The 72,089-nt window shown below is 46.3% G+C and overlaps 1 protein-coding gene across 1 annotated transcript; it reads right to left on the bottom strand.

The window, feature by feature from the left end:
* Positions 1-25,489: 25,489 nt before the first annotated feature.
* LOC119386292 (uncharacterized) lies at positions 25,490-43,066 on the bottom strand. The gene is made up of 3 exons (XM_037653622.2): positions 42,981-43,066; positions 31,514-31,756; positions 25,490-25,752 (listed from the first exon to the last, which is right to left on the bottom strand). Exons 1-3 carry the CDS (start codon positions 43,064-43,066, stop codon positions 25,635-25,637), a joined length of 447 nt encoding a protein of 148 aa, XP_037509550.2. The 3' UTR covers positions 25,490-25,634.
* Positions 43,067-72,089: the final 29,023 nt, after the last annotated feature.

Genomic DNA, 72,089 nt, shown 5'->3' with positions numbered 1-72,089 from the left:
CCGCCAAACACGTAGCACGTGCATAGTGTGGCTAACCGACCGAATCCGGAGAAGAATAGCCAAGCCAAGCCATACTTAGTACTACCAGCAAAAAGTTTGCATCTCTGGCAAAACCTTGGCATTACTAGCAAAAACTTAGAAGCAGCTTTGTCGAACACTAGCTCCGCTGCTGGTTCCGGCCTTCCGCTACTGGTACAAGTTGCGCCCATTTTTTGACTCAATGCAATGACATATTGTACTCTTCCTTACTATTGTTCCACAAAGGAGCCAGATAAAGCAGTGTAACATATATGTATTATATATTATATGTTTTGCCCGGAACGAAAGGTATAACATCGTGTATCGGGATCCTTTGGGGAATCATTTGCGAAGCAGAAGTTTTGTTTTCTTCAGGTGTATATGTGTTTACCCTTTACAGCCCGTAAATAATCAGATCCTGCTGTTTCTTCGAGATACCACATTTTACATCTAGAGCCTGCACCCCGGCAACCCTTTCCATCAATCCTTCTTTTACTTACAGTACTGTGTAGTATTGCGTATAGTCGTCCATTACCGTATACAGGGTGATCCAAATTAAGCTTTACGGTTTCCTTAAAATTGGACACTGCGAGGTACGTGAAGGCCGCCATTGCAAGCGAGTCTTTCGGCCAGGGGGACACAAAGCGAGATGGTAATTATCGCTGTCAGCCGCCAAGTTAACTAATGCACGATAATGAACATTTTACTGGCTGCAGCAAGCGCGCATGTTTGTATTGAAAAGTCGTAGGCAGCCGTATTTGTCCAAGTGCAACTGCATTTCTACACAGCTCCACTTGGAGGAATTCTCCTAGCACGTCCGTGTTCCGAGATATCCGGCTGCAAAGTTTAACTGCGATTCGCACGATTAAGCATGCAAGGCGGTGAGGATCCGCGCAACGTGCCTCCCTGATGTGGTGCGCAGACATTCCTTGATATCGCTAGCCGGTATCAAAAGTGCAAACATTATCATTTTTGCCCATCTTTGCCCACGTTCGCAAAAGGGGCTCTTCATTGGCCGCATATCCTGATCTGCATGAGAGCCATTTCAGACGATCAAATACTGTGCAGGCCAGTAAGCATTATCATGTCATACGGCACACAGTCCTCACTCTTAGTAGGTCAAAGTCTAATATCGCGATTATCTATAGGCAGGTATTTTTTAAGTGTTCTTTGAAGAATATTCCAAAATAGGTACCCTCCCCAGCAAGATATAAATACGTGTTCAACTGTTTCAAGTTTCCTACAAATGAAACAATGAACTCAAGGCAATGCTGGCACAGAGAAAGACGTCCTAAAGAGAGTGCTGTTATGAGAGGGGTAAAATAGTTTCGTCTTGAACCTGATTGCTATATTACACACTGGAAGTATGGATATATATTGTAGAAAACTAATGTTCAAACCTTGGAGCACCACGAAAGCACCACTTAATTCATGGGGTTTTTTTTTTTGCATAGTATTTATTACTGCGCGAAAACTTTGCTGAACGAGTAGCATCATTTTATTTTTTCTTAAATATTGACACCCAGAATAACGAGCTGCGTGACGCATTGATGCGGTCACCTCACCTGGTGATATTTACTGTACACCATGTAGGCACACGCTCAAACGCTCCATTCCTGTAGGAAGAGAAAATGTGCAGCGCAATGGGGTGATGAGGAGACCGCGGGAGCTATGTGCCCAAGTCCCTTGGTCAAATAAAGTTCTCTCCTTCTCTCCCTCTCTCTCGATCGGATGACGTCAAAAGTATTTTTATGAAGAATATGGCATTAGATCGAAGTGGTATTTCCCATCTAGGCGAAGTGTTTGCTCTTTTTAGCCGTCCACCGAGAAACATTTCGAAGGACTCTCCGGATGCCACGAAACCGGAACGAAGAAAGAGTCTACTGGGGCGCATTTATTTGCCGCCGTCAACACGAATGCGTGAGTCGCTCGTATGGTACTCGGCAACGACAAGTGAACGTAAACATGAGACCAGAATGTGCTCTCGTTTGTTCTCGGTTAGTAGCGCGACGACATAGATGACAAGCCATAACGGCAGATATATCTGAGGCGGCCCTAATACTATATATATATATATATATATATATATATATATATATATATATATATATATATATATATATATATATATATATATATATATATATATATATATATATATATATATATATGTGTGTGTGTTATTGATTGCTTCGCGCTACTCAGACACACAAGAAAAGCACTGGCAGGAACAGGACAGGCGCGAACTAATAAGTGTTCGACGTGGGACATTTATATGCGGAACCAACTGGCGCCTACCTTGGCTCTTGTAACAGCTGGTTTTCAGCGATATTTTATTCACCTTGCCCCTTTCCCCAGCACAGGGTAGCCAGCCGGTCTGAGAGCTGGCTGACCTCCCTGTCCTTCCGTTTTTCTTTTCCTCCTCCTCCTCCTGGTTATCAAACTGCTACCCCTCACCGACCAGTCCTACAAAAGAGGCTCTATGATAACTTCCGGAGGTCGCGGGATCGAATCCCGGCCGCGGCGGTCGCATTTCGAGGTAGGCGCAATGCTAGAGGCCCGTGTACTTAGATTATGGTGCATGTCAAAGAGCACCAGATAGTCAAAATTTCCGGAGCCCTCCCCTACGGCGTCCCTCGTAATCATATCGGGGTCTTGGGACGTAAAGCCCCAACAATTACAATTATATTATCTTGAATGATTTCGAATGTATATTCTCTGCGCTGAAAGTATTTTCATTAGAAATGGCACACATACAGCACTAATGAAGGTCTTCACTGCAGTTCAATCTTATCAAAAATAGCGTTCGTCGTCATCCTTATTTACGCTTGATTGATTACTTCTATAGTAATTTCATGAATATCTTTGTGACTGTTGTGGCTGAAATGTCGTTCTTACATAAGAACCCGAAGATATCACTAACTTTTTTTAGAAATTGCGATAAATCTTAAGCACATATGTGGCACTGTACTATAGGCACCGGGCGGCCGTCGTAAGGCGCCAGCTACGCCTCTCCCGAAAAGCGCCCCAAGCGGCGGCAGGGAGAGCACTGGCATGTGAAGGAGACGACGCGTAGCAGGCTCTGCTACTTTCGGCACGTATTCGAAGAGAAGCGCGGCGTTTCTTTTTGAGCAATTCGAAGCTGTATGCTGTTGCGTTTGTTGCCGAGAGGCAAAGAGAAGCGGCAGCAACAGTGTTCTTTTGAACAATGCACGAAGCGTTCGACTCTCGGACATGTGTTCAGACAACGGGGCCCGTCGTCGGGCTTCAGGCAAACTCCCGCGCAGTCATTTGCGGTCGTGGACGCGTTTAATGGCCGCCAAGTCATCTAAAAAGAATGACGCGGTGTCCCTTTCATGTCCGCACCGATGAGCGCTGTCGGAACATCAAACGAGTCAGCTTCTTTGCGTGGTGCTGTGCTTGTAGGCGTTTGTTTTCGTTCGGAGACGGACCAGAGGGGGCACGATGCCTCCTCCCTTTCGGGAACGCAAATGAGGCAGGCCCGATTGGCGACACGATGTAAAATAAGCATCTTTGCATTTTAACTGCGGAACTCGCTGTTCCTCATTATTGTCTGGAGGGCCCCTGGCGCGAAGGCGAGTCCTGACAGCGCAAGTGCACCCATGGCGCTGCCAGATTTTGCGCTGCAGTTTCAAGACCTGACCAGCTGGCGTACGCGTTTTCGTGCGTCTGCTCTAGAGAAGGGTCTCCGCTTGCACGAAGGAGGTCACGTGCACGACATCACGGAATATAAAGGCGACAACGAGTGCAAATAGCGTTGCAAGTGCGCCCCGCAGACGAAGCTTAACGCGATAAGCTACGATGTGGAGCTAGATGTAAGTAGCACCATCTCTATTTTTTAAATGCGAAGCATTTCTTAGCGAAACCTAGGCACTTTGAGCGTTTCTGTCTAGGTATCTGTTTATCTAGCCGCCTACGTCTGGGTGCTCTCGTGATCGCCTCCTTAACTTGGTGTAGACCAAAATTGGCATGGGAGGGTAAGCGGATTTGACGAATATGACTGTCTGCTCATGACATGAATAAAGTGAAAATCCTGTCGCATACGTCGTCAAACCCTTTCCTCCAGACACGTGTGGCACATACCCGTTTACCACGGGCATCGGTGTACGGGTATGCGCCACAGGTGATTGACAGTTTATATCTACCCAGGAACGGCGAGAACAGACATTGGTAATTAAAATGCGAGAGCGTTAAGAAGAACCGACAACGTCAGCGTTGATCCGACGAATGCAGAGAATAAAAATTAGGATCCCAGCAGGAATCGAACCCAATGGTTCTGCGTGGTAGTCAGGTATTCTACCACAGAGCCCACGCCAGGTCTAGAACCTGCTTTGGAAAAACACCCTATGCAGGCGTAATGTCGGCGCAGCGTCAGTTGTGGTTGTGGTGCTGGCTATCTAATTTTATAACAAAGCAATAAACACTACATATGTACTCCTATGACACAGTCATCATGTCAGGTTAACGTCTGTGGTTCCAGTGTTTGCTCTGCTTTTATAGCAGTGTAATAAACGGTACATTTGTATTCCTATATGATTCAGCAAGCTAAGTTCAAGCGTTTCTCGACCCGGGAGGAATACGCAAACGAAAGTTACGTATGATGGTCACATAATCGCCCCGTAAAGTGCACTTCACTGCGAAAATACTGACATATGTGCTGTAACGTGGGTGCTGACGTTACGTCAGACCATACGTTACCATTTGAACGCCAGCGTAGTCGACGTGCCTGGTAAGACCACGATGTGTACACAACTACTGCACATACAAAAACACGTCAATTCACCTCGTAACGCTTGGCTGAACAAAAAAATGCAGCATAGAACTACGCGCTGACTGCTTCGCATGAAACCGATTCCCACAAGGCGTGGGATCTGCCGAATATTTAATACATTGTTATTCTGTCAATACGTTAACATTGTCCCCCAACATTTGAAAAGGATACCCTACGTTTCCTATTCGATTTTCGGCTTTCTTTACGCAATGCTTGGCCGATCGCACATGTTGTTCCTCCGGGGTACATCGTGCAAACTCCTGTTCCCGTTTTGCTTTCCTTTTCTTTTCGATGCGTCGCCGATTCTAATATTTCAACAGCTATCTTCAGTCTATGTATTTCATGTAGCTTGACGCAACGAGGGCCGTCGTTGGCAGCCGGTGTTGGCCGGTGTGCGAGCAAGGCCGTGGTCGACTGCGACTGCAGACAGGAACCGATGGAACTGGATGTACTCCCCAGCTTTATCCATGTTTGTATAGCTGTTTGTGCAGCCTACAGCGCAACCTGTCTGCTCGGGCTTGGTTCCCCGAGGCATTTCGGCAGCGCAGGACAGAAGCGACGAGAGTACAATGAAACGCAGCCAACATCCAGCACCGCGTCCCCGCAGCAAGCGCCTGCTCCTTTCTGGCACTCACATGCCATTAGTTCCGCACCTCCACCGAAAGAGGCGCCACCAGTCCAAACTCGCTCCGCGCCCGGTGCCTATACTAAAGCAGGGCAGGAATTTAACTTCCTAATATGATTGTTGAGTTCTGTCTACGTTGATAAATAATTGATGGTGTGTTTTTGCCATTATAGGCGGCCTAGTAAGGCACCAGTAATGGGAATCATGAAATCGACCATGCCATGTGTCTCAAATGTGCTTGTCAGTTGATCATTGCCTCATACGGCAAAGAACAAAAAAAATAATAATTTGCACGGGACTACTCTCATGAAATACGCCAGACATTAAACACAAAAGTTTTACAAAGCGAGTGGTCTAACTGTTTAGGTTATTATGATCTTATCTCGCAAGCTTTTATTTTTTTTAACTTTAAAAAATGTCACCCCATCGAACACTTCTCGGCGGCTTCCACATACGGCTTTCATCAATGTTTTGTTTGTTTGTTTGTAACATAGGATTCTAGAGAGAACTTCTAGAGAAATATTACAGCCGACCATATTATCCGGAATTAGAAAACTCCAGGTTTATTCAGCTTTATAAATAACTTCAAGTGGTCCAACTGTTTCGCCTATACTTGGGCAGTAAGGCACTTGTTCCGCGAAGCACCACCGCTTCAAGCTATTCAGCTAGGCAATGACGCCTTGGGGAACGTTGCTGCCCTTAAATGTGTTGCTTCTGCTCTTCTGATGAGCAGATGATTCGAGGAGATGGGCCGATCTGTATGGTATTCTCAAGTGCTAACGCTTACAACCTGCTTGTAATTCTTTCATTGCTCAAAGCTGTGCCTATAGTGGCTGTGCAATAAACTATCAAACATTATTTCTCGTTTGATATCTTTCTCTCTTTGATGCGTATCAGAACGCCAAACTGCCAGCATGTATATTCCTGAAATGACTAGCTTTCCTTCTTTAAATTCATAGCCACGCTTTTGTTATGCCATGTGGTCCGGTCATATGCATCTTTGTGGAGCATAGATTCAGGTAAAATATTGTCAGTGTACATGACATGACAACGCAGATAAAAAAAAATCATTGGGAACCCTGCCGTATGTATTGCGCGATTTGTTTCACTTAATCGTTGCTTTACATTTGATAAATATATGTCTGCAAGTAAAGCTTTCTTTTTCATCAAGGTTCATCTCCTTATAACTGCAATCGATATATTAAACGGATTAAAATTGTGCCTGCACTGGCTTAGCTACTTTTTTTTTATAAAACGCATGCAGTTGTGTTAATATATTGAAATATATAAAAAACCGAGGTTTAATTTTTTTTTACAAAATAACAGCAACTTTCAACGATTATTCGAACTGCAACTTGTTTACTGCCAAGAGCAGCATTCTTCGATCCCATAAGCTTGCATGACAAGACTAATACAGGTCTACGTAGGCAGTTTTTTTTTTTAGAAAATAAATCATTGAGGCGTTTTTTTTGTTTTTTTTTCTAAAAGAGCCAAGACTACCTTAAATAAAACTGATAAAAAAACGCAGCGGTTTACTACTGACAATATGGTCAGGCCTGCTCGAACAATATTTTTGCGGTGTGGTCCTGTCACAAAATTTCCTCAAGCCTATATGGCGGCTAAAATCTATACAGCCCAACATCGTCGGTATTCAGGAGCAAAAATTGAATTTGGCTCATATAGATTGGAACATTTCATTGGGGCTTCAATCGACTAGGCAAAAGAAGTCTAAATGACAGCGAGTGAACGATACAGCAATATTTTTCGACAAAGTTAACACCATCCCTGCGCTTCCGTTGGCACCGTCCTTTGTTGCATGGGCGTAATAGCAATTACTAGACTTCTAGAGCGAGTGGTCCTTCCTGGCAAAAGGCGAACCGTTCTGGACTGTCGGCCACGTTTTCTTGTTTTTAGCATCTATTGAAGGTCTTCAAAAATGCCTCATCTATTATTATGATCCTTAGCTTCTTAGCTGGTTTAATGTCGCGTCTTTTCATAAAACTTCTTCTTCTTCAAGAAATACATCGGTGCCTGATATCTTCATTTCTGTTGTCTTCCATTCCAAATATACCGTCTTGGAGCGAAAGAAGGACATGGCAGGGAGCGCAAAACTCGAAAAGGAACACTAAGAGGCAGAAAGATGTAGAAAGTCGGCCTCTTACCTTTTATATTTGAGTTTCGCCCTACAATACCATGACCTTCAGTAAGTGCCAACTCGCCCAAGCAAAAGTAAATGTATACAGTGAGAGCAGGATGGCAAAGCAGCTATGACACAAATGAAACAGTTTTGCAGGCGACCCTGTTGGTTGTATCGGTCCCGATTGTTGACGCAGCGCTGGTTTAGTGGATGCGGCTCAGTATGATTCAAACAAGTGCAGGATTTGGCTCATTTTTGGTTCGAAGCATCTTTTTTGGGTCCACGTTGCAATCCGGGATTTCCCCATTTGATTCAAAATATTTTAAATGTGCAAGACACTTAGGTGTGCGTTACGTTCCTGTGAAATCTAGCCCAGTTTCTGTCTCTGGATTTGGCTCTCCTCGGGAAAAAAAATCTCAGTTTCACCGCAAGGGCGAAGCAATGAATGCGATAGCGACAAATTGTAATGTTATTCGAAGTAACGCTGGAAGCTAACTCTTTTCGATCCGATATCGCGCAACTGTAAAAAAAACGCTGGTATAAGAGAATACGCCCGATCCAGGGAGAGATGCTCTTTTCGCACAGTCTCTTCGTGTTGAGTGCGCTGCACGTAGAAGGGTATAGGCTTCCAAAGCAACGTCGAGTGGCGCCACTGCTCTTATCGTAACTGAGAATATCCACGGTGCGTCCACTTTAGCCACAACACTGCCGCCCCCGCTTCTGCGCATGCGCAGAGCTCTCGGATTGCATCTGTGGTGCGTCACAATGTAACTATGTAACTCGCTGACCAGCAGTGTTCTGAGCGGAACTGTAATGAGCGCATGCGCGCGCACGTGTCCTTGCCGCCGCCGCTGCCAAATCCGGCGACAAACCGCCTTCTCCGGCAGCGTCTAGCCCCAGTAATGGCGCATTCACACTGGGGAATCCGCCGGCCACAGCGACCGGAATTCTCGTGCCGCCGAAACACAGTGTCGTTCGCACTGCACGCTCACCGCGCCGCTGGACAGCCATATTGCGCCATCTGTCAAGTAAACCACCAACCACGGGTGAGCGCGGGATGGATTCGCAGTTGCCCGGATGTTGTCGCGGCTCGCAACTACGCCATGCAATTTTGCGGGCCTTCAGCGCTGCTGTAGAAACGACTATGCTCGTTTCAACGCTCTTTGCGACTAGGGCGTACAAGGCAGATACATGGCAATACTCAAACTGGTGCTCGCTACATCAGAAACAAAGCAACATAGACAGTAGTACTCGTGCATACCAGTCAATCTAAGTTCGCTGCCTCTTTTATTCCACAAATCGTCCTTCAGTAAACTGTCCTTGTGCTTCGGGTGGCGTTTGCCGTAAAGGACGAGGTAGTTCCGCACCATTTCGATTAGCAATTCCGCTATACAGCGACGTGTCGAGCGTGTCGGACTTGGCCGCCATTTTCTCAAGTTCCGCGGCGAGCGGATCTGTTGGCGGTTGCCGCAAAAATCGGTCCGGGAGCGATCGGCGCGGAGAGGGCCGATTCGGCGAATCTCGCCGCCGTCGAACCGGATTCTGCGGCTCTCCGGCCGCCGGAATGCTCAGTGTGAACAAGCCATAACGCATAGCTCGGCCGCGTGAGCGTTGCGCCCAAACTTAATCTTGGGTTCTCTATACGAGCCAATCGGTGATACCTGCCGAGATAGCCCACGCGCCAGCGATCGTGACCGCGCCCTTGGAATCAAAGTTCACGGCTGCTGCTGAGCGATATCTCCTGCCTACCGCGTGCCTCCATGCTCGTTCAAGACGGGCAGGGTGTTTTCTCTCTGCGTGAGCATTCGACGGCAGGTCTAACACGCGGGGGAATGTTATCGCATGCGCGCTCAGCGACGGAGATGGGCCGGTTCGTTTGATCTCTTCTTCAGCCGCGTTCATCGCCCCGCTCGCGCGCGTTTACCCGCGTGTGGAAAATACGATGCGCGGAGGGGTGGTGTATATCCCTCTGGAGAAAGGACTTATAGGTACACAGGTAAATAAATTTCACTCGGTACGAATGAAAATGTGCTTCGTTTTCGTAGACGATATACGAACGAATTCGGCTTTACGGCGAAGCGAGTAGGCAGGAATTCTTTTCTTTTTTTTTTTGTCTTGCGATGTTTTCGGGAGCTTTATAATGCTGAAACATCACTCAAGACAGCGGTGCACAAAGAGAAACGGCGGTCAAACGGTCACGGAAAAAAGCGTGGGCAAAAAAAAAAAAATAAGAACAAGAAAAGAAACAATGCGCTGAGAAGGTAATACGTGCGCGGCCGGATATTCTATACCGCCGATTGAGTCGTCCATCACTACCCGGGCGCTATGACCGCTCAAGACACGCAAGAACTCCCGAGAAATTCTTGCAGCTATAGTGACCGCTGGCGGCGGCGCAGCCACCGACGCCATCGATAATGGTCGCTCGTATAACCGCCTCGCTATAGGTCTTCTCTCTTATTATTTTTTTAGTCACCTTGATTCAGCGTCGCCTCTATTTTGTATATTGTTCACGGGCGCTTCCCGCACTGACGTTATCGAAAGTGAATGTAGGCGGCCAGATCGCTCGAATCTATTCTCTGTCGATGCGGCGCTCTCAGATTCCGCTTGGCAGAGAAAATCGATCCGGAGAAACATACCGCAGTAACGTAGATACGGTGAAACGGAATAGATTTAGCATGCGTGAAACCTCTGGAAAAGAACCGAAACTTCGTGCCAAGCAAAAACATATAGCTTTCTTTCTGGCCATTAAAAAACCTTTTCTTGGAAATTGCCCGTGGCAAGTATAGCACAAGCGTGTTTCTTGAGATGGGTTGCCCCAAAAAGTGGACATTCTTCGAACTAGCGATTTAAACATTTCTTATAATAAATACATTTTAGTTAATTAAAGTCAAACTAGCTTCTTAGGCACAGCGATGGGTGCGTTTGCAAATAATGGTGACGCTTATTTAAGCGGTAACGCTTAGGTTCACGATGAATGTTGGGTGCGAGGTGATTTGTCCTCAAGTCGTCACCGAGCCAGACGCTCACAGAGAAACCGTTGAATCAAATCCACACTCGCGGACATACAAGTCGGCAGTAAGCGCCATCCTGTTCGCTCTACATATACAGGTTGAGTGTAGAATAGTATGCAAGTGATGTAATAGTATAACAGTGATGTAATGTATGAGGCGGTGGCAAGACAGATTTCGAGAAGGATTGGTAGAAGTGGGAGCTAAGGTTCAAGGACAACAGGTGGGTATGTTCTTTCAAATGACAAAGAATAAAACAACGAATATTGAACTGAGAGATTCAACCTGTGTCTGATCTCTGAAAGACGATAATTGAAATTGTAAGGTAACAATATCCAAAAGCATAACTTAAGAACGAATGAAAGCAGGAAATCGGTTATCAAGAAGCTTGGCGTACAAAAGAGCTTTCTGTATACAGCGCAAAATAATCAGGGCCCTGTCATTAGCAGTTTCAATGATTCAGCAAAGGGAGAAGTAGGAAACTTCTATAGTGAACTTTACATGATCAGCAGTATTCTAGTTGGCATCGAGAGATGAAACTCAAGCTGGACTGGTCATATATTCCCTAGGGCAGATTTCAGATGGTCAATAAAAATGCCAGTATTGACAGACTAACTCAAACTCCTGTTTTGCTCACACGCAGCGTAGCATCACCTACAAATAGACACTGCCTGCAAAACATGGAGCCAAAGGCTGAATTTGATGTGTTCTATTTTTGAAGCTGGGGTGTGTGCATGTACTCCACGACAAGCTAGGGTGCGCAAAAAAAAGTTGCTTTCTCATAAATGAGGCCAACGTGATTATTTCTCTCTTACACACAAAGAGTCTAGAAGCGCAATAATTGTTAGGTGGAGAAAGCATTAATTTTTATCAACAGTGCTTCGTTTCAGTTATCATGATTTGTCATCATTCTCAGGCGATTCTATATGTCCACTGCAGGATGAAGGTCTCTCCCGATGGTCTCCGATTTGCCCTATCGTGTGTGAACTAATTCCATTTTGTACCTGCGAACTTCTTAATTTTATCACCCCACCTAACCCACTACCGTTCTCGGCTGCGTTTCCCATCCCTTGGTATCGACTCTGTTGCTTTAACCAGCCACCATTGCCAAGTCCCACGGAATACGTGGCCAGACCAGCTCCATCGGCTGCCCCTGTTTGTTCCCCGACCCATTCTGGTGTCTTCCGATCTCCTAATGCCACGCCTACCTCTTTCCGTTTCATCACAAGCTGCGTGGTTCTTATTTCCTCGAGTTTTATTTTAAATGCGTAGCACTTTAGGGGCGCGGCTTGTCCTCCATCCGTATATCTCACGCGGCGTGATCGCGCTCAAAGTCAAGTGGTCAGTGCAGGCCTAAAACAAGAATATCAATGCTCAAAACCAGGCTAAGATAAGCGAACAAGGTCTAAAATAATGTAAAAACAGAAATAACTGACAACTTAAAATCGCTAAAAAACACTTCGGAAACATCCGGCCGACATCCGCGCCGTGCAGGAGATGGCGCCACCGCCTCGCCGTACACCCGATTGCTTCTACCACAAGGCTTCTCCTGAGCCTTCGTCGCTACATCTGAAGGGGGAAACAACCTCACGGAACTAAAGTCTCTGAAAAAATTGGCCGCGTATCTGCGTGGTTCGCTGCAAATGTCGTGTAAAGACGATAGAAGAGGCGCTGTGTGAGATATGGACGCCATCTGGCAATACGTCGGGAAACATGAGTGCTGTGTTGCGTGCTGGTAGTCCCGGCGCAGCAGCAGGCGAAGACCGGCGGTGACCAACGCGACCGGCGGGGACGCCAGCCAGCCCGAAAACGCGGTTTGGCGCGAAGCGCTGAAGCAGAGAAACGTCCGCACTCAACGAGTACTCTCCACACACTCTTTTATTTACACGTCGCCTGGGTAAAACAGGAACGCGAGAGCGGCGCCCACAACCGGCAGCCTGAAGGCCGCCCACAACGCTGCTTTTTCATTTTTTAAATATTTTTTTTTCACCTTCTTGGCCTTCTCAAAACTAAAGTTTTTCAACACCAACCCATGGCATTCGTACAGTGCAATACAGAACCGAAACCGAAACACAACAATGAGCTCGTGCGAAGGGCACGGAGGAAGGCAAATTTCAGCGCTGTCGCATTTTCAGCTTTGTTGAAACAGCGCTCACTAGACGACGACGAAGTAAAAGAAGGCACAGGACAGGCAGCGCCTGTCCTGTGCCTTCTTTTACTTCGTCGTCGTCTAGTGAGCGCTGTTTCAACAAAGATGAACGCATACCAACTCGCTCAAGTTTCCATTCTTATGCATTTTCAGCGCAGCTTAAGAAACTAGGGTCCTTAAAATTACGTATGTATGCATTTTCTATTAAAGGAACACGCCACCTAATACTTACCTAGTGATGTTGCACCTCAGATATGCATGATATTTACTTTTTGATCGACAACGTTCACAAGTATGAACAGCCATACCAGTTCAAGACGGCTGGCCCTTGGGCAAGTGGTTCAACTTTGGCCGAGTGGCTGAATCGAGGGACGTGCCGACAAACAGAAAGACAGAAAGACAGACCAAAATTTCAGCGTTTAAGTTCCCCAAGAAAGACTATCGTCTTTAAAATATAAAGTAGCGCCAACTGCGTCCCTTCGTCTCAGCCTCCTCTCCTAGCAGCTGCAGCAACGCCTCTAGGGTGTCCTCCGGGAATCTACAGATTTTATCCGCTGTAGTGAAAACCTCTTCTTTCTGCTGTTGTACCGGTGGTTGGTGCCACTGGCACAGCAGGTCGGCATCCTGAAGCATCCAGAACCACCCTACGAACCGACTCAAGCGCGGTCGACCACTCACCGTGCACCGATCAAGTAAACAACCCAGACGAGGACGGACAAGATGGCGCTCGGACAACCTTCTAAAAAGCTAGTGCGCCGCTCTAACGATTTCTTAGCGCCGCCAAGTTTGCAGTGGCGCTGCTATCAGGAGCGAGCACTTTTGCGTACTAAAAGATTATGTACCGTTCAATTTTACGCTGTCGGACACCGTGAAAAGGCGCCACTTGCTTCGGTATACATTACATTGCCGTATTTATCGCTATTAGGAGCTGGCCCGCCAGGTTCTTAAGCTGGGGCGAAGTTCCGCGCCGTAACCTGCATCCATCCATTCAAAGCGTCGTGGAACGCGAAGAGGAACGCTACGCGCGTCGTGTCTTCCCTCTAGCCTGGCCGTTAATTCTCACAGGTCAAGCGGGGAACGCGGTCGACAGCCAGACGAGCGTCAGACAGCTATTTTAGGGCCACTTTGTCGTGCGCGTCTCGAGGGCAGTTTTCAAATTGAAAGAACATTAGCAGCGTTGCGTCTGCAAGTGTCGACAATGGACAATCAGACGCTCTTAGATTTTCCTTATATATATATATATATATATATATATATATATATATATATATATATATATATATATATATATATATATATATATATATATATATATATATATATATATATATATTGTTACGCATATGGACAAAGAAAACGAAGGCCGGTGAACGTGCTTGCCGCTCCGAGGCAACTAGGAAGAAGACGACGACGCTGGGAGATCCAACCTGTTGGCCGCTCCTACGCTCACCTTCGCGACCAAATAAACGGCCCCTCCAGTCGTACACGTCTCGGTCTCCTTCGAGCGTAACAGAGTGGTGGAGGTGCGGGGTACGCGCTCAGGACGACGGAACCATCACTGCTGCAGCTTCGTCGAAGCCGTCGACTCGCCGGCCTCCCGCCATCTGACGAGATTGTCTCCGACATGCCCGAAGAAGGAGATGCTCCCAGGGCAGCACCTTGCGGTCCGTTGCAGTACTACCGAGTCCCACCGCCCTTCGGAGGAAAAGCGGGTGAAGACGTCGACGCGTGGCTCATCCAGTACAAGCGAGTGAGCAAGTCCAACGGATGGGACACAGCCGCTCAGCTCACCAACGTGGTCTTCTCCTTGACCGACACCGCACTTGTGTGGTACGAAAACCACGAGGATGCGCTTACAACGTGGGATCTTTTCGTTGAGGAGCTAAAGGCGTGTTTCGGAGACTCCGTCGCGAAAAAGAAGCGTGCTGAGCAGACGCTGTCGCAAAGAGCGCAGCTACCAGGTGAGACGTGCACGACATATATCGAAGAAGTATTAAGGCTGTGCAAGATAGTCAGCGCTAATATGTCGGAGGAAGATAAAGTCGGGCATTTGCTAAAAGGAGTGGCTGAGGATGTCTACACTTTTCTAATCGGAAAAGATACCCTCAGTTCTGTGTCCGACTTCATTCGGCACTGCAGAACTTTTGAAACGTTGAAGATGCGTCGGATCACGCCAAAGTTTGGTCGGCTGGCTAACGTTACAACTGTTGCCAGTGTAGACCCGAGCCCTTGCCTTGACATTTCCTCGACCATTCGACAGATTGTCCGCGAGGAACTCGCCCGCCAAGAAATGTTGCGTTCAACTGCCGACCATCATGAGGTGTACACGCCACGTGATGCTACAACTGCGCCTCTTTCGGCCCCTTGGCAACCGACGATTAGCGCAGCGGCTGTAGAGTACAGCCCAGCCCCACAGTCAAGGGTGACAACGCGCGTTCCAGCTCCGCGCTATGATCGACGCGCTCAGCGCACGCCTCCCCGACGACCGACGTATCGTCATGACATCCCCGACGAACCCATCCGCTATACACGAGCGAATGATGACATTCATTTCACTGAAGAGCAACCAAGGTTTCGACCTCTGCCGGTGTGTTACTCCTGCGGTGTTCCGGGCCATATATCACGGTTTTGCAACCGTCGTGTAGCTCCGCGATATGGCCCACCGTCAGAGTTCTCACGACCCTCCGAACGGCCTCGCGGTGTCCCGCGGCCGCCACCACCTGGCAACGATTATTGGCCAAGCAACTTCCGGAATCACTCCCCGGCATCTGACAGGAGTTTGACGCCTCCACCGCGACCGCGTGCTCCTCGTTCTCCCTCACCGCTGCGTCGCACCACGTCCCCTTCGCCACCGGAAAACTAGCTAGCGCGGCCGATGGAGGTGAGGTCGCTGGAGATGTGCTAATGCCAGAAATACCTCCTGTGTGGATGCTCAAAAACAAAGTGCGTGTTCTTGTGGATGATGTGCCTGTGATGGCCCTGGTGGACACAGGGGCGGCGATTTCCGTAATGAGTGTTCTTTTTAAAGACGTGTTAGGGCGCAAAGTTGTTTTTAAGTGGGACGAAACTTCAAAGTTCTGCGGAGTGAGTGGCGAGCCGTTGCGTCCTATTGGCGTGTGCAGTGCTGACGTGTCTTTGGGAGGTCATGTTATTACGACGGAATTCGCGATTATTCCCCGGTCGACCCATGACGTTATTCTGGGCATGGACTTTTTGCGGGAGTGTGGTGCCACTGTCGACTGCCGCACAGGGAAGCTATTTGTGAGTGGTCTTCCATCAGGGCTCCTGGAAAACCCTGTAGAAGGCGAAACTACATTGTGTGTTTGTGGCGATACTGTCATACCCGCGTCATCTACCGTTCGTGTGCCTGTTGTCTGTAGCGGCGCCGATTGCGACAGCTTCGACGCAAGCGTAGAGCCGGTACACGTTAACTGCGTGAAGAAGAATGTGTTGGTTCCCCATTGTGTGGTGTCTATCAACAGCGGACGCACTGGCTTATGGACTGTAAACTGTTCTTCAGAGCCCGTGATGTTACCAGACGGTTTGAAATTGGCCTGGGTCAGCAGAGACCACGCGCCCTTATCGGTGGCCGAACTAACAGATGTGCCGGAAGAACCTGGAGGTCACAGTTCGGAAACGGCCCTTTTGTCCATGATAAATAAGTCCCTTAGCACAAGCGAACGGCGAACATTAGTGGGTGTGCTTTCGAAGCATGTTTCGGTATTTGACTTTGCGCAGATGGACAACATACCCTCAATCCCTGCGTCTCGAACACGCCATACCATCAACACGGGTTCGGCCAATCCGATTCGACAAAAGCCATATCGTGTTTCACCATCAGAGCGCCAAATTATCAACGATCAAGTGCAGGAGATGGTGAAAAAGGGAATCATACAAGAGTCAGCCAGTCCGTGGGCAGCTCCAGTGATTCTCGTTAAGAAGAAAGATGGATCTTGGAGATTTTGCGTGGACTATCGCCGGTTGAATGCCGTAACAAAAAAAAGACGTGTACCCACTCCCACGTATTGATGATGCAATAGACTGCCTACATTCGGCCTCTTACTTTTCCTCAGTAGACTTACGATCCGGCTACTGGCAAATTCCGATGCATCCTGAGGACAAGGAAAAGACTGCCTTCGTGACCCCTGACGGGCTCTTTGAATTTAATGTGATGCCTTTTGGCCTGTGCAACGCTCCGGCGACGTTCGAGAGATTTATGGACACCATTCTACGCGGCTTGAAGTGGAACATCTGCATGTGCTACCTCGACGACGTCGTCATCTTTGGCCGGACATTCAGTGAGCACAACTCGCGTCTGGATATAGTTCTGAACTGCATCCGAAACGCTGGCCTAGTTTTAAACTCGAAGAAGTGCCACTTCGGAGACCGCCAAACCCTCGTTCTCGGGCATCTCGTCGATAAGGATGGCATACGCCCCGATCCCCAGAAGACAGCAGCCGTTGAAGCGTTCAAAGCACCGCGCTCTGTCAAGGAGCTCCGCAGTTTTCTGGGGCTTTGCTCCTATTTCCGCCGCTTTATTCCCAAATTTGCTGACGTCGCGCACCCCCTCACATGCCTGCTACGAAAGGACATTCCCTTTGAGTGGACTCCGGAGTGCCAGTCTTCTTTTCGTCAACTGAAGTTTCTGCTGACGTCACGACCTGTCCTTCAGCACTTCAATCCGTCGGCCCCAACAGAACTTCACACGGATGCCAGTGGCGTAGGTATTGGTGCCGTCCTAGTCCAGCGCTACGGTGACCGCGAACACGTCATTGCATACGCAAGTCGCTCACTAAGCCGGCACGAACAGAATTACACTGTCACGGAACAAGAATGCCTGGCAGTAATATTTGCGATCCAGCGGTTTCGTTCTTACCTGTATGGGCGACCATTCACAGTCGTCACCGACCACCACTCGTTGTGTTGGCTTGTCAACCTTCGCGACCCTTGTGGCCGCCTTGCGCGCTGGGCGCTTAGGCTGCAAGAATACAGCTTCACCGTCTCTTACAAGAGCGGCCGACGACACGCCGATGCGGACTGCCTCTCGCGTATGCCACTCAGCACTACGGACTGTGACGCCGATGACTTTGACCACGTTATAGCTTCTGTGTCGCCTAATTTTCCAGACCTCGACAGTTTCAAAGTAGAGCAGCGAAAGGACGCAAAATTAGCACCACTCTTCAACACCACGTCCGCCTCTACTAATGCGCGCCATTTCTGCATGCGCGATGGACTCTTGTACAAGAAGAACCTTTCCGACAATGGCGTACGTTTTCTTCTGGTGGTGCCGGAGAGCCTTCGCACAGCCATTATGGGTGCCATGCACGACGACCCTACGTCTGGACATTTAGGTTCTGCGCGGACGCTCCACCGGACTAAGGAACGTTTTTATTGGCCTGGAATGCAAAAGTCTGTTGAGATGTATGTGGCCAGCTGCATGCAATGTCAGCGCCATAAACGCCCATCTACTGCTCCAGCTGGTCTCCTCCAGCCGGTGCCACCTCCAAGCACACCTTTCCAACAAGTGGGCATCGACTTCCTGGGCCCTTTCCCAAAAACGGCTAAGGGCAACCGTTGGATAATAGTTTGTGTCGATTACCTGACACGCTATTGCGAGACGGCGGCCGTCCCCTCCGCAACGGCCAATGACGTCTCATTGTTCCTGCTGCAACACGTCATACTCCGACATGGCCCACCTCGCGTGATCATCAGCGACCGTGGACGACAATTCACAGCGGATGCCGTGGAGGAGCTTCTTCGTTTATGTGAGTCCCGCTTGCGTCACTCGACACCCTACCATCCACAAACGAATGGGCTTACGGAGCGCACCAACCGGACAATTATCAACATGTTGTCTATGTATGTCTCATCCGACCATAAGAACTGGGATGACGTGCTACCTTTCATCACATATGCATTCAACACCGCCAAGCACGAGACTACCGGCTACAGCCCTTTCTTTTTGCTGTACGCTCGTCCACCCCGGCACACAATCGACACTGTTTTCCCTTTCTGTAATCACGAAAACGTCACAGTCGCCGAGACCCTCTGCCTTGCTGAAGAGGCGCGTCGTATAGCTCGATTACGCACCTTGGCATCTCAAGACAGAGCGAAGGCACGGTACGACATTCACCACCGACCTGTAACCTATCGACCCGGTGATTTAGTCTGGCTGTGGACTCCTACACGGAAACGCGGCTTATGTCAAAAGTTTTTAGCCACATACGATGGACCATTCGTTATCATCACCAGACTCACAGAGGTCACCTATACTATCGCTCGCCTTACGGCGAGTGGTAGACGAGCTGCCAAGAGCCAAGTGGTCCATGTCGCCCGCTTGAAATTTTTCACGCCGCGACAACCCGACTGACTCGCCCGGCGGCCTTCGTCTGCGAGGAGAGGAATGTTACGCATATGGACAAAGAAAACGAAGGCCGGTGAACGTGCTTGCCGCTCCGAGGCAACTAGGAAGAAGACGACGACGCTGGGAGATCCAACCTGTTGGCCGCTCCTGCGCTCACCTTCGCTACCAAATAAACGGCCCCTCCAGTCGTACACGTCTCGGTCTCCTTCGAGCGTAACAATATATATATATATATATATATATATTTCATCAATATGCATATAATTGTAAATTGTGTATATAGTTATCAAAATTGTAAATTAATCAAACCTTGTGCATATATGTCTATATAACAACTTGTGTCACGTCTTCATATGATGTTAGAGGACCTGTACGGAAGATTCACGGGTTTTCCCGATCTTCTCAGAGCCTGCTTCTCAATCATCATTCACTTAGTGGATATGGCTTGATTTTTTTCATACCCTTTATTTCACGGACTTTTCTAACTGCGTCACTTAGAACTGCAGCGCCCTCGGGCGCTCTAGCGGAATAATTGCACAAGCCTCTCCTTCCGGCCAAGAACCATGCTCTGCGAGCTTCGCAGCTAAACTAACTTCAACTGCAATCAACGAAGCGCACGAGTGAGAAGGTGCCTGTACACTGAAACGAATATGGCGCTACTTTAGTTATTTTTCAGGAACTTTACACGGAACTCGCTGCAGACAACAACTATCTCATCTGCCGTAACAAGCAGGAAGTCGATAAAGCACAGGAAAAAGTAGCGCGCATGCCGCACACCGAGTATGCGCATCTCCCTAGCATGTAGGAAAGCATACATGCTTGCCTCAAACATTGACGTGATGTGCGGTTTGGTAAAGGGAGCAGTGGGAACTCTATACGAACGGGAATCGCTGGGTGTCCGTGCTACGCACTTCCTCAGGTTTCACAGTAGTGGAGCTGCATTTAGCGCAGTATTTAGAACTACACCAACCGCTACACAAGAACGCCATTAGCGCTGGATTTGAACTTCATTAAAGGGGCCCTGCGACACAGTTTGAGCATGTCTTTTTCATCGGTTCTTCTGGCACTGTGTAATGCACTGATATTGTTGCGCAAGTGGCAACGCCGAAATCGAAGCGGTTATAATTTTAATTCACGGGATAAACTACCTTGATTTCGCACTATGGCGACACACATCGGCTATTTCTGTTACAGGAAGTGACGTGATGTCATGTGACAGTGACGACAAAGACCGTTCGTTTTTGATTGGCTTGATGCGACACGTGACGTGCAATATTCATATGGTGGTAGCTAGGCCCAAGGAGGTTTTTTTTAAACCTCCTTGGCTAGGCCATACTACGGAGGTCTAAGAGGAGCAAAACCCCTTTTTATGCTTTCTCAGAAACAAATGATTCCTGTTTCTAACTGATACATTTTCAAAACAACGAACACGACGCTAGGTGCGTTGTGGAATGGTAATCAAACGATACTCTTCCGCGTTTTGTCTTTTGCGGCATCGAGCGACACCGGCCACACCGGCACCTGCGAAACGCGCAACGCTCAGTTCGGCACGATGCTGTCAACGAAAAAAAAAATTCTAAACGCTTACCGGCCGACGCCTTCCGCGTCATCGGGCGTTAGCGTTTCGTCTGGGCCCATGGAGCCATCCTCGCATTGCGCGGGTCTCAGCGACGCACTTTCAATTTGCAATGACGTGCACGACATGCAAGCAACAACTATCTTTTATTTTATAATTAACGTAGTATTTATACTAACAGATCAAAGCCATTTGATCTCTTAGTAGGTACCACCAGAAAAGAGCATGTTTCCGAGCTCTTTGGTGGGCAAAAGCTGGCTTAACTTGTGCTGGCAAGGCGTTGCGAGAGCTTCCACTCCAGAATTTTTTTTAACCTCCTTGTTCCAGACTCATTTTGTGCACTACACGACAAATCATGGGAGCGTCTGCTAGCTGACGGACGTGGTTTGTCGTAAGCATGGTAACAACGCCGTCAAAAAGAGGTGTAGCAATGTACTGTGTGAAGGCCACCATGAGGTGACATTTCCGGTATGTCTTTATAAGACGCGCGCGGTGATTGGAACCGGTCTTTGACGTCAGCGGGAGAGTGAAATCCGAAAAAAACGTTTGTCGTCGTCGTCTGCTTGAGTTTTGAACTTTGAGGACTAATAACTTCACTTTTTGTGCATCAATTTGCATAATTCTTTTTGCGTTCGTCTCGGCATTCTTAACTACACGCATTTGCGGTGCTAAATAAGGCAGTCGCAAAAGTGTCGCAGGGCCCCTTTAAGCGCTGGATGTGGACGACATTAGAGCTGGATTTTTTTTTGTTATCCTCCAAGCTTCGGCCCCATAGATTAGTACAAAAAGAATGCAGCGATTCTAAACTTTTCGCTTGACCAACAGCGGTAAATTTCCCTTCATGATTTGGGCATGCCCACCGTAATCACCCCAAGCCATGCTTATCCTTCGGTGAGCTCTATTTTTCATGGGCAGGGTAATTGGCATAGATAGGCTTACTCTTCCACAGATTCTAAAGGCTGGTTGCTAATCTTGAGTATCTTGTTCTCTCGCCAGGTAATTGATCAGTATCCTTGTCTTCGGCATGTTTATTTTAGCCCTGCTTCAATACTTTCTCGATATTGGCGTTCTACTATCCTGTAAATTGAATTTTGTGGCTTAACGCTAAAAAACTGCCCGGTGATTTACGAGAGACGCCGCCATTATGGCATGTACTATTAATCCCTCAACCAATGACGTTATCACGCTGACCGATTCCTCCGGTGACCCCATTTCATCGGATGTTTGTGCCACAGTTTTTAACCGTACATTTGCTGAGAACTTCTCAGCTATCTCGGTTATTCATACTCCGACAACTGTCAGCCATACTTTTGAAGCTATGCCGCCTATACTAATCAGTACATTCGGTCTTCTTAAGCTCATTAACAAACTTGGCCTTCATTCAGCACCCGGATGTGATAATATTGGTGCGAAGTTTTTGAAAAACACTTCTACCTATACTGCGTTAATCCTGTGTAAACTTTTTCAGCAATCACTTGATCATTCCGTTCTTCCGAAAGTGTGGAAAATTGGGAAGGTTATTCTAATTCACAAGTCTGGCAGCAAAACATCTCCTTTTAACTATCGCCCCATTTCTTTAACCAGCACATGTTGTAAAATGTTTGAGCACATTATATTCACCAACCCTGTCAGTTTGTTTGAAGCAAACTCTTTCTTCTCTTCAGCACAACATGGTTTTAGAAAACATTATTCATGTGAAACTCAGCTCATATCATTTACTCATGTAGTACATCAACTCCTAGACCGATCATCAATCATCGATTGGATATTTTTAGATTTTTGTAAGGCATTTGACAAGATGTGTCATAAATTACTACTGCTTAAACTAAACAAGCTTAATATTGATAATAATTTACTGAAATGGATTGAGTGTTTTCTTTTAAACCGCTCACAATTTGTTTCCTTTAATGGCTCTAACTCTGAATTTACAGATGTGTATTCAGGCGTTCCTCAAGGCTCAGTCCTTGGGCCTTTATTATTTCTAATCTGTATTAATGATCTTCCTTCAGTTGTAAACTCTAACATTCTTCTATTCGCGGACGACTGTCATTTTCAGAGATATAACGAATACTAACGATTCTTCCTTACTCCAATCTGATCTTGGTGCAGTTGCTAATTGGTATAACGAATGGTAAATGAATCTAAATATTAATAAATGTAAAGTCATGCGCGCTTCTGAAAATCTTCTTGCCCACCACCATAATACATTGATAACATTAATTTAGAATCACTCACTTCATATAAGTACCTTGGCGTGTACATTACAGCAAACCTGAACTGGTCTACTCATATCGAGCACTTAATTAACAAAGCTAATCGCATGTTAGGCTACCTTCGTCGAAATTTTTGTCATGTTCCTCCTTCCTTGAAACTCCTCCTTTATAAAACACTAATTCGATCTAAATTGGAATATGCTACACCGGTCTGGGATCCCACCCAAGCAAACTTAATTTATGCTCTAGAAATGGTTCAGAATAACTCCGCACGTTTCATTCACTCTAATTACAGCCGCACCGCCAGTATAACTTCCATGAAATCAAACCTTTCCCTCCCATCATTATCATCGCGCAGAAAAGTGTCACGCATTGCCTTGTTTCATAAGACGTATCATCATGCTGCACTACGCGATCGCCTCATTCCTGGGCCATCCTATGTATCCCATCGCACAGACCATCGGCATAAAGTCGGACTCGCTTCATGTAATACTGCGCACTTTTATCATTCATTTCTACCACGAACCTCTCGCGATTGGAATGGCCTTCCCGCGGACGTCGTGAACATTATTCATCATGAACAGTTCCGTAATTCCATAGCTAACATTGTATACTCAGGCTCTTTCTAAACACACTGTAAATTCACATTTTGCTCTATTGTTTCATGTGCGTTTTCTCTTACTTTTTTGGTTTTTTTTCGTTCCTTTGTTTATTGTTCTTTTTTTGTCAAAGTGTTGTTACCACTCCCCCTCTGTAATGCCTCTGACCCTGAGGGGTATAATAAAATGAAAATGAAAATGAAATGAAATTTCTGTGGGATTACTTTGACCTTTTGCATTTCTCAACGTGCACACAATGCGCGTTACACGAAAAAATTGTCTCTCGTCCCATTAGTGATGCAGCCACAACGACGTGGATCGAACCTGCGACCTCGTGCTCATTTATTCCGTTGACTCGGTAGCGCTCAGAGACAAGACTCGCTGTTCGATTAACTTGTGTGCGCGGCCATTGCGGTGTACCGGGAAACTTGTTCTTCCGCCGAGGGCATACGCCCCTGTAAAGATTGCTTAAAAATTGGGCGACGCTTAAGCTTCGCCTTTAAGAGTATAACGCGATAGCGATATCTGTGCCCATCCTCATCGTGCTCTGTTTCGCTTGTCATTATGTTCAGTAGCCCGGTCTCACACACACACACGCACGCACACACACACAGACTCGACATACCTATAGTAAAGGTTTCCGCCCTCTTCAACAGCACTTTTATGACAACAGTGTACCCACTAAGTGTGTGTAAGAGAATGCGCGCACTAATGTGTATGCCCTTTGTAATGGGTGGCATGCTTTAAACCAGCAGCAACAACGCGCGTGATACTTTTTCGAAGTTCCGATGCACCCACTACGTGTTCGTAAGGGAATACGCGCAGTAATGTGTGAGCCATTTGTAATGGGTGGCCGGCTTTAAACCACCAACTCGTTATGCATTTCCCATGGTGTGACGACCGATGGCAATATACGCTTGTACCCCGTTTTACTGCGATATTACATCTCGTACTGTGACACCTGTACACAGGCGTATGTTTGTGAAGCATTAAAGTTAATTTCAGTGCAGTTCCAAGCAATGGAGTGGCTCTGTGGTGGAACACCTGCTTGCCACGCAGACTGCCTGGGTGCGATTCTGACTCGAACCAAAGATTTTTTTTTATTTCTTTTATTTGCATCTTTCTCGATTTTTCGGTGATGGACAAGATGATTTTTCGCTCACAACCAACGACGCAGACACCGAAATTTCTGCTGAATGAGCTCTTTAAAGCTATCGCGTTAAAAAGGCGACCGACAATCAATCATCTAGTTGGGTGTTTTAGGTACCAAAACCACGATATGATTACGAGGCACGTTGTAGGGGTGTACTCCGGGTTTAGGCCACCTTGCGGTCCTTTTATTTGCATATAAACCTAAGCACACAGGTTTTCTTGCATTTCGCCCTCATCGAATTGAGCGCCGTAGCTGGGAATCAAATCCGTCTCTTCGAACTCGGCCGAGCGATACGTTACCTACTAAGCTTCCACGTACGGTGTGTTCGACCGACGAATTTCCTCCAAAGGAAATCGAAAAAAAGTATCACGGCTGACTTGCTACGACAATAATGGCTTAATTTTACTCCCTCCTAGAACGCAGCCATCGTATGCAGGTTCTTTTGCAGATACCAGAGTTAGGTATTCATTTTACCTCAAGTACTCTTTGCTGTCACACAATCACTTCCTGCTCATAGACGGGCCTAGCCGCTGGAAAGAAACTAAAACATCACAAACGTGAAAACTGTATTTGCAACACATATCAAAACTTGAATCAATATAGGTACGTTCAGTCAATACAAAGAAACGTCCATGAAATTTACAGCAGTGGCCACGCATTCGGTCCTTGTACAACTTCTCCCGCGAGCGTCCAGGGGAAGAAGAGCGGCCCTGCTTCGCTGACTGATCGTCAAAATCCAGAAGCCAAGGATGAGCACTCTTCCCTGGCGGGGAGTGAGCGGTCGTTCTGGAGCGTCCGTGCTCAACCGAGACTGCAAAACTTCATGTTCGTCCACGGTACCAGGGCTGGCACCTTGCGTAGACCTTCTTGGTCTCACAAGCAGCGGCGCGCAATAGCCTACTTTAGGGCATATATACAATACAATAAAAAAACGACACAGAAAGGCCCGCCGGAGTGAGGCTGCTGCTGACTCGTATCGATGACCGGAAAGTGCCGCTGCTTAGAAGGTGCACGGCATAGTTGCAATGCTGCAACAACTGGCCGATGCATCCTGCCAACTTCGGCCAGGTTGCGAGGGGTGCAACTCCGTACATCTGGTGCCGTGAACGCGAGGTATCCTGGCGAGAGAGAAAAACATCGTGCACGATTGAGGTGCACAGGAAGTATATATGTATGCCAGCAGCTGTTCGCGTTGACGGTACCTCACAAGAAGTGAAGTAAATGAAGATACAGTGAAAACAAATACGCAAGAGACAAAGCCGCATGAATGCAGATGCATGCATTAAATCTACTCAAGCTATACAATTTTTCAGAGTTGTATGGATTTATTAAAATGTAGAGGACGTCGCGTCAGCCGTGACTTACCATTAGACGTTGAGAACGATCATAAACCTGTGCATACAAACCGTGAGTTGCGAACACCATGTATGAAGTATAACAAAAACAATTACTCTACCAGCACTTGGTAATTATTACCTTGCCTAACCGCCTCGCCCTTCAATTCTTGCGATGGTTATCCCCATCGTCAGCTTTGCAGCAAGGATCCCTTCGCAACATATAACAGGGGTATCAGAAAGCCTACGTTCTCACGGCTAGAAGAATACGGCACGTGTGCTGCGAATCCGGTTGCCATAGAATGCGAGACTTCGCGAGTTGCTTAGGGTTACTATTTTTAGGGCAGCGCGGAAGGTGGCTATACAAGACAAATGAGACCACAGGACAGAGTTGTTAGTTCAGTGCCTTGTCCTTCTGCGCTGCCTTAAAATGAATCCCGTCCGTTTGCTCTTCCAGCCAGCAGCTGAAGAAATGAACGATCAACGCGATATTATTTCTTCTCCAACCATCGACAAATTGTGCGACACACCCATGGATGTGTTATCGGCAACAGTGGGTGTTTACCAGCGGAAGCACAAAAAAAAATTGGGCCCTGCAAACCCAACTAAAGAACACACCAGTATTGTTTACTCCTCTGACAAATTGAATAGCCACTTCATTCCGCCGGAAGTGATTCTGATATAAAGCTGTATGTTCTGCTCTCCGCGAACTGTAAGGAGTTTGTTATGAGAAACAACACAGACGGCAGTGTTTTCTTGGGCATGTACCCAAATGTTTGACAACTTTCAGAGGGCGGCAAAAGCCATTCCGGGTGATATATATTGACACAGACTTTTTACCATTAAAATCTTGCCGATGGGGCTTTCTCCACTATTTGTTTCATCATTTCGGTGGATACTATAGGTTATCCAGCAATTACCGTTGTATTTCCGATAAATAAGAATGTTTATTTGAATTATGCGTTATTGATTTTAACTCTAAACTTCCAATGGTACTACTGGAAGCTGACGCCGTAGAAAAGAGTTATCATTCGTGGTTAAGGTATTAGCTGAAGAAAAGTGACCTCTGCCTATTTCAAGACCAAAATGCTGAACTCCACACGTGATGTTTGGCATCTCGTTTGGTTTAACGATTTATTCTGGGCCCAATTAGAGCTTTGCGCTGAGACACAATTGCCGCAACAGAGAGGTAAAGAAAACAGAACAGAACCAAAAGAAACACAGGCACGATGACACAGGCGGCCGATTTCTTTGCGTGAAGTTGTGCAATGGCTTGAGCGTCTCGGCGCGCCTCATAATTGTATCTCTCAGTGATGTTTCGTCCACCTATACCATCGCTTGCGGAACAAACTCGCGACAACGGATTTTGTCATCTAAGCCCAAGAGAGCAGTTCGATATGTCACGGCAGTGTTGAGAATGTTTTAAACAGTGCTTCAAGCTAGCGCTGTTCGCTAGCGCTATGGGAGCGAGACAACGTTCGCAGAAAGACAACTGAAAAACGAAACGAGCACTTCATGTTGTGAAAATTAATTTTTCTTCCAGCGACGTCCTTCTCCTAAACTATGTACACAGCAGTACTAGCGTTAATATCAGTAATTTAAAAGTTATTGTTAAATTTTAGCGAAACATCAACCAGACAGTGACCGCTTTTCAATCATACTGTGTCCACTAAAGCAGAAGGACAAAGTGAGAAAAAATGAACAAGCGAACATCCTTTAAGTTCTGTTTGTTAAATATGTGTCCACCTTAATAGATCACTTGCAGTCTTCATCGCGTGAAACGGTCAGATAAAATGAGCGGTTTTTAAATGCGAAGCATTTCTTAGCAAACCTCGGGCACTTTGGCCGTTTCTATCTACGTATCTATCTAGCCGCCTACGTCTGGGCGCTCTCCTGGTCGTCTTCATAGGTTGTAATATACCAAAATTAGCATAGCAGGGTATCAATGCATGAACAACACGATTCACTGGTCATGACATGAATAACGCAAAATATCTGTCACATACGTCATGAAACCCTTTCTCTCAGTCCCGTGTGGCACATACCCGAATACTAGAGTTCATGCTATACGGGTATGTGCCACGGGTGATACAGAGTCTCAACTCAGTAACAGCGAACATACACATTGACACGAGAAGGAAGTGATAACCAACTTTGAGCAGTGTTCTTTACCGTGCACTGACATCGCACAGCACACGGGCCTTTATGATTTCGCCTCAATCGAAATGCAACCGCCGCGGCCGGGATGGAACTCGAAATGCAACCGCCGCGGCCGGGATGGAACCCGCGACCTTCGGCTCATCAACCGAGCATCGTAGCCGCTACACCACCGCGGCGGACGCAATGAAATTGAGGAAGCTGACGACAAAACAGCCTTGGAAGACGCTCGACTACCATCCACTCGTTCACGTGGTCCGCAACGTGGACCACGTGGATTGCGGAAAAATCTGGGTTAGTGCTTCCTACAATAACTCTGCCGAGGAGACCATGCCCCTCATCATTGCTGGTGACTTGAACATGATTCTTAAACTGCATGAAATACGGCTTGGATATGAACAGGGCATCACAAGACCTCGTTGCCAGGTCCCGGACAGCATGCCTCACAGATCATTTCTTCCTAAGAGGTATACACGATTTCTGCCAGCTGCACCTTGCACTTGCACTTCACTACACTTAGTTCCCTTGTAGCCGCGATCACGAACGGATTCGATAACAAGTCCTGTCGAGCTGCTGGTGCTCACTGATCACAGTGATGATGACTTTATTCAAGAACTGTCAAAAAGCCCTTCCGCACATGCACACGAGTTCGTGAAACGTGCGTGCGTTGTCCGTCATAAGGAACAAGTATAAGCATAACAAGTGAAACGCAACTGTAACAACTGTGAGTGTAACGTACTTGCAGCGCGCCTGCGCGTGCCACTTGGCTGTGTATACATCTAGAGAAATCTTTCTGAAGAAAGCTTAGTTGCGCGTAGCGCCTGTCCTGTGCATCTGTGTTCCTTCTTTATCCTGTTCGAATTTGTGCTATGGAATATTGAAGAATATAAGCACTACATATCAGCTTTCCGTGTCTGATGTTGGTAACACCGATGTGGCTGTTGGCATCGTTGCGCAATTGTAAACAATTGGTTATATAATATATTTGCGACTCTTCAACGTATGTGTGTATACCATATGCAGATTTCTCGAGCGTCATTCCGTCACGTTTTGCTCAATGTGAAAATTACGTCCCAGTCACTTTCCCGCGCATGCTTCGCGCCGTATAGAACAGCATGCTCCTGCCAAGAACAAGTAACAGCTGGCGTAAGGCGATAGACCCACACTACATGGTCCCGCCAGATGATGGAGGCCTTTACGAGCAGTTAATTTGTCAATGATTTAGTCTTTCGCAAGATAACAACGACGACAAACCGAAGGATAGTTTAGCTTGTGTGACATATTAGCCTACCTTCAGCACTCAGCTAAATTCGTGCTCAAAAGTGGCGCAATGTTATAGGGCAGTTCCCGACACATATTTGAATAACTTGCCAGTATGTCGAAGGGCAAAAGTGGACGCCAGGAACCACACAGTGCGCGAAATATCAATGATGTTTTCTCCCTCTGCGTAACGGCGCCCCCACCCAATAAAGTACGCAGTCAACTGGAGTCAATTGCAGCTCAACTTGTGAGACACTTAAGCACTGCTGCCACATGCTTTTGCCGCCATGCCTTCCCGCGATAGCCATGCGGTAACTCGTTCTAAATTTACTGTCCGCTAATCAAGCGAACTCGTCGCAAAAGGACGCATCCTAATAAGGCCCCACATCAGTTGCTGAATAACACGCCGGCAACGAGCCATCTGCTGAGGCTATACACATGCACTGTATTGTGGCTGCGTCCACAAGTACGCGCTGCTCCTTCTATAGCGCACAATATTGATGCTCCTTTAAACTGCATGTAACTCTGAGTATCGTCAATAGATGCCTTGCTTCAATCGCTTGGTACTCTATGCAGACACCGACACGCCTCTGCCTTTTGTGAATGCGCAGCGCCCTGAAGAAAGTGGACTCGCGAAAGTATGGCGACATTCATTTGGAAGAAAGGTCTCGTGGAGCGCATTAATACGCTGGAATATCGAGGTTCCTGATGATACCGCAACAGTTCACTAGCTTAATTACTAGTGATGAGCTTCCTTCGTAGCGGTCTCTTTAATAGGTATTTTTATGTATATTTGAATGACATACGTTGTTTCCCTATATCACGCTTGCCTTCTTTGGAGACAAGTATGATTAATGTATTCCTGCCTTGGCTATCACGTATGTTCTTTACTTATTTCATTTTTTTCAGCATAGGATTGTGTCTCGCTGGCTAAATTTGTTAGCAGCAATGGTGCTCGCGCCGTTTTCACTTTTGCCTTCATAGTTGGGATCCATTATTACTATACCTGGAGTAGGTCTCCAAAAAGGCACCGGTTATTGAAATAATCCTCTTGACTGAAAACCAGCAGCTAATGAAGCCAAGGAATGTATTGGGTACGTTTATTGTACTACTTTAAATTTACTGTAGCAATTGTGATGCAGATGTGAAGAAAGTAAAGTGGACGAAAAGAGAGCTACGATACACTTAAAACAGCACAATTAACGTTCCTTATAGCTTCCTTGGCTTTCGTTAAGGTCAAACAAAGAAACGAGCCCTTGAAATTCACTTCTTCCATTCATTCCTAGCGAGCGTCTCGTTCCGGCAGGCTTGATGCCTTCTGGCAACATGCGAGGGCTTCTTGGTCATCTGCCCGCTTGTTAAAGGATCACGTGCTACGTAACGCCAGCTGGCAAAGAAAGAGTTCCACATTCACCGTCATGGCTACGAGCGGCGCTGGCTAACACTCCCAGGGTTTGCATGAACATAAATACCCGATAAAGTGGGCGAGAGGACGACCGCCGCCGTACCTCAATTGGTAAAGCATCGGTCGCGATATCGGAATGTTGCAGGTTCGGTCCCTGCTGCTGGAGAGCTGTCTTTTCGTCCCATCTACTTTGTTCACATCTGTATCACAACTACTGCAATACACTTAAAACAGCACAATTAGCGTACCGCGTACCTTCCTTGGCTTCTTTAGCTGCTGGTTTTCAATAACGTTGTGTCAACGAAAGAAACGAGCCCTCAAAATATCCTTCTTGCATTCATCCTCTTAACTGATTATATAAGTGCAATCATAATCCCTCATTTTATACTATATTCCAAATCAAACTCTATATAAACATGTCACTTTCTCTTTTTAACGCCTAACGAAGCGAAACGAGGGGCCTAGGGACTAAGCGCCGATGTCAAACGACCACATGGATGACCCTTAGAAAGTAATAACCGTGGTAATGAAGTTGGAAAAGCTAATAGAGCCTCATCTCTTAAAGAGTACCGCCCAAGGATGCCCTGCCGCATTTGTAGAACGAGGCATTACCTGGCATCGGTTAACAGCGTCTCCTTCACTAAGTGCCGGAGAAAACGAATTATTCATATCGGTGGCGACTACTGCCCTTCGGGGTCTTTGTACGAGTGTGGTTTGACTTACCTGGCGTGTGGCCTCTGAATGCAGCTGCCTGGAGATGAAACGCTGTCAGTGACCGTGTTGCCGTCGCGCTTGATGGAGATCAGCGTCTTCGGTAGACCACGTAGAGTGCTGCGCTCGTGGATGTCTCGCTTGTGGCCAAACACGACGAGGCGGTACTTGGTTGAAGCGACTGCGCTGCGCACCTCGCCTTCACGAATCCAGCATACGTCAGCTACCATGCCCAGAGTAACCGGGTTCTCCACTCTGCGTCAACGCCGCAGGCGGCAAACAAAGTACGTTTTTGAAAAACACAGACCGGTTAAACAACTACCTTAGAAGACTTGAACTGCTGCAGAGTAGCGTTACCGTTCGCGTTACGAAACGGCGCCTTCCTGTTGAAATTAATGACGGCAGCAGACATTATGCGTTCGTGAAAACAGAACTAAAAGAAAGAACTTTAAATTGCGCTTTCTAGGATGACATCTTGCATTATATTTGAATAACCTTGATTCTAAAAGCTTGTATTCTGTACTCAGCTTCTCGAGTAAGCATCACTCGCTCAGACTAGTAATTCCTTTATTTCGCAGAAGCTGCCGTTCGATGGAAAGCAACATAGGCCAAGCCTGCCTGCTGCCATCAGATACCGTGCATAGGCTGCCTTCAGTACGTCACATATGTGCTGTGAAATTATTACATTACATCCGCTGCGATAAGCATCGATTCAGGTAAATATCAACGTAGATTAGCTACGTTGACGTTCGTATGACGTCCTTTAGCAATTAGCACTCGGGCGTGCTTCGCGGTGGTATTTAAATATTGGCATAGAAACAGTTGCGCTGACAGGATATTGGTCACCGATGGGCCTTAGTTCTAACATCGTCTAATAAGGATGGAATGCTATTCGGAATTCACTGGTCGAGAGAGTTGCATTGATAGGCTGTAATAGCAATGCCACTGCAATAGCAGCAGCTATCATATGCTTGCAAAGCACAAACCGCAACTTAAATTACACTTAGACACTATCGATCATGCTTGCAAGGCTGAAACCGCAACTTAAATTACACTTAGACACTATCGATGTACGGAGAAAGAGCTTGTCTCAGTACGCATAGTGTCTTTCCACAGAGGTCGGAGGTAGAGCACTGCACGGGCTCGGGCCTACCCGAAAACCCGAGCCCGGCCCGGCCCGTGGGCCGGGCCGGGCCGGGTAAAGTAGTTCTCACGGCGGGCCCGGACCGGGCTCGGGCCTGAAGCTACGGGCTTAGGGCCGGGCCCGGGTTTAAGGTGGCGGGCTCGGGTCGGGCCGGGCTTGGACTTTCCTGGGTTCATAAATGAACGCTATAGTGAAGTACTGAATCGGTTTAGACTGATAAAGTGAACTCTAAGAACTCGAATGTCATTCATTTCACCATCATAAGTTTATTATCAGAGGAGATAATCAAGGTCAAAATTCCATTTTTTTAAATTTCGCGTCGAAATCTCCGAGCCTGACGTCGCGGATTTCAAACTGTATTTGTCGTATTTGGGGACATTGGCTGAATAAAATTTCCTTAAACTTGGTATGTTAAGTCTATGGCCCCCTCAAAGGTCAGTGTACTTCATTTCTGTGATTAGGAACTACGTAGGCCCCATTAGGCGCCGTCAGAATCTAAGGTGTCACGGTGTCTGCTGCGCGAATTTAAAGGGACCGTCGCCACCCGCATTTACCTTTTTGCACGTTTTCTCACTTACCAAGAGTCTTGTCCCGGCGAGCGTGGTGTTTTAGGAATCGCAAAAGAGTAATTTACTGATAACAGAGAAATTGTTTTTCTTTCTAGTGTCTCGTCAAGTTTGTTCGACATACGTTGCGCATACATACAGATGTTTCACATTTTGTCCCGAAAAAAAAACGCTTTTTTATGTGGGGCAAGCTTTATGGAGAAGTTTTATTAGAGTCAGCGGCGTAGCCAGAAATTTTTTTTCGGGGGGGGGGGGGGCGTGGTCCGACCATACTTTATGTACGTTCGAACGTACATAAAGTATGGTCAGACCACAAACGCACACACGATCGTGTGTGCGTTTGTATGTGTGCGTGTATTATACACAAGCAAAATTGAAAAAATCTCGGGGGGCGTTTGAACCCCCCCATCCTCCCCCCACCTTCTGGCTACGCCACTGTTTAGAGACAAGTACTGAACTTCTTTCGCTCCTTGCATATGGGGCTACTTGATTTATCTGAAATGGCCCAACTAAAGGTAGATATACCAGACGCTTATATAGTTAACATGTCGTTATTCAGTGCTTTATTTATATTCATTACCATCTTATATCCCAAATGTTATCCTGTAATGGCAGTAATAAATGTATTATAAAAAATATATACCTGTAACTTATCGCAAGAGCGATCACAGAGCTCCAAAGCGGGGAAGCGTTTTTTGAAATTTCCAGGCTTCCACTAAAACGAAAGGTGTGCACGGAGTCTCGTTACATAAAATTCCTATACAGACACATTCTTTCATATGCAGCTTTTCTGGACACCAGCGGCCTAGTTCGCGTGAACGACACCACGTGGCGTATCGACCTTAAAGAATTCAAAAGTCCCGCCAAGACGTATGCAGTGACGCGGCACTAAATAAAAGAGAATCAAAAGAAACGGTGCACACGCCCCGAGACTGTCGCTTCACCGCTCAGGAAAGAGAGCGCTGTGTGTCGGCGTTATCTCGACGGCGACGACTGGCAATGAATTGGCAGTTTTTCTAGATGTGCCATGCCGAATGTCTGGCCGTTATAGACGCGCCCGCGATGCATCAAGAGAATCATGCTATTTCTTTGTTTGTTTAGTTTCTTGCGCTGGCCTTACCAGCGGGATATTGGAGCAGCATGCTGCTTTCCGAGTTTCTTTTTGAGCTAGTGGGAACCATTATGTTTGTGTACGAACAGGATATTGTGGTTGCATAATAAGCGAATTACCTTTGGTGTACCATTTAGGTGTTGCTCGTTTGCTCCTTGCGTTTCCTCAAATTAGAACTGGATAAGTTTGAGGACGCTAGGAATGAGAGTAAAAGAAAACCAAGTTAAAGATAGTTTTTATTTGTTTTCAATTAGTTCTTATCGAAGTGTGGCTGCCACGGCCAGCTTGGCGCCGTGAAACCGGGTGTGCAAAATGATACAGTCGTTGAATGATGATATTGTACTCAGGAAAATGCGAACTTGGTAAGCTTTTTTGTTAGGAATGTACGTGTAGTAGAACACATATGACCGACGTGTTGTGTAATAACATCCAGATCTGCCATCTATGACACCAAAAAAAGGCACCTATCTATCATATTGCATTTCTTCTTTTTCTTTCTTTCTCTTTCTTTTTTTTCCACAGTCGACTAACTCATATGCTGCAGGTGATTGTCTTGAATCCTGTTGGCGCAGCTACACCACCAGGTTACTCTAATGGGCTGGCAGCTCTCCTGAAGCACTCCTTTCACGTTCTGTGTAGGCGCAGTCTGTTTCAACATTGCACTTCATCAAGCACAAAGTCACTCATGAATCATCTACTGGTCCAATCGTCCACTTTGATCAGCACAAAGAGTTGCAGAAAAGCGAATTTTGGCGTTTTTGCGCTGACAGCAATGATTGTTAATGCGACATAATATTGTAACTATTCCTACAATCTCTGAAAACCACTTCTTTATTCTGTATCACTCGTGATGTAGAATATAAAATGCATTTGACTTGCTCAACGACGGGTCGCAAGACACAGCAGAGAAAAGCGAACCCTTTAATTCCCCCTTCTTTCGTTCACTCAGCATATGAAATTTATTAAGCTGTGAGCGGAGCTCCTTCTGTTGCCATGAAGATGTGCAGGCGTTCCAAAGGAAATATTATGCCTTTCTTTCCAGGAGATTCCCTTAAGATTCCCTGACAGGCAAGCCTTCATAGTGCACGAATGAGATGTGCAGAATGCTGTACGCAGTGCGCTGCTATTTACTAAAGAAAAAAATGCGTTTAAAATTAATACGCACGTTATTAGGCATTCTCGATTTATTCTGTGCTTATAAAAGAGTAAAAGAAGTTAAAGTTGAGAGAGGCGTTGCCTTCGCGACTGATAGTGAACGCATGTCGAGCAACGGCGCATGCGCGCGGCGCTTTCTACATTGAATGAACTTCTAGGTGGTACACATTAGAAGCGGGAAAAAATGCATTCAATAACGTTTCGGCTGTGGCACGGGCTGCACAAGACTCTGACGAAGGCGGTGTCATGGCTGAAACGATAGTAAAGGCATCTTTTCTTTTTTTTTTTTTAGTGAGTGCCACCCGCAAGGTATTCTCTCTAGACACACACTCACACATTATATATATATATATATATATATATATATATATATATATATATATATATATATATATATATATATACACATATCTATATATATATATACATATCTATATATATATATATATATATATATATATATATATATATATATATATATATATATATATATATATATATATATATATATATATATATATATATATGGTGCAGCAGCGACACGTTAGTCATAAACCTGAGGCGAACAAACAAGGCGAGCTTGATCTGTTCGTATAGCTTGATCACCCATTATTGTGACACAGTGAGGAGGACAATCTAGTGAGCATCGAATATGTGGCTCATTGAATCGGTAAGCAGAACTGTAGTGCAAAAAGCGCTTGCTAGTATTGAAGTCTTCTTCCTGGCTGTTTTCATTCGCTCTATTGTAATTGCTGCTAACATGAGTATCTGTTCCGGGAAAGTCAGCAGTATAAACGAAATGCATGTGTCCATGCCTGAACGTCCCTCTTAGTGATTACTCTTACAAGTGCGTAAAGTGGCGTTGCTACAACGACAAAGGCAGTGTGTCATCTGCTGATATTCGCGATGAAATTGCCTATGCCGATCAGGAAAGCAGCGTACACTAAAGAACGTGTTGAAAGGGTGTCGTTTCGCCTCACAAAAATAGTCCTGATATCTTGCATGCTTCTCGATTGCATTATCGCCGCGCGCTCGGCATTTCCAGGTCACGAATGGCATGCACGTTATGAACGTGAGACAGCATTCTTCATAGGAAAGTGGCAAGCGCTGAGAATTCAAGAAAGGAAACGCAAGCCAGCAGCAAAGCAGCCGGTGGAAGATCTCTCCGTCGTTGCCATGGCAACGGCGCGCGGCCGCGCTTTGTCGCGTTTCTGCGTCTGCTTGCCTACAGTTTCGCCGTCTGTTCCGCGCACACCAGTCCCCGCCGCCGTCGCCGCCGGCCTGCGGCAGTCAGCGAAGGGCGAGGGGGTGGGGGGTGGAGGGGGCACTTGCTGAAGGCGTTGACTGTCTGAGAAAAATACCTATTCTCATTATTCTTGTCAGTAAAACACCCCCTCCGTCAAACTCTTGGGAGGAGAGGCGGGCCCCTAGGGCATACCCCCTAGCTACGGGCCTGGGCTCTGGACTCCTAGGTGGCCCCGGTCGGTCTATGAAGCTTCTTCCGAAGTACCACGGCCCGTACCGCGTGCTCTAGCAAACCTCGTACTTGATATACGTTGTCAAGTCGCTTGAGACTTATTGTAATCAAATAACTAGGCATGAGATCCTGCATATGGACCTGATAGAGCTTCGCTGTCACTGTGCAGCTGTCCGTAATTAGCCAGGGTGGCTCTTTTTCGGAGGGGTAGTAAATGTAATGCAATAGAGTGGCACTACTTCCAGAAGCAGAGAACGCTGCTCCCTTAGAAAAAAAAGGCGACAATTCGACAATACAAGCTTTGCGTTGGTTGCACTATTCCTGCTTACGTTTCTGCGTCTGTCAGTAATAGTAGAGTACTTCTTCAAAACGCTTCCTTATATTGTAAATGGCTGCCCTCATGCTTGCCTTGGTTTCGTTGCGTATTGCCTTCTTATGGTTGAGGTTAACTAAAATCTGGGTTCCTTTTGATAGTTATTAAGTAATGGGTTGCGTGGTAATAAATAATAAACATGAGAAGTTTACTTGCTCCATTTACAGAAGCGAAACCGAAACTGCAGCAAATATCTTGGGTAAAATGGTCCAGCGAGAAAACAAGAACTAAACATTCAGTAGCATTGCACTTGTAATAAAATTTGCTGGAGTTTACGTGCCAGAACCATAATATGTTTATGAGTCGTGCCGTAGAGGAGGGCTGCGGAAATTTCGACCAGTTCATGTTCGTTACGTGCATCTAAAACCAAGTACACGAGCCTCTAGCATTTGGCCTCGTTCGAAAATGCTGGAGCCCCCCTCAAACCTGTGCCCTTTGGGTCAGTAGCCGAGCGCCGTAACCGCTGTACCACCGCGGCAAACTTAAGCAATTCTGAGAGAGACAGAAAAGTGAGCAAGAAAAGACCGCATTCTGATTCGAAGCCGCGCCCTAGCGATTACGCGCGAACAGCCAGCACGGACGATCAACCCATTCAGCCACAGCGCGCGGCGGCTGGCACGTGATACGATAGCTATTATCAAGATCTTACGGTCAAACGCTCCTTGCAAAGCTTCTTGCTAGTGTCCCTACCTTCCAAAGAGCAGGAACGGAATGCAAAGTGAAAACGGCTGTTTCTGTTTGCGCTGTAAAAATGCGCTGAAGAGCATAATTCGATATTTCACACCGTAAGAAACGAGGATGATATTGGAACACACACACAGCGCTGAACTTACAACTGGCTATATTTTCAAGCTTACAGCCATATATACGCTTTTCACCAGAAAAGAAAAAAAGAATAGAGCAAGTGAAGCATGCAAGAAATTCCAGAAATATCGTAGAAGACCAAGAAATTTTGAAACGCGATAAAAAAGTGCATGAGTGCAGCTTCGCTTGCTCTTTTGAGCAATGAAAGTTAATTTCTCGTGATCGTGAAACATATGTGATATCGATGATGGGTTGTTGTTTCCTGTGACTACAATTTTTTGTACACCAGGCCTGCAATTATCGCATGACTAAAATCACGTAACATCGCACAACATCTCCTTACCTGACTATAATCACGTAACAACTAGTCACGTGACTTAAAATCACGTAAAATGAAGTAATTAGTCTCGCCACTAAAATCCCGTAACGTCACGTAACTACTGACGTGACGTATTGGCGCCAAAAACTTCGGAACAACCGGGTGGCGCGGAGCAACCTCAGCGTCTGCACTGGACTCTAATAAACATGTACTTTCTCTCTCACGTGACTAAAATCACATCACGTAACTACTAGTGACGCGACATTTCCCCTTCAAAACCACGCAACAAGTGCGTAGTGTGGGGAACCGACCGAAACCTGAGAAGAATAGACGATCCAAGCCTAACGACATCATAGTACTACTAGCAAAAACGTTGCGCCTCTAGCAAAAGCTTGGTGTTACTAGCAAAACCTTAGAAGCTAGATCGAACACTAGCTCCGTTGTCGGTTCCAGCCTTACGCAACTAGTACAAGCTGCGCACATTTTTATTTATAGATGTTTAAAATGACTGCGGTACGTTGAGGTCGGCTGCGAGTGCCTGAGAAAAGCGGTTGAATCACAGGATTTTCGTTTCGTAAATGGCAACACCAGTCCCTGGACTACCACAAAAATTTGATCCACACGGACCTATCCGATGCAGCGCACAGTGTTTTGTGATGTTAAAGGAGAAGGCATGCCGGTCTCTTTCTCTTGACGTAGGACGATAGATACGACGAGAGGTGAATAAAAATCCCAGTTTGACCGCAAGGGCGATGCAAAGAGTGCGATAGCAACAAATGAAGTAAGGCTGGACGCTAACTCTCCTAGATCTAGCCTCGCGTAACTCTGCAAAATGGCAGTTTAAAAGAAGACAGCCACTCCAGGTGGGAAAGGGGATTTCGCACAGTCTCTTTGCGTTGAGAGCGCAGCATGTAGGTATACGAGCCGTCCGCTGATGCCTATCCAGATAGCGATTTTGATTTCTTAAAACAAAAAATCAAATAATCTTTCCTATTCCTTGCTTGGAGTAATGATCTGTTCGTTTCATTAGTTGTGTCTAACAAGGAAAAGAATCCCTCGAACGATTGCCCTTCTTTCGTTAAGATTACGACAGACACTTGCCTTAGCCCTAAATTAAAAAGCAACTGCAAAAACGTCTAACATTGTCATTTCATTACTACGCCTCGCTTTTCTAAGCTTACTTCGTTTCCTTTACGTTGCTGAATTGTAGGTACCTCACAATATAACAACGAAATCATGAGAACGGAGAAATAAGTTTCCACCATAATACGCGTACGAAAGTTCCAAAGAGCTTTGTTCACCATAACTTGAGCGTTCGTTCTGTTCCTTAGGACGTTTATAAAAAGGATAAAGTAAGAATTACAAATGTAGATCTGAACGATCTGATACGTGTGGAGTTTTTAAACATACACTAAAAAAGTCATAAAATAAAAAGAAAGGGAAACGGCAGCTCAACATTGCAGTCAAAAAACCGAAACCGAAACGAAAGCTCTTTTGTTTCTGCGGCGACATCTTGAGGGATGCTGTGAAACTAAGTCACGGGTTGGAAAAAAAAAAAACAGCTTATCTTACGCTAGGAATCGAACCGATGACGGCGCGGTGATGTCGCGCTTTGAAAGTGAACGATTAACTCACTCGGCCACGGACGTCACCGTACCGCCGGTGATAAGCAAGGGTTTATCAATATACCACAAGCATTTGAAGGACCGCGTTTCAAAAAACGCGTTAGGGAACAATGTTACGCCAATTGCGAAAAGTTGAGAATGGCTTCAAACGAAAGCTGAGTGTCAGGACTACATATGATTTCCTGACCATTAACATAACTTGCTTAGTTTTACCACAGTGACCGTTTTTGTCTTGAAAAACGGGCCACTTTTTTCGCCGTTTCCATAGACTCCCATTGTACAATCTTTAACTGCTCTGGGAACAAAATTGAAGCTTACTGCAACATGATCGCTGCAGTCCTCTCGTGTGTTTAGGTTCCCAGAAGCGCTCTGTGGTCTGCGTTTTTCAACATACTCCCTCTACACTTAATTATTCGGGAAAAACTCACCAGTTCCATTGAAAACGCGCTAGCTTCGCGCCGGGGCCACCAGGGGCGCTGGCTGTGATGTGTCCACAAAAGCTGGATATGTTCCGTGGCTTCGTAACGGCCCCCAATGGTCATGTGGCGCGAGATGGGCGCGCGCAGCCAGCTTGGTGTGCCCACTTTTTTAACATTTCAACTTTCGCCTTTATTCCGTTATATCAGGGGTCGAAACCCACCTCCACTAGCAGGCCGCATTCACAAATATTTACTCCCGCAAGAGCCACCACAGTAACGCAGCTAAAAGCGCGTGTGGAGGGAGGGGGGGATAGGTCATACCAAATGTCAGCTAACGTTGCTATTTAAAAGAACAGCTTTCCAATATATCACATGTGTGTTGTTTCTGAAGGGTATTTCGCGGCAGGATTCCAACAACATATCGATACCTATCTTCAACATGACTGATATCTGGACGCCGATTTTGATATATAGAGTTTTGTTTCACGGTTAGGTATCAACACATGGTGGCCGCAGGGGATGCCTCACGACAAAAAAGCTTTAGACCTGTCATGCCTGTGTAGCTTAAGAACATAGTTATAAAGAAAATGAAAATGAAAAAAAAAATGGGACGAAGACAGTCCTGTGCGGCCCGCGGGCCTTTAGGGAGAGGCGTACAGGCCGCGCGTTTGGGTCCCCTGCGCTATACAGGTATAGTGTGAGAGCTACATGACACTTCCGCAACACCGTTGGAATGTGCAGGAATAGCATAGGTTCAAACAGCATAAGGCGTCAGGCAAAATATATTCGCTTGACGAAATATTAGGCTTGAAAAAAGGCAATTACGATTTCCGTGCCGGGTGATATCCCTTTACCTCGAACCATAGGCATCCAATGAGTAAGCGCCGGGAAGCTTATTCGCGCCTTTATTACCAAACTGTAAGGAACACCAAAAGCAGATCGAAATCGCTTCGTCCACCTCCTGCCAGTCCTACCCGCGTAGTGCAGTGGTCACCTTCTACCAGTACAACATCGTTAGGAAGGCACAGAGCATTATAATACGAAACAGATCCCACGTACCGTGGGAATCGATAATATGCGAAGCATGCGCGGGATGGTGATTGGCATGATTTTTCACATTGAGCGAAACGTTACGGAATGACGCTATAGAAATATGGAAGGGGTATATGCACACTCACATGTTGAAGAGTCGCATATCTATTATATAAGCAGTTGTTTACAGTTGCGTAACGATGGCAACAGCACATGGGTGTTACCAAAACCAGAGGCGGTAAGCAGATATGTCAGTTGTCCTCAAAGAGGAGTTTTATAGGTGATACTGAATAGTGCCACGACGTTCGGGAACAATAGAAATGAAGGGATAAGCTGCACAGCTACGTTCATTCTGTAGAGGTCCACAAAGACATCCTAAATTTGCTGCAGTGGTGGATGTTAAGAACAACGACTGCCGACACCTTCACAATTCGTAAGGCAGATGTGCACCCCTGCGGCTAGCGTATGCAGTGCGAGAAACTTTAGCGCGGCAGGATATGTGATGCAACGGTGGATGGCGTGCTTAAAGCCGGAATCTCTAGATACTTGAAAAGAATGCTACAACAAATACTTTTTTCGTCCTTTCGGCTGCCTATACGTATTTCTAAAAGTACACGTGGAGCGCACGGTTCGTTATAATTTTTATCTAGGTTAGTGTATTTACAACAAGGTAATAAACTTGGCTTTCTTCCTCTATCTTGCTGCGGCAAGGTGTTAAAATGCTGAAGACACGTGTTACATATCCAGAAGCCGGGTGCACGATTGCCTTTGTCGTTAGAGCATGTTTTAAGTTTCAGTAAAGAGCGCAATAAAAACAAATTGAAGAGAACGTTTTGTTCTCTGTCTCCTCTGTTTTTATTGTACTTCCTATCGAAACTGAACCCATGCTGCAAATCACTTTCCTTGCTGCAATATCTGCCACAAAACGCTCTTGATGATCTCCATTGCATTAGCAAAAAAAGAAAAGTTATAGTATACCATAACTATAGTACTAGACTAGTGATAGTAGACCAAACGTTCATGGTAACCAGTGTGTCCACTCAACTGTTTCCACCGTGAACCCCTTTTTACACGAAATTACCGTTGGTTAAAGTAGAATTGTTAGCGAAATATTCGCCAACAAAGCGTAGATATTTGCTACTTAAAACAGTTTGCTGTAGATTCTGTGTTCTGGACCTATATTATTGGCTCGGGCCTCTGTCGGGCCTGATATGCCGTCGGGCCGGGCCGGGCCGGGTAGGCGAAACTTTTTGTCGGGTTCGGGCCGGGCCCGGGTCGCGTATACAATCACCGGGCCGGACTCGGGCGGGTAAACTCGAACGAGTTCCGGGCCCGGGCCGGGCCCGGGCCGAAGATCACGGCCCGTGCAGTGCTCTAGTCGGAGGACAAACGCAAGTTTTGAAACATGCCACTGCTGCATTTCAGGGCTTTTTATAGACTGGAGTTTGCCTTACCTCGCGTGCAGCCTCCAAAGGCAGCTGCTGGAACTTCCCACGCCTTTCCTGTTGCGGCGGCACTCGACATCGACGAAGGCCGTCATCTTCCAGCGATAAGGCAGCGTGCAATGAGCGTAGATATGCGGCCTGTCGCCCAAGACGCCATGGCCATATTTGGGTGAAGCCGCTGCGCAGCACTGAACGCCCTGATGAATCCCGCTAGCGCCAGCCTCCACTCCGCTCGCTCTCGGATCGTCTGAACTGGGTGGACAACACACGAATTAATCGAACACTGCGTATGAGGCGTCATTTCGGTCACACTTGACAGATGATTGAATATGTGTACCTATGCGAGCGCTTTTTTCCTGTACTTGGAAGAAATTGTCTTTATGACTAGCAAGTAACCGGCGCCGTTAACTGTAACTTTCGGTAACGGTAACTTTCTGATATTTCTTTACCTCCTTTATTCTCTCACTTTTCTTTCGGAGAAATTAAAGAACACATTAATTTACACAGGGCCTTGTCATCCTTCCAACGTTCAGTGTATTTCGACTACGTGTTTTTTCGACTACAGCACGAACACGTCGCCGCTCGTACTCCCCGACAACCGACACGTCTAGCTTCGAGAGGTGCGACTTCCTCCTCAGGAGTACGCAGCCTTGCTAAGCACTTTAGAGCGGAGGTTGCGCGCGATGTCACCGGCGGTGGGCGTGGATTGGCTACTGCGCATGCGCGGCTTGGACACGTGGTGCGGTATCTGGTCACTAGACGACGCGATGCTTGCTTCCTCTTTCATTCTATCTTTTTTTTTCTCTCTATACTTCCTCCCTCTTTCGTTGATTTTCTCCGTCTCTCTTTTCCTTTCCGCATTTCTCTCTCTCCATTTCTCTCTTTCTTATTCTTTCTGTGCTACGCTTTACTCTCTCCCCTCCTCCTTTTCCTCCTCCTCACCACCACATCTCTCCTCCTCACGCTCACTTCCCTTTCCCACCCCCTTGCTACACTATACTATACAAGGCTATGCTGTGCTCTGCTGGCGTGCCTGGATAGCCGAGTGGTTAGGACGCTCGCCTTCGGATCGAGGGCACGCGGGTTCGAATCCCGCCTCGCGAGCAATTTTTTAGGCAAGAATTTTTCTCTTTCTTTACATCTTCCTTTCTGTCTCGGTTTGTTTGTTTCTTTCTTTCGTTCCTTCTTTCTTTCTTTCTTTTTTTCTTTCTCTCTATCTCTCTCTGTACTCGCTCTCAGGTAGCCGCACAGCGGCACATACCCATTAAGGTGATAGTTTTCTGCGATCGACTCACAAGGAACGATTTGCCAAACAGCTTCGCTGTTAAAGAAAGCGGCACAAACTTTCTAATGGGAAATTCTCGGATAGCAACATGAACATTCTGAAGCCTGGAAAAACTGGCCGACATTAGCCATTATTTAGTTAACACCGGCAGACATAAGCTATCATTAGCCGATACTATCAGGCATTAGTTGTCGCTCGCCCAATCATAAGTAGCCAATGTTAAAAGACCTAAGCGAACGTTAGCCAACACTAGCTGTCATTAGCCATGAAGTGTCACCACTATCCGACTTTTCATTTTACGCGAAGAAATGCGGTACACCAGATGCTTGTAGTGTGCAAGTAAATACGATATTCCAGAACGCCCGTCAACGTTAACCGATTCTCCAAAGTAGGGGCATAGATCCTAAGGTACGCTCTTGCGCATGGTATAGTTACTTGTTGCGGAAGCTGTGCTGTACTGGCTGCATGAGGTTACTTGTGGCTTATATAGGGTTTATGGGATATTACATGCACTGTCTATAAAGTGCAGTTAAAATTAACAAAATAAATGAAATACTTTATGAGACCTCTGTCTACTCGCCATCTCGTTGCCGTTATTGTGCAGATAAATTGCATTATCTCCGGCGTTAACGACGCAAGCTTTTCTGCGGCAAGTAGCCCTGAACTGCTCAAGCGTTAATTAAATTATTATCACCTGTATTTCACAAAGCGGCCGGCGTTCTTCGAAACGGCCGCCATCACGTGCAGAGATTCTTGTACAGCGCGTAGTATTCGCACGGTGCTCAAGGGATGCAGGATGTCCTTGATGCCGATCCGAATGACCTGGTGACCCTCGTCCTTGAATAAAAGTCTCTTCCATTGTGTCGAGTAGATGTCGTATGCACGTTCTTCGGTCTTGGTCCAGATCATGGCCACGAAGTCCCGTCTCACTGGGAGAGCGCCGTCGATGCCCAAGCCGCCGCTCACGTAGCGCACGTCGTCTATGGCGCCTTCTTGACGTGCGACGAACAAAGGCGGCATCATATGGGACGACGATACCTCTGAGGATCTTAATACGTAGCCGTGGAAGAGACGGTACACTTCGATACCACTGCTTTCATCGACGTCCATTGCTGGTACTGCAGTGATGCTTCTTTCCCGCTCGAGATGCTGCAACGTACGAAGAATAGCTGCTCGTTCGAAAGCGCGAGCAAGTGTGTGGCTCTCGCGCAAGGGCACGAGGGCACGGCCTGGTGACGATGTCTTTTCCACTTTTCTTTCTTCAGAGGTGCGCACCCACTATGAGGGATAAGCAACAAACCGCGTGGTATTAATCTAAAGATAACAATGCCCATAATAAATACAAGAAAGCATAAATAAGTAAATGAAAATATGAGAGAAGCTTATGCGTTTTTTGTTCGTCTGACTCTCGATGGTCAATATAATTATTTTTCCTTCACTGACACCCACCCACTATGAGGAGTTAGGCCGATGAGCGAGTGGTATCATTAGAAATAATATCATATGAAGGAAAGAGACATGTGTAAGCAAAATACTGCGCGAAAAAAAGAACCGAAGCATTTGACATATCTAATAGGATATTTGTCATTCGCTGTTGTAAATTTTTATCCAAAGTGTCTCGGAGTCTGCTTCGAGTTCAAATCCGCGTGACCTTTGGATGCAATAGTCAACCGCAAAAAAAAATCACACAACCACCTAAGGTTTTACTTTCGCTCCCGGCGCGATCACTCCAAAAACTTTAGTAGTTATGGAGTTTTAGTGGTGTGTTGCCGCCAAAGCAGAGCGTCCACATCAAAAACCACTTTTCAAAAGCTGCTCAGACAACGAAGGAAAATTATCCGATATATATAGTGGACGCTGAGTGACAACACCAGAACAGTTATATATTTGTTAAATACAACCTAATCAAGTTAACATGCTATAAGACGATAACCTCTTAGGAACCATTTACTCTTCATATGAATGCGTTACATGCTTTTTTTACGACACTTGTTGAATGAAATCCCCGCTACATTACAATGTGTACGCGAGACCACGAAATATGGAAGAGTTTATCAAAGGGCCACCAAACCAGTCCGAGTTCATAAGAGAGAGCGTTTTCTTTGTCGCCTTCACGACAGTTCCTGCAAGCGCTGTCACCTCCTCGCCATTTATTTCTGCTTAGAGCACGTGGACACTGTTTTGCGGTAAGCCTTGGGCTTAGCAGGCTATTTCGTCTTTCGGCTACATGCTGTTATCTCCGCTTGCGCAGTCGGAAACGCCCTAAACGAAGTGAAATCAATTGATCGCGCACAGTAGTCGAGCCAGGCAAAACAAGGCGGGCACGCGACTGCACGGCGAAGCGTGCCAGGACACCATTCACAACTGATATTCCTCACATATGAATGATTCGAGCGCTTGTACCCAAATGACCTAACGTGAATACCATGTCACGAAGTGCGCGGCTGAAATTGGAAAAACGCCAGGAGACAATATCACACCCGCTCTTTCCGTTTTCAGAGGTTCTTTAGGGGCTCTTTAAGCACCGTGGAGTACCAACTAGACCAAACCAACACCCCTCTATGTTTGGGAAGTGCCACGGTTTTGATACAAGTATTAGGGCATAATATCTGTGCTTGTACAATTTTTTTTATTATATATACCTCAGAGCTCCTATTATCTCAGATATGAGAATTAGGTTCCTGCATTAGGACCATTCCATGATAAGCAAGAATACCATTATAACAGCTTATATTTATTTGCGCAATGTCTTTTCATCTTTTGTTTTATTTTTCCGCCTGCTACCACCGATTCATGGCCAATCGACTGTATTGAGTGTCCGCAACGCGACCAGGCATCAACTAACCTTGCGTGCTAGCGCGAGAGGCTCACGTGACGTAGGAGATTCTTGGTCGCGCTTTCAAGAAACGCGGAAAAGAACGTCATCAGCCGGCTAGCTGCCATGAGCATCGATGAAGCCAGCGGCCTTGCAATTACCCGTCTCCTCCGTGGCTGCGCATCCAGCTTCTCAAAGACTTCACCATCCGGCAAGATGTATTCGTGGATGTCTCTTGTCGGGCATCTAGAGGAAGCCAAAGGGGACCTCACTGACGTGTCCGTCTACTTCAAGGCAGAGGACGTCCACACTGAAAACCTGAGCCTTGTTGGCAAGGGGTGGATTAATACTGAGGAATGCACTTGTTACAGCTGCGCTGGACATCGGAGGAAACAGTTCTCGAGGTCCGAATGCGACCTCGTCGTCGTCATGGGCATCCGGGACACCTCGTCTCGTTCAGGCACCACGGGAACACCATGCACCATGCAAAGATCCGTGGGCGCCAGGCGTTCGCAGAGGCACAGGTACGGAGCAATTTGTCGTTTTCATTGAGATCTCAAGGGTGTTGCTAATGCCTTCATTTGGAAAGCCAGAATAATTCTTCCCAATATTATGGAAAATCGCATTGCAGGTTGTATTGTCTCGTCAACAAAGTGCTTTTTTTTCGCATTACGTCCAAATATATACAAGTACATAAGTACGGTTCGTTGGGCTAGTTGGTCAAACATTTGCAAATAGGAAAAACAGCGCGAAGAAGATGCAACACAAGCGAAGGAACACACAGGACGAGCGCTGTCTCTCCAACTGAAGGTTTTATGGTTTTATTTCTTCAACGCAATATAAAGAAAAATTGTCTGGAAAACAACGGCACGTGAAAGTTCAAGCCTTCGTCACGACACGATGGGCAGAAGCTATCAGTCGAAAAGATTACATTGTGCGATTCCAACACGCGAATGCATTGCGCACATAATAATAAAAATAAAAATAAAAATAAAAATAATAATAATAATAATAATAATAATAATAATAATAATAATAATAATAATAATAATAATAATAATAATGCGCGGGCCTTAACGTCCCAAAACCCCGATATGATTATGAGGGATGCCGCAGAGGAGGGCTCCGGAAATGCATTAGGCACATGCGATATAATTAAACAATGCGATCTAATTAAACTCTTCTTTGCTTAGCGTTACGGATAGTTCGCTTATGCAGGCGTCGCCCCTTCGTTTGATAGCCAAAGACTCGGCTATCAGACGACAGTACACGCTAGTGTACCTTCTTATGACCTTGCATTTTCCAACTCAGGTGAGCACCCGCCCACGCTGCGATAGAGTGCCATGCTGCTGCCTTGTTTTAGACCATGATTGTTGTGATGTTCTCCTAGTCGCTGATTCAGGCAACGACCCGTTTGTCCAATGTATGTCTTCCTACAAGAGATCGGAACCTTATAAACGACGTCGGCCGCGCATCCTACAAACGGTCTTGTGTGCTTAGTTGTACACTGCGGCTTCTTGGGCCCTTCTCGGTTGACGCGCCTACAAAGTCTTCCCAGTTTATTGGGGGGGGGGGGGGGGGGGGGGGGGGCTCAAAAGCGCTTCCACTCGAGATTTCTAGGCAATTTTCTTCATTTTGTGCGAGATACCGTGAATGTAGGGTATGACGCTCTACTTTACTTTCCATGGTACACCTGAACCCATTCTGTGCGTGGGGAAAAGACAACTTCCTAATAAAAGATGTAATAGAAGTAACATGGGCGTTATAAGGAAATTTATGAGCAAGGAAAGATAACATGAGAAAACAGAGAAACAATAAGGCCCTCACTGAACACGATGGTAACTAGTAAACAAAACACTAAAGAAAAGGTTCCCCCAGATTAACAACAGTACAGCAACGAACCACGTTGCGGCACCGTCCGGAAGCTGGGTGTGCCAGCGTTTCAGTCGGCTTTTTTTCACGATGCCACGGCGCATGCGCCCGTCCCCTAGTGGAAATGTCGCGAAACGCGCCTTAAATCTCGAAGGCTTTCGGTCTGGCGATACCGGTTGTCCCGGCCCCGACCAAAACCCTATTAATACGGCAGAGGGCGGCACAGGAAAATGTAAAAGGCGGCTTCGCATCGCGATACTTGTGTCCTACGGGAATGTCACCATGCTTGCGAGGACCTTGCCGCTTGACCCTGTAGTTTCACCGCAAGGGCGAAGCAATGAATGCGATCGCAACAAATTGAAATGTTATACGAAGCAAGGCTAGCAACTACCTCTTTTGTATCCCATCTCACGTATCTCTACAATTTATGCGTGGCTTTAAGTGACTTAACGTCGTAAAGGCCAATGTAGAGCGGATCTGAGGGGAAGCCTCGGCGATGAAATGCAAAGTGATGCAATGCTGGGCAAACATGGACATTGGCCTAGCACTGAAGGAATATCATTTCCTTTTGACCGCCTGCATGTCTCCAACCTCCAACTCGCCTTCCTCCTCCACTCGCCTCCGCTATACTATGCTATAGTCTCCTTCGTCCTTTCCCTCCTCCTCACCTTCCCTTCCCTCTTCCACCCCTTGCTGTAGTGTATCATGCATGGCTATGTTATTTATTCTCTTCTTCGCGCAGTTTAAACGTGTCTCCTGAATCTATGAACCAACTAGTTCAACAACATGCCATACTTCTGCGCTTCGTGTGTGTGAGTGTTTCTATGTTCTTACGTGTTGTCTTCTTCGTGCAGTTTAAACTTGTCCGCTGAATCTATATATGAACCAACTAGCCCAACAACATGCCATACTTCTGCGCTTCGTGTGTGTGAGTGTTTCTATGTTCTTACGTGTTGTCTTCTTCGTGCAGTTCAAACTTGTTCGCTGAATCTATATATGAACCAACAGCCCAACAACATGCCATACTTCTGCGCTTCGTGTGTGTGTGTTTCTATGTTCTTACATGTTCTCTTCTTCATGCAGTTTAAACTTGTCCGCGGAATCTATATATGAACCAACTAGCCCAACAACATGCCATACTTCTGCGCTTCGTGTGTGTCAGTGTTTCTATGTTCTTACATGTTCTCTTCTTCATGCAGTTTAAACTTGTCCGCGGAATCTATATATGAACCAACTAGCCCAACAACATGCCATGCTTCTGCGCTTCGTGTGTGTGAGTGTTTCTATGTTCTTACATGTTCTCTTCTTCATGCAGTTTAAACTTGTCCGCGGAATCTATATATGAACCAACTAGCCCAACAACATGCCATACTTCTGCGCTTCGTGTGTGTGAGTGTTTCTATGTTCCTGCGTGTTGTATTCGCGCCCTTTAAACATGTCTACTGGACGATACTTCGCCCGTTTGAGCTCGGCTATAACAGCTCCGCTGTAAAGAGCTGGTGTGAGGGAATGCGGCCACTGAATGGAGAGAAGCGGTTTTCGTGCATTCTGTTGTATCAACGCGATGCTGTGAGAGCACAGCACGAGCCATTTAGTAATGTCTGCCGTGATAGCGCGCGCTCCAGCGCTCGGGATCGCGCCCTTATGGTCGGTGTTCACACTTGCTGCGCGAACGACGCAGCCCCCCCTCCCCCCCCCCCTCCCACGGCATCCACTCTCCTTCCCCCGAGGAAGGACGGAGAGGCCTCGCACGCGGGGTGATGTTATCGCATGCGCCATCCGTGCGACGGTATGGCCGACTCGTTTCCTCTCTGCTTCGGCCGCGTGCGTCGCCCCCGCTCCCCGCTTTCACCCGCGGGTAGAGCACACGATGCGCGGGTCGATGTTATCGATTTGGACTTTATATGGAACATGACGGTGATTGCGACGGCAAAAACCCGTCAAAGTGTCCAAATAATTGCTATCGCGACAATACGTAGAAACAAACTTAATTAAAAAAGATTTCATGATTGAGCACTGAAGTTGTTTTTAGGGGCGAAGGTCCTTATGCCGTGGGTCTGTCCATCCTCCGTTTGTTTGTAGCGTTGTAGTAGCCACCTCTAGCTCGTGAGAAGCGCGCGTTCTGGTATGCAGTAGAAGAAGAATACGACGTTGACGAGTGACACTCTCGTGCGTGTTCGCCTGTGTGGCGTTCTTTCTTCTTTACTGCGTCTCGTGTTTTCAACGACACCCGAAGACAACATTTCAGAAGTAACATTCCATAAGGCTCCATGGAGTGTTACTCCACGAGAAAGCGTACCAATTTCTCTTTAGCTCGGAGTCGCCAGATGGAAGACAAGGCTGCGGAACGGAGGGCACGGAAGGCAGCGGCAGCGCGCGCTCGCAGACAGAATCCTGAGGTGAGAGCCCGCGATGCCGAAGCTGCACGTCGACGCCGCGAAGCAGATTCCGCCGTTCGAGCCCGCGAAGCCGAAGCTGCTCGACAAGCTGCACGGCTGCGGCGAGAAGACCCCGCCGTTCGAGCCCGCGAGGCCGAAGCTGCTCGACAAGCTGCAGGGCTGCGGCGAGAAGACCCCGCCGTTCGAGCCCGCGAGGCCGAAGCTGCTCGACAAGCTGCACGGCTGCGGCGCGAGGACCCCGCCGTTCGAGCCCGCGAGGCCGAAGCTGCTCGACAAGCTGCACGGCTGCGGCGCGAAGACCCCGCCGTTCGAGCCCGCGAGGCCGAAGCTGCTCGACAAGCTGCACGGCTGCGGCGCGAATCGGACCTTCAAAATGTGAAGGACCGTGAAGCGGCGAGAAAGCGCGCGTACCGGCAGGCAGAGCCCGAGGCTGTGCGAGCACGTGAAGTGGCTGCAAAACGCATCAGGCGGGCTCTGCCCGAAGGCGCCGACGCGCGCTTCCAGCGGGACTTCCTTGATAACAGTTTCGGCCATAGTTGCGGTGTGTGCAACAGATTGTGGTTCTCAAACCATCTAGTCGCAATATCTTCCACCAAGAAGGACCACGCTCGCGCCAATGCCATCGCCGCGCTGCAGCGCGAGTTTGCTTCGCCCCACTCATCATCATTCACCACGTGGATATGCTGTGATTTTTTTAACTGACATTTCAGGAACATTGTAAAGTTTGTAATAATAATATCTGGGGTTTAACGTCCCAAAACCACGATATGATTATGAGAGACGCCGTAGTAGAGGGCTCCGGAAATTTCGACCACCTGGGGTTCTTTAACGTGCAGCTAAATCTAAGTACGCCGGCCTCAAACATTTTCGCCTCCATCGAAAATGCAGCCGCCGCGGCCGGGATTCAATCCCGCGACCTTCGGGTCAGCAGTCGAGCGCCATAACCACTAGACCACCGTGGCGGGGCATTGTAAAGTTTGTAAACTAGATTGATTGGCAGGAGGGAACATCAGCATATATTCGAAACTGCAAACTTCAGCAATGTAAAAATAAAAGAGCTTGTAGCATATCTACTGTACAGTTAACATGAACAGCATCGCGGTAACCTTTTGGTACGGTTGCGTTGTGGTGACTGTCAAAATCTATACGCAATGGTACAAATGTTAGTCCTGCAAACCTACTCTTTCTTTTTAGCGAAGTTATGCCCATAAAAGCGAGTAATAGTCAATCAAAATTATTGTGGCGAGCACAGCCATCAGTCGAAATCTTATTTCCGCTTCAAGTATGTCGGTTATCTATACATGACTCATCGTACATTACAGCCAAATTTTTGTGCTTGAGTATGCCTTTGCAAGGACCGACAAACAACAATGACACAGTTTAACAACCCGTAACTGATTACCTTGTGTCCCGTAAGTCTAACTAATACCAGTTTTCATTCTTGCATGCAGTTTCATTTGTATCGCACATATTCGAGCATCCATATTCGTTTATGTCAGGATTACTACACTAAAGTTAAGAACTACAAATAAAATCCCCTATGCTTTCCCTAACTTGATTGTCTGTTGGTGTCATTAGGTCGTGTCCAACGAAGTGACGAGCCCCTCGAACAATTCCCCATCTTTCGTGTATTTGAACTTAGTACTTAATAATCAGAGATACTGACTTGGGTGGCTACCACCTTTCGAAGCGAACATACATGGTGAACAAATTTTCAAGCTCCCATCGAGGTCCCCGTTGAGTGAATAAAATTGTTATTGATATAAAGGGCAATCACTGGTGTTACAAAAGTTCTAATGCGAAGTTTCCTTTACTTTGCTGGGACTGGAGCGGTTGATGATTGCTGTGTCAATCAGTTTCTTGGCAGATCCTTGGGATTGTACACGGCCTCCAAATAATTCAGCCTATATTTATTAAAAGCGTTACGTTAGGTAAGCAAAGCTTGTACTGCGAAAAGCCACAAAACACGTGATTCAATAGCTAATACAATCGTATCTGAAGGCCAAGCTCAGCTTCATTCTCTTAGCAAGCTACTATTCCGAGATATTCATCATCGAGTTTCACGCTGTCAACAAATATGGTACTCAGGGGCTAGCAAAGCATCCTTGGATAAGATTACTGATAATTACCTTTGACGGTCCTGTTACAGATGTGCTCTCTTCCAGATTATCAGGTAACAGGCACAGTGCAAACAGGCACTAGATCTTGTGGGAACCGAAGTGGTCTCGTGTGGCAGCCGATATACAGAAGCAGTGGACGTGCACTTCAAACAACACCACCCCGTCGTCCTCGTGCAATCGTAGACAGTCACTATTCGATATTTAATCATAGCACAGCAAAACGTTGTGCCAGTTGGTAAGGATTCATGATAAAAGACGGTAAGGAGTGCAAACGCGGACACAGGAGAGGAAAAAACAACGCAAACGCCGGCGTCTGTGTTTTATGCCAACACAACTTATGTGCACAGCATTTGTGTTATCTTGTTCCCTTGTGTCCGTGTTTACAGGCCTTACCTTCTTTTACAATATTTATTCGATTCATTCTGTTGTGATTGTTCCGTTGTCAGGCCGCCGTCACCCAAACCCCGTTCCACCATCCTTATATTCTCATCTCCTCTGCATTGTCATTTTTTTCGACATCATGCTACCATAATAATAATAATAATAATAATAATAATAATAATAATAATAATAATAATAATAATAATAATAATAATAATAATAATAATAATAATAATAATAATAATCAATCAATCAAACGTTTATTTAATGTGCCCAGGAACAACCGTAAGGTCTTTGTACTGGCACACGAAAAAAACAAAAAAACAAAGGCAAACATTCATAATAAGATATCAGGGATAAAAAACGTTATAAAATTGCACATATACAACTATGCGCAGGCATAAAAAAAGTATCAACAGTGTACGAGGCTATGTAAGTACAGTGCAAAGCTCGGAGCAGAACAACGACTGGGAGCTGTGAAAAACGTCGAGCTCCAAAAAGTAAGCATTGTAAAAACGTTGTATCCTGCCAATAGTCGAATGTTCAGAGAGGCAGGCGGTTACATGAAAAGGTCTATTCTCTCTGGTCAGCTTACGTGGAATTCGGAAATTAAGACAGTTGAGCAGTACAGGGCAGGATATGATACCATGCACAAGCTTGTAAAGAAATCACAGATCAGCGCGATTTCGTCGGCAGCAAAGTGATGGCAATGATAATAATCCAGCAGCGTTAGAACGAGATCCAGAGTCATTTCTAGCGAAACGATGGTTGTAAATGCTTAGGAATTTTTTCTGGATTCGCTCAATAGCGTTGCTGCTGGAATTAGGAATGCCATTCCAGATCACAGATGCATACTCTAGTTGAGGAAGACATAGCGCGGTGTACAATTTTCGGAAGGGCACAGGAGAACGGAATTCTCTAGACATCCTGCAAACACAGCCTAGGGTGCGAAGACCCCGCAAAGCAACACGCTTAGCGTGAGCAGAAAAGTGTAAGGTGCTATCAACAAGAACACCTAGATCATTGATCTCCCATACCTTACACAACGACACAGAATTGACAGAATATAAAAATGGCACACTAGATGTTTTTCGAGTGAAACTCATTACCTTGGTTTTCGAAATATTTAGGGAGGGCTCCGGAAATTTAGACCACCTGGGTTTCCTTAACGTGCACCTAAATCTAAGTACACGGGCCTCAGACATTTTCGCCTCCATCGAAAGTGCAGCCGTCGCGGCCAGGATGTTCAATATACCTGATATAGAGTTTATCGCGATAGAATCATGCTACCATAGTCACGCCGTTCTATCGCCTTCACGTACAGTACACTGCCTCCGTCATACCGTCGCGGTCGCTTACCTACCGGTATTTTGACATAACCGTTGTAGTGCCGCCAAGCCGCTATCACCGTCGCGACGTTGTTGTCATTACTTCGTCATAATGCGTGCACACTTATGTCGTCTTCGTGATGCCCTTTCCTTTGGTCCATCACTGTCATTGCAGATTCATCTATCGATTGCGTCATGCCGTCTTCGACAAACCAGTGTCCTCATACAGTCGTCGTCATCACGTGGTCTTTAGTGCCATCTCCGTCTTATCGTAGTGGTTGGGTCGTCGCGACGCCGTTAGGCTATCGTTCAATTGTCATCATGTCATTGGTGTCATACTATCATCCTGATTACTTTATCCTCAATCATGGGATCCCCTTCTGTATCTTCCTCCAGGCGTTTCATGGTGAAAGTAAGTCCAACTTCTTCTTGTGCTCTAACATTCGAAAGTGTCGCTAAGAAGGAAGCGGGTTTTTCGCAAATGCCAATGAAAGCTTCGCTTAAGCCGCTTCCCACAGTGCTTGGAGTTCCGTATCGCGAGACACGAACGCCTTGCATAAAGGATTATGCTTACTCAGTGGCAGCGATCTTCGCTTTCGGGCTCTATTTGAAGATCGGCGCCTCGTTGTGTCGGCTCTGTGGGGGGGACCCTAGGTAGAGAGGGAGGGGTGAACAAAAACACCAGGCCTACGCATAGCCGGCATAGCGGCATTCATTGATTCCGCTGTAAACTCTCAGGCTGCCTATTGCAAGTATAGTTCCGGGGTGTCCACTATATACGCAATAAATCATCTCATTTTACGAAGTAGCGAAACTCCTACTAAGCGATACTAAGGCAATATGCGCACCTGCATATCGCACTTCGTTGTTGCTGTGATGTATGACGATGAATAATTATGACTGAGCCCTTGTTAATGGGTGGGAAGCTTTAAACCACCTACTCGTTACGCGGTGGTGTGACGCCTGGCGCGATTATATTATTCTGCATTATTACATCTGTTAACGAGCTTCTTCGCCATACATGGTGATTGTATAGGGCCTTTTTGTGAAAAATATTTAACTGGCTCTGGGATAGAGCACTTACCTGCCATGCAGAAAGCCTGTGTTCTAATGCTCGTCGAAGTCCCTCTTTTGTGCTTGTTTTAATGCGATAGAAATTATATAGACTGTCTCGCCAGGTTTTTGCCGTCACCGTTGGCGTCATGTTCCGTATAACTTATATATATATATATATATAAATATATATATATATATATATATATATATATATATATATATATATATATATATATATATATATAAGGCACAAAGAAAAATAATTTAGAAAAATATTTTGCCAAGCGCACGACCGGGGATTTGTAACCGCGGCAAAACCGGGGCACCCTAAATAACCTCAGGTGGTCCACTTTAATCTGGTGTCCCTCACTGCGGCGTGCCTCAGAAACGTATAGTGGTTTTGGCGCGTCAAACCCCATAATTTTAATTGTAAAACCGTAAACATTGGAAAATTAAGAGCATGTTGTTCGGCACGATATGGCAGTTCATTTTCCACAGTTCGGGCTTGACTGAAGGTGCAAAATGTGCGCTGTAAATGGTTGATTGCATATACATACAATCACCTATTTAGAGAAGCATATTTAGCTGCATCATCTAGAGGAACATACGGATACACACAGTTTATGTATATGCATATGCTCTTGTACTTCGAACGCTGTCGCTTTTAATATTCACAAGGGGCTGTAAGAAAGGATTCCACTTGGCATTTACGCGTTTGCTATAGAATACAATTAAGTCTAAAGCGTTTCACGGACCGCATAACAATGGACGAAACACTGACGAGACGGTGCTGCTTTCATATAGATAGAACAAGCTACAGGGTCCACGCAAGCCAAATGACTTTGACATGGAGCACATCACTGCTGGGGGACTGAGTGGGCTGCACGCACACGTGTAGCAAACTTCCCCTCAGATCTCTTTATTATTTCCGTTACATTTTTCTGTTTTTTTTTGCAAGCTGCAGCGGGGTACAATAGGTGATCATATAAAAATCGAGAGAAGTAAGCTTTCAAGGAAACACTGGTATGCACAAAAAGATAGACAGGGACACAGTAAGACAAACACGGACGAGCACAGCACTGTGTACTGTGTCCCCGTCTATCTTTCTGCGCATACCAGGCTTTCCTTATAGTACGAACCAACTGGCTCAGCTACAAATTTCATTGAAGTAAGCTTTCCTTGGCCTTGTACATTGTTTTTCACTTTCGGATATTTTAATAAGAGTAAGCCCGTTTCACTGCACATTATGCGATCCAATTTATTTTATTGCGATAGCAAATATAAGGACACTCTCGGTTGATTTTTGCCGTCACCGTCGCCGTCATCCCCCGGATATGTACATGTATGCATATATAAAAAGGCACAAAGAAAAATAAAGCAGAAGAAAAGAATTCCGAAGCACTCCACCGGGGATTCGAACCATCGCCCCCTCGCTCCCCAGCCCGCTGCACTAGACAACTCAACCATGCCCCATGCATGCGCCGGCGAAATAACGGCGAGCTATTTAGATACACCATTTACCGCTGGTGGTAAGCAAATCTAGAAAAAGCTTGAGCGTGTTTTCTATCACGCAACGCTCCTAATATTCTCTCAATTTGAAAACTGCTTTTGGCAGGCGCCCGACAAAGTGGCCCTTTTCTGTACCCACTCGTGATGTGGAAGAAGAAAAAAACAAAGAACACCAGGCACACCTTGCATCAGATGCCACCGTGTCGCAAGAAACGCAGGGGGTCACTCCACGCGCCGCAGTTTAGAAGAAATATCTAAGGGCATCTGATCCTCCATTGTCGACATTTGCAGCGCGTTGATCAAGCAGAAAGACGTAACAACTGTGACAGGCACTGCAAGTATCAAGCTTCTTCTCGTTCTTCGTGTGACATTAAAATTTCTTACTATTGCATTCATTGCTTAGCCCTCACGGCGAAACTGCGTCTTTTTTAGTAAATAGAAATGTATTGTTTCGATATTACGCTACTGAATGTAATCTTGATCCGCTTATTACTTTTCTTGTAACACAAGCTTCATTTGCGAATTGCATCTGGCTTACCTGGTTATTTTACTTGAAGGGGGAGGGGGGAAAGGGGGGGGGGGGGGGGAGAGCTGACATCTCACTGTTCAGCGCATGAGCTAAACATGAGAGCACTCAATTTCCTCATCCGATTCCCAACCTTTCTCTATAGGTTTATACAGTCAAAAGGCAAATGTTACCGATAACCTTTGTTGAATAAATATATTTTTAAAGATTACATCACGCTTGTAGATCGAATCTTTCTATATGGCGAGTCTGCTCAGTTGTCTTTTCGAGTAACATGAGCCGCTGCAGGAGATTGTACAGTATATCACACACTGCCGAGGATTCTATGCCGGGTTATTCAAAAAATATGTCCGAAAATCCTCAAAACTCAGAGAAATGCGATATTTGCTCGCTGCCGTTACAATTACTTTTCCTGTGGCGGCAGACATCTTAATATGGCTAGATACGTTAATTACCTCTGTAAATACAGAAATCAAATTTATTAGCTATTAGCATTAGCGCAGACAAGTAGTCGGGTCATATGGGATAATTGAAGTCCTTTCTGCGAAGAGCCCATTGCCGCTTTGGGATTTTCAAAATAGCAGCTGCCGGTAATTTGTACGGAGTGATGAAATCCGAGCAACTTCGCCGGCGAAACCGAAACAGAAACGCCGAAAAGCTGAACTTCCATATCCTTGCGGGACGTCCAGAATGAGCGAGCGTCGTCATATCAACCATCAGTCTACTTCGCTTCGCGTCTGTACGGGCTGCGCTTGCCATGGTAGCACGTTAGGCGCACGTCGATTAACGAATGCAGAACTAACACCACTACTATCGTTGTCGGAAACGGTGTCGTCATTCCGGTCGTCTGCTGGGGTATAGCAGTAGCGCTCTTCCACGCGTCGGTTTCAGCTTCGCCGGTGAATTTTGTCGAATTTCATTGCTCTGACAAAATTACCACCGGCTGATTTTTGTAGCTCTCAAAGAGGTAACGGGTTCTTCGGAGGAAGGGCTTCAATTCTTCCGTTTGACCCGAACGCCTGTCTCCTCTAATTAAAAGGTTAAGTAATTCAATTTTGTATATATAGCCATAACTCATATATCTTTAGCACTCTAAAGATGTCTGTCCCCACAGAAAAATTAATTATTTTGGCAGCGAAGAAATATCGCGTTTCCCAATTATTTCTGAGGATTTTCGTGCGCATTTCTTGAAACACCGCGTATACATTACTCGGGTGAGGCGTGCTTGCGCCGACACTGGATACACATTAATCGGTAGTTTTGCGGATTACTTGTGTTGCGTGGCGAAGGTTTCATAGGTACTGCTGATTCATTGTGCAGGGACGATATAAATACGCTACGAAATGCGTTGTAAAAGATCAGTAGGTTTATAGGGTTTCCTTTGCCGGTTTGCGCAAGCATCTTTACATGGTTCCAAGAGCCCCGTTATGTCTGCGGCAATGTGTTTTCTTTTATTTCTGTGTTTTAAAGTTGTATACGAAAAAAAAATACAAAGATATGGAATATGCGAATGAGAAATGTGCTCCCTTTATTGGTAAACTTAATACCGTTGATTTACTAAATTGTGCATCCTCTTTCACTGCACACATTCCCCTTTAGACCATATGAGTGCACCCCAATTCGGCAGTAATAAGATCATATACATAATGACCGAATGGTAATGACTTGGGCATTCAATTCCGGGAAGCTACTAGAATTATTTCTCTCAAAGAGTGGCACCTGCTGGCATCAGCTCCTCAGCACAATAATGTGGCAATCTTAGCACACAACCGCTTCTTCAATAGATATCTGTCCAAAACAAATTTCTTTTCGGGGAATTCGATGTTTGCTTTCGGCACATTTGCTGCCCTATAGAGTATAGCTTAGCTGGCGTGCGGTCTTCATAGGCAAGTGCTTACCCACAATGCACCGTGTGTGCCGTTCTCCCTGTGCCCGCCAATGTTGTTTAGTGTTTTCAACCGGTAGAGCAACCACTCAAGGAAGTGCATCAGTTACATGCAGCTCAAGTCGTCGAGGTTGTATATGGCAGAAACCGTTTACTGCAATGCACTGCACACTCTGGTGAACCCCGCTCAAGCTATAACTGCCACTCCACGTGTAACGGTACCTCTCCGTACGAAGTTTGCGATTAATATAGCATACACTGCAAGTAAACTGTTTTTTCGGAACACGCGTTCGTTACACCGGAGCTGCGACGTCGTAATGTCAGGCCCGGGTGACGTCGCGACGTGAGGATAAAGGACCGAGAGAGCCATGTAGTTGAGCATAGGTATGCTTTTTGAAGCATTTACTTCCCCGTCATACGGATAGTGCAGCCTTGTTCACCGTATACGATCATCACAATAAGCTTCACACATGCCATTGTTGACGTGGTTCACGAGATGGTGTAAGAGCCCCTTAAATGTGCGCCCCATATACCATTCGTTACTCTTGTTATCACGGTGCCTAAGCGATATCTACGTCAGTGGACGCTGTGCAGTGCTGCAGTAGTGTATGCCATAAATCTTTCTGTTCCTGATGAGTGGTGGCTGCCGTCGTACCTTTCGCTTTTTTTAACCCGTTCAGCTTAGAAAAGGCCGAAGAAAAAACACAGAGATAAGGGGGAAAAAAGACTTCCGGATTACACTGCCACTGCCATTGTTTCTAGCTCGAAGCTTGAGAAAATACTGGTGCACTGCCAAGTAAAAAAAACCGAAAGCAAAGACAGATATTGTGTAGAATGCCTCGCTAGCTACAGAGGACAGCGGCTTGCGTCGAGACAGCGGGGCTCTAAGTTCAACGTCCTTGGATTGTCGAGAGGGGAAACTTGAAAGTACACCACTTAAAATATACAGCGCCGACACTTCTAGTTTTAATTTTTCCTTTTAATATCATACGCCGGGCTGCCTTGAGAACCTTAGTATACAATGTAGACAACGACGAGAGGTTCAGGCGAGGCGCTAACTTGGCTGGTATAACGCCGCGCTCTCTAAAGTGGATTGGCTTGCACAGTGAGTGCGCTATACCGGTTCCCAACCTCTAGTGCTCTTTCTCGGGAGACGCCGGCTGTAACGCCTCACGGCCGCTCTTCTTTAGCGGGGATCGCAATGAACATTGGATGTCTGGCGCCCGACAGGCTCAAGGATCTCGCGGAGTGAAAGATGATAAGGTCATCATGCAGACTGGGGCCGCTCGTTTGCGCAAACATTGTCTTAAAACTCTGGTCACGCCGCGACGGCCGTTGAGAACACAGGCAGTTCACGTGCTCCGTACGTACACCTTCGCCTACCGGCAAAGAAGACGAAAGAAAGAAGGTGCTCTAAGGCCTGAAAGCGGGCACATGACTAGAGCCTCAAACGAGTTATGTCTTCTATGTATATTATACTCGTCTGCAAAAAATGAATATGTGATAAAAGGTAACTTGATATCCGCGTTTCTCGCACAAGCTCCGGGCTCTTGGAGAACGATCGCTCGGCCTGCGCAGACGTTTGGCATGGGTCGTTGATGATCTGCTTGCCAGCCCACTTCCCGAGGAAAGTAGCACAGCGGGGTAAGAAAACAAGGACGATGCCTTCAATTGATATCATGCACAAAAGCTGCTAACACACCGAATGTCTAGAACAGTTCTCACACTGTCTTTCTTTCTTCAGTACGACGTTTGTGCGATAGTGATATGCGGTCGGAAGTACGCTACCGTACGGACTATAAATCTTTACAGGAAGACAACACGTGAAGATGGGGTAAGCTTCCCACAACTCGAGGCCAAAAAGAAGACGCCACGTGAAATGACTTCTGCATCAGCGCATTTCAATGGGAGGGCTTTTCTTCCCACACACTTTGTTAGGCTTATACGAGAGAAAAGACGTCTTGAAGCGAAAACTTGCGCGAAAACTTGTACGAATAAAACAGCCAGCAGTCGCACAGTCACCCGGTATAAAATTACACTTAATCAAATATAGCAGCGCAAGGTTCTGTGTATGACGTCAGTGAGAACACGTGAAGAATGTTGCGGAAGAGGTTTGTTTTCAACGCGCTTCGTTAAAATAAAGGGGTTCTTCTTGTATGTACATTCGGAAGCAAATACGTCGACGACGGCAATGAACAGGCTCATCATTTTACACATTCGTCTTGGAGATCGCGACAAAAGCTGCGCACTATCAAATGGCCCGCGTGCGGCATGCTTGGCTTGTGCTTTATATTTTGTTATCTATAGTTCATGATTCCGCCCTTGTTGCAACTGAACGAACTTCTCAGCTGCATGTATGCATCAGACATGTTTTTTCTATCTAACATTAGCCCCAGCACACATCTCAATACATTTCAAGACGAAGGTCAGAACAAGTGATCTGACATCCCGTTGTATCTGCGACTGTTATCTGTCACGACATCTGATGTAAGCTTAAGCGCTGCCTCTCTAATCCGGTTGCGGCTCTTAAAGGGATACTGAACAAAATTTTCGCCGCCGAGATAAATGACTCAATTGAAAGATTGGGTGCTGAAATCTGTTGAAACAACCTTCATTTCAGCCAGAGACTAGCAGAAAATAAAAATTTAATGCATTTTTCGCGAATTGGCGCGTCTAGCGGCCGCGCCGCGAACTAGAGAGGAAGTGACGCGAAACTCCGCGGATAGCGACTCGCCAACCGTGCTCGCAGCAAAATCGCTTGCCAATCGACATCGCAAGCCGCGACCCGCTGCCGCGCGTCTCTCCCAAAACGTGTTTTCACGGTCGGGAAGGTGTTCTCCGTGCGTGTTCTCAACCGGCAGCCAACGACGCCATTGCCGCGCTCTCGGCCGTATTACGGTCCCTAGAATAGACTGTTTTCTCAAGCGGAGCTTGCGCCCACGTCTACGAATTTGCCGTCTGTGTTGTGTGCTACTACGTAATGTGAACGGTGAAGCACCTGACACAACGCAGAATGCCTCAACGCTGTTCTGCGCTAGGGTGTGCCGTGTCATACATTTCCAACAGAGCCGAAGCTTCGAAGGATATGGATTCGCGCTGCGCGCCCATTGCAGCCAACGTGGGTGCCTTCAAAGCGTGACTTTTTGTGCTCCGAACACTTCGAGGATAGTGACTATGAGTTACTGTGTAAATTGCTGGTCCCGGCTGCCGACCCACGTTGGGCTACGGCGGCTCGTCTGGCTCGTCGTCCTTGCTGTCGCTTGACACAGCAGAACGGTCACATGCATATGGTTGTATTTGGCGCATCCGTTTTGGAGGCCTGTCGAACTCGGAGTCGCAATGACCGCTTGTGGAACCACTGTCACTCGCACCTTGCATCTTTGCGCTCTCGCGACACGCTCGGTAGTTGTAGCGGTTTTTGAGGAATAAGCGCTATTTTGTTTCCTATGTGGGGAAAAGAGGACAAGGCTCAGCGCCACACCAGCCACCCTCGGTTCTTGAGAGGAAAGGTGGAGAAAGGGAAGTGGCAGGGCAGGAGAGAGCGTGCCGGTTGCCCCCCTCTTGGAGCACTCGACGTCACGTCCGCCGACAAGCGCAGTGGCATGCAGCCGCCGCGCTCTCACAATCCACTAAAAATACGGCCAAGTGCTCGAAATTACGTGAAATAAACGCTGCGTACAGGAACAGTCGTGTCGTCCGAGTCGAATGTAAGTGTTTTCGTAGCTTTTTCAAATTTTTGTTCAGTATCCCTTTAAGCAGACGTTGTATAGATGGCAAATTTCAAGCTGCAGCTAAGTTGCCGGGCAGTATAACTGAAGGAATCAGTGGCTACGAATTAATGCCGTTCTCCATATTCATCGTAACGGGCAGTTAGACCTACTGGCCATAATTCCTCGCAAAGGCGATGTCAAGGAGCGCCTCCTGAAAATATGCATCCTGCATGCGCCACCCGGTGAACTCTGCCTACGAATCAGCAAGTGGGGTATTATCACGCGGGCCTCCACTTGACGTTCACAATACGAAACCAACACCGCCCTGCCTGATAGGACGTCTTAATATATGCACGCTGTCTAGAATCATTGAACAATGTTGATACCTTATATTTGTGCGAGAAACTACTCTCGGCGCGATGGTAGCTACAACCCAGTGGCAAGAGAAACTTAGGGTCGTAATTGTTCTGAACTGTGACAACACACGCGCTCAGACCGCAATAAAACAAATCTAACAGCGCCCAAGGTCTACTCCGAACATAGCGTCGTTATGAAGTATAATACGGGGCGCGTAGGCATATTAAATGCGTAAATATTGTGCTTATCAAGAAAGTGGAAGAGCTGAACAACAATGAAAATTTATCGATGAAATATGCGTTTTCGAATTACGTCTATGTAGCGGACAAAGCAAAAGATGGTTTACGTTCGAAATTCATTCCCCCGTTTTTTCTTCTGTGTAAAATAATACCATCCTAGAAGCCTAGGTGAAATCCAGGCCCATCCCACCAATTCGCAGGGCACTCAATAAAGTTATTTGATCTGATCCTAGTAACAAGTGGGTATGTGCATGGGAAGCTGTTTAAGCTATCGGTAACTTGTGCTCCGTCATGAAAAAGTCTTCAGATGGGTATGAGCCACAGGAACTGGGCAAGCCCCACTACCGTGTACAGCAGTTGCGAGTGTCAAACGAAAACGAACACGTCAAAAGGGGAGAGAGAAAGGAAGCAATATAAACACAGAGATGGGAAACAGAGAAAAAGAAAGAAAGAAAGAAAGAAAGAAAGAAAGAAAGAAAGAAAGAAGAAGACAAAAATAGAGAGAAATAAAGAGAATAAAAACATAAAAAGATAGAAAGGCAGAGAAAAACATAGAAAGAGACAGAAAAGAAATATAAAGAAAGAGACAAGAAAAAGAGATAGAAAAAACCGAGAGCAAGACAGAAAGAGAAAGAAAGAGAGAAATAAAGAGAGAGAAAGAAAGGGAATGAAATAGAAAGAAAGATAGCAAGAGCAAGACAGAGAAAGAAGTAGACAGAAGGAAAAAGAAACACATACGAAAAGGAGATACAAGGGAGAGGGAGAAAGAAAGAAACAAAAAATAAAGCTGAACAGGCAAGGCCACCCAGCGGCGTTCTTCCTTCAGGCTTGAAACCACTAGTGCAAAGATGCCATAATTTTTCTTTCTCCTCAAAAGTAATAATAATAATTGTTGGGGTTTTGCCTCACAAAAGAAGGATATGATTATAAGGAACGCCGTAGTGGAGGGCTCCGGAAATTTCGGCCACCTGGGGTTCTTTAACGTGCGCATAAACCTAGGCACATGGGCCTCTAGCATTTCGCCTCCATCCTTCTCTTCGAAACGATGCCCAACAAAATGACCAGTTCACATGCTCCGCGAAAAACACGCGTTCTTTCTTTCTGACATTCATGGCGCGCTCTCCGCATAGGCCATTTTGCGTGCCTTACAGTTTGAGCGGTTCGACACTTTCCTCCAGCATATCCAGCTTTTCAATACACGTAACAACTGGCGCCCCAGGTGGCCAGGGTGTGAAGCTACCATGTTTTCAATGGAGCGATGAAGTGTTTTGCGAATATTCATACGGTAACGCCAGGGCCGTTACCATATGATCGGAAAATCGTATTGCAGCGAAGGAAAACATAACGCAAGCGTAGTGTATACGCACAAGGCAAGCATTTATTTATAACATCTGTTTCTTTGGCTTTATTACCTGCTGGCTTCACTGAGTTCTCTTTTTTTAGTATGGATTATGTCGGATTACGCTAATCCGAACCAAGATGAGGTGGCTTAGCCCTCAGGTGGATTGTACCCGACTGAATTAAGATTTTTGAAATTTATTGTGACACAATTCATAACTGTATGAAAAAAGGGGGGAATTTTGAAGTCTCGTTTCTTTGTTTGACCCAACTTTAGTTAAGATAATTCATCAGTGTTCCAGAAGGAGATCCCAAAGTAAACGCAGGGTGACCACCTATCGATATTGTATTGGTTAAGTACAAGGCAGGCAAGTGAGGACCAGTCGAAAAGCATATTGGAAACAAGAAACAGAAAATAAAACAGTAAGCATATGTTACAACCATGGAATACAACAACAGCACAGAAAGAAAAAAAAAGTCCCAGTTTCGCCTCAAGGGCGAATTAATGAATACGGTAGCAAGAAATTGGAATGTCACAGGAAGAACGGCAAGTAGCTAGAAACTTCCTGCGCGCTGCTGAAGCACAACGTGCGCAGAAAATAAAACACACAAGGCGAGTGCAAACTAACAACTGTCACAGCTCGACACTTGCAACGCGCTGCTCAAACACAAAGAAGGACGCACGAAAAAAACGCGCAGGTATACATAGGACGAGCGCGCATACTGTCACAGTTGTTACTTCAACTAGCCCCTACTTTGGCTCTTCTAGCTAACAGCTCACTCCTTTCGCAAACGTGGCCACTGCAGCGAGCAAAGTGACCTTCTTGCGGTCCATAGCTTCAGCGCAAACTTGCGGTGAAAGCACAAGACGAACAAAAGTCCCGCTCAAGAGATAATCGCGGGAACACGGTCGACCACGCCCTGCATGTCGGAGGCGCACATCCCAACTGCGGCAAAACACTAGAGACTTTTAGAATTGGGGACCCAGGAAACTTGCGAGCCGCCAGGACGCATGCGCAGAACGCAAGCCACTCTCGTACTCTTGCGCTCGCGTTGTCCCAAGACTATTCGGCGCCTTCCTTCGGGCGGCGAACAAAACCGGAAAGTGCGCGACCTCAAGAGAAGAAAATAAAGACGGCGCTTGGCAGTGGCACGTGAAGCCATGGCTTGCGTTCTCTGCGGGCTTCGATTCTCGTCACTAAAATAAAAGTTCATGTGGGTCTAGTTGGTACATTGTAGGCTAAAATTACAGCCGCAAACGCACTTCTTTGTCCTTCTTACTTCTTTACTTCTTTGTCCCTGCACCCATCTGAATATGATTTCAAGTCTTCGCGTATCTAATACGCTATCATCCTCGTCACACGTTTTGGTTTAGAGCTATTGTTGTGTGCGCATGTGCGGTAAGGTTGCCTTGGGCTCATACATGCATTGGCGTCTGAAAGAATAAACCAGTTGTTAGTCAGCGCTTGATTTGTACGTTTCTTTTCTTCGTGGATGACTTGTGCGATTGCGCTGTAATTTTAGTCTCAAGATTCGGGTCACGGTGTAACATATATACTGCGATTCTGGTTCAGCCTTCTCGTTTCTTCCCTCCTGTGGTATAATCCTACAAGAGCCGAAGCGTTCCCACTACTTCGCGCAACTACGAGCCACGGGACGTTCTTCTTTTTCCCTGGCCGACTGGCCACGATTGGCGCGGTGCTACAACCCCGAAATGGAAAACTAGCTTGGGTCGCCAGCGATACGACACAAACGCAGCGCGGGCAACGATGCAGCGTGGCCCGCGTCTCACATAATTTTAATTTCGCCACGTGTGGCGTTCCGTGCGTTTCACCCAACGCCGCGTGCATTTGTAATCTGCCGTTAGTATCCTCGAGTACGAAGGACGCATGGCATAACAGTCTAAGGCAGTGCGCTGCGGAGCGCGGGGTAGCAGTTTCGAATAACCGGTCTAGCGCTTGTGAATTGTTTTCTTGGAATTTATTTTTATTTGCGCCTTTTATTGACACACATATATATATATATATATATATATATATATATATATATATATATATATATATATATATATATATATATATATATATATATGGGACATGACGGTGACGGCAAAAATTCGTCGAGAGTGTCCATGTATTTCTATCGCAATAATATTATACATAATAAATTGATGGACGTGGATGCTAAATCAACCGCATTTTGCATTGCGATGCTGCGATTTGTATTGCGATTTCTACAAAACAAGAAAAGCGATACTATGAAATAATCAGCATAAAAGTTGCAATAAATGTTTATCTAGTTGTACATTACACGTTTAATAAACGTAGGTAGTGAGTTCCAAAGGTAAATACCAGACAACAGCGCTGTCTGATTTCCGTAGTTCGGGTGAACAACCGGCAACCGTAAGCTTTTTTGTAAGGAGAATCTAGTCGAATTAGCATTTATCAGATAACGGGATGGGGTGCTTTTTAATTTATTGTCATGCTGACGCGCGATAACAATGAGCATACCTAGTTTCGGTGGTATGGTATGTTGAATGGGGAGAATGCTGAGGTTATTGTAGATCGGTGTAGGGGAGTCTCTCGAATGACTGAAGGTGATAATTCTAACCGCTTTATTCTGCAAATGAGCAGTCTTGGACAGATGAATCCTCTAAGTGTTTCCCCAGGATGAAGAACAGTATGTTAAGTGAATATGACTGAAAGCGTAGTATAATGAACGAAGAATGTGCAATGGAGTACGTGCGGGTTTTACTTAGACCACGAATGCCAAAAGAAATTCCGGACGAGATTGCTGCAATGTGTTTAACGAACTTTATGTGGGATTCGATGGTAACTCCAAGAAACGTGGCCGCGTCGGGGGTATGAAAAAAACATGGCTGATCCCTCTGTCATAGGAATCGGTATAACACGAAAGTGAAACGTGTCTTCACAGAGGTAGTTGAGCGTTTGTTGTGCATTCTTTCGCCCCAAAGGCGAAGGAATGAATGCTACAGCAACAAATTGTAATGTCACGTGAAGAACGGCAAGCAGCTCGAAACGTGCAACGCGCTGCTCAAGCAGGAAGGACGCACAGAACGAACATACACAGGATGAGAGCGAACTGTCACGTTTGTAACTTATTTCTGCGTGAGCACCGCGCTCCTTTCGCAAAAGCGGCCGCTGCAGTGAGCCAAGTGACCTTCGTGCTTTCAGCGCACGACGTACGAACCACCGCGATCAGGAGATAAGCGCACGCACGAGCGACCATGCCCTGTAGAGGCGGGCGCTTGTCGCAACGGTGGCGACTTTTAAAGCGCGCTCTTCGAGCCCTTCGCGCCATCTCGCTAGTGATAACGAAAACACGCTGTAACACCGATCTCTGAGCACCGCCACCGGCAAATGGTCTTTATAAATAGCTCGACGTTAGCATTGCGAAGAACGTGCCGTCCGTGGCCGAATCGTTTCGGGTTGCGCGCTGCGGAGCGAAGGGTCGTAAGTTCAATTCCCGGTGACGGAACTTTTTCTTCTGGTTTTTTTTCTTTGCTTACTGTTAGTCTGTATATTTTACAACGTCATAACCGTGACGGAAATACGTCAGTGGAGCCGTGGTGGACCCCGGCATAAAACACTTTCGTGTTAAAATATGCGCGTCATTAGTTAGGAGTTGCATGAATGGGATATAGTTTCACGTCGGGAGTGAAATAACATGAGTGCGGTTTTAAGTGGCTTAATTACGTGGTGATTATCACAGCGCCATTGCACGATATTGGCGGCCTCTTTATTCAATTCCTTAACCAAGTATTTTTAAATCGCCATTAGAAGAAAATATGGTGGTGTCATCAGCATATAGAATACATATAAATGAAATAAGGAATAGTGGTAAGTCATCAATGAGCAATAAAAAAAACAGAGCTCCTAGTATTGAGCCTAGAGGAATGCCTTGATTGATTATATTTGAATTAGAAAATGAATCACCAATGAAGACACGCTGAGACCTGTTCAACAGGCAGTTACGTATAAGCGTTGGGGTCAGACCACAAATGCTACGGGACTCTAATTTTGTAAAAACTATGGCATGATTATTCATGTGGCAAACGCTTTCTGAAGATCCACAAACACGGCCCCGGCGAAGAATCCTATGTCGATGGAACGTTTAAGGTAATCTATGAATTCTATTACAGTGCGAATTCTGAAGAAAAGTTAGGCTTAAAACCAAACTGATAATGTGTCAAAAGACTGAATTTGTTAAGATAATTTGTCAGCCGAGTAACCAGCAATTTTTCCATAACCTTGCTAAATAAAGGAAGAATGGTGATCGGACGACAGTTTTTAATTAGGTTGCGATCACACTGCAAACGCAAACTAGCTGAATTGGGCGTTTTAAGGGCTACAATCCTCCTCAATACTACCTTCATCTGGACAGTACTCCTTTAGGGTGTAATGAGGTGGGTGTAATAAAGTTCTGCGTCCTCAATCTTACTTCGTTAAGAAATTATGTGGAAGAAAGAAGGTAGATTCACTATCTGACGCCATTCGTCGAATGGAGTTCCAAGAACAAAAAACTCCCATCTCATTTCCTCTGGCATGTTTTTTCTATCTTTTCCGAAGCTTTCCATAACGCCTTCAGTGCTGGCGGGCATGTATGCAGCTGTGCGGGGCAAAGAAGTAAAAGATAGAGGCGGCATGCTTCAGCGCACTAAAAATCCCTTGCACAGATAGCCCAGAGAAAGAGATATACGCGACCTTCCGAACGGCTGGAGAGGAAGCGAGGAAGCCCTTTGGCCTTGGCGGCTGCAGCGTACTGCGGCCCGCCCCCGCCAGGTCAAAAGCAAGCCAGACTTTGCGCCGCATGCGCGCGCGAAGAAAAAAAAAACATAGAAAAAAAAGAAAGAAACGCGAGGAGGGAGTCGTTCCCGCGGCGGCAGGCGGCGGCGCGATCGTCGTAGCTAGGCCGGCTAGGCCTTGTGAACGCCACTTCTCAAGCGATCAGCTGTGTCGGTCGTGTGTGCGCGTTTTGTGCTTGCAGCCTCACTGTGTTCTCGCCGCTGGATGTGATATGCGTGGTTTGACGACAGTGCGACATGCTGCGCTGCGAGTGCGATAATTGCGACGGCCTGTCGACTCAAGCGAGCGTGCCGCTGTGCATTACTGAGCAGATGATGGGCGCCCTGCGTGCTCGGCACAGCGAGGAACAAAAATGGTAAGTAATACTGATGTTCTCTCTCTTTGCGAGCCCTTATCGTCGCTTATGCACCTGTAGATGACCTTCTGTACATTGCATCGCTTGAAAAGTGCAGTGAAAAGCAAAAAAAAAAAGAAAAGTAAAATCGGCATGTCAAGCTTGCGAAATGCCCGCCAGCGCACCATGAGCGTGGCACGTAACCCGTGCCGTACATTACACGCATGTCATTCATTGTTTCCATGTTACCAGCTGTCATTTATGTACGTCATACGGTCACGTCACGCTATACCAATCTTGGTATGATATCAAGTTAGAGAACCAGACGCGAGTGCACCAGGCTCCATGCCGTAAATGACATACATGTCGTTATTTTCATGTTACTATATGTCATTTATGTTCGTCGCACAATCACGTCACGCTATATCAAGTTAGGTGTATGTCAAGCTAGCGAACCGGCCGCGAGCGCACCATGAGCGTGGCGTGTGTACATGACATGCATGTCATTATTTTCATGTTGCCAGCTGTCATTTATGTTGGACGTACAGTCACACGGCACAATACCAATTTTGGTGTATATGAAGCAGGCGAAACGGTCACTAGCGCCCCCGAGACCATGTTGTCAAAATAACGCCATACATGACAAGCGTGTCATGATTTGCACGTTAGAAACTGTCGTTTATGTGCGTCATACACTCTTGTGATGCCATACCTATTTTGGTAAATATCAAGTTAACGAAACAGTCGCAAGAGAACCAAGGGAGTGGCGTGTAAATCATGTGGTTAATGAAATGCATAGCATGATTTTCACGTTAAGACCCATCATTCATGTTCTTCATGCAGTCGTGTCATGCCACACGAATTTTGGCATACATCCCATTAACGAAACAACCACACGAGCCATGAGTCGTAGGCGGCTAGATAGATAGGTAGATAAATCCGTTCAAAGTCGTAGAAGTGTTTAACAAATGCTTCGCATTTAAGTCGTTAAACTCAGATAGCAATGATGTGTGATGCATGTTTTGGAACTTCTGTGAATATCACTCATGCTTCATACGACCAGTCCATCGACCCAGGAGTGCGCCCTGATAAAGTTGTTTGCACGATATAATTTTCTTGCCTGCGATAAAGCATGAAT

Source organism: Rhipicephalus sanguineus, chromosome 1, assembly GCF_013339695.2.
Source record: "Rhipicephalus sanguineus isolate Rsan-2018 chromosome 1, BIME_Rsan_1.4, whole genome shotgun sequence".
In the NCBI taxonomy this organism is placed as follows: domain Eukaryota; kingdom Metazoa; phylum Arthropoda; class Arachnida; order Ixodida; family Ixodidae; genus Rhipicephalus; species Rhipicephalus sanguineus.
This window is presented reverse-complemented; position numbering and strand designations above follow the sequence as displayed.

Coding starts and splice junctions, on each gene's coding strand:
- LOC119386292 (XM_037653622.2), bottom strand. CDS start 43,066: ATGACGGCCTTCGTCGATGTCGAGTGCCGCCGCAACAGGAAAGGCGTG. Junction 31,757..42,980: donor CTTTGGAGGCTGCACGCGAG/GTAAGGCAAACT, acceptor GCGTTGACGCAG/AGTGGAGAACCCGGTTACTC. Junction 25,753..31,513: donor ATTCAGAGGCCACACGCCAG/GTAAGTCAAACC, acceptor CTCTCTCGCCAG/GATACCTCGCGTTCACGGCA.